Below are 70764 nucleotides of genomic sequence, written 5' to 3'. Positions count from 1 at the left end.
CTTGGGAGGTGTTGATTTGGAGATCCTGTTTAGGGATGGCCACTCAGCAGTCACCTATTCTCAGCAAACTGACCAGCTATGAGCCTCTGTTCTCAACAAACTGACCAGCTATGAGCCTCTGTTCTCAGCAAACTGACCAGCTATGAGCCTCTGCTCTCAGCAAACTGACCAGCTATGAGCCTCTGCTCTCAGCAAACTGACCAGCTATGAGCCTCTGTTCTCAGCAAACTGACCAGCTATGAGCCTCTAGAGTCACCACGCCTGTTTTACCTTTATCACAGTGGCTGCACTTTAAATTACTAGCAGCCTGGCGACTAAGGATATAGCCTCGGGGTAATTCTGTTCCCCCAGACATGGCTCTGTTGCTGCTGCTAAAGGTAGCTGTAACTAAATCTCTATTGTTCTGGTAAAAGTCAAGGTTCAAAGGCTAGGATAAAAACCTGCGCGCTCAAAGAGTTAGAGTGGCAACTGGTTAACTTTTTTTTTCTCTCTTAGCTGGCACCCCAGAAGCCCCTCTCTTTCCACACTGCCCCAACTAAAAAGCCCACCCTACACTCCTCCCTGCTACTTCCTGTCAATTAGTTGCTAACCTGCTTCTCTGAGCCCAGGTGAATTTTATTTAATTAATGCAAATACAGCACATCCTTACATAGTTAAACAAATACAGCATAGACAAATGTACCACATCTTTGCCTAGCTAAACAGATATTCCACAACAACTACCACCCACAGCAAAAGGAGTTTTCTCTGACCAGTGCTAGAAACAGCAGTAATCTATGGACATAAACACACACATTTAGGAGGGAATTTGATGATACATTAGGACCAGTTAGTAGCAACAGCAGTAGCATCCCCACTAGGGCCTAAATAGGATTTTTGGCCACATTACAGTACCAGATGTGAATTATCTTTTGAGAACAGGCCTCAAATCTGATCAGAAAGCAGTTGGTTACCCCCTTAACTGTCATGTCATTATTGCACTAATGGGCACATCTTGCCTGGCAGGTTGGTACTGTAATATGTAGCAGAGTCAAAGTTCCCTGTATTCATATTTAATCATAGGTTTCTTTTTTGCTAAGTGAACTCTTTAAAGCTAATTTTATAAAGTTATTAGCTGAGCCTGGTGGTGGTGGCCCATGCTATTAATCCCAGTACTCAGGAGGCAGAGGCAGGCAGATCTCTGTGAGTTTGAGGCTAGCCTGGTCTACAGAGCAAGTTCCAGGACAGGTTCCAAAGCTACACATAGAAACCTTGGCTCAAAAAACCAAAACCAAATCCAAACAAACAAAATTGTTAGCTGAGCCAAGCGGTGGTACACACCTTTACCCCAAGCACTGGGAATGCAGAGGTTCGAGGCTAGCCTGATCTATAGAACTAGTTTTAGGATAGACTCCAAAGCTACACAGAGAAACCCTGTCTCTGAAAATCCCCAAAAAATTATTAGCTTGATGAGGTAGTACTTGTCTATGATGCCAGCTTGAAGAGGTGGCAGAAGAATCATGAGTTTCAAGTTAGCCTGGATTTAAGACTTTATCTCATTCTTTTTCTAACCAGACTTGAGTATAGTCATGCTCATGGTTATGATTTATTGCACTATAAAGATGCAAACCAGAATCAGTAAAAAGGAAAACTATGCATGGGATAAAGTCTGAGGAGAGTCAGTTGTAAAACTGTGTGGTTTTAAAATCTGACCCCAGCCTCTCTGGAAGTGGAACCAGGAGGATCAGAAGTTGTCAGACGCCAGATGCTGGATTGAAAGAAAGAAGGAAGGGAGGGAGGGAGGAAGGAAGGAAGGCAAGCAAACAGCCACAAACAAAACACTAAGCTAAAAAGAAAAGAAAATCAAACACAAGCTTCCAGAGCTGCCCCACCCCATCCCAATGGAGTCATATGGGGCTCATTCCCTGCTACAAGCCCTGGAAACGTGTATGAAGTGTTATCTTCTGGGAAAGCTCACGTGAAGCTGGCAATCCAAGATTTTCTCTTTTGGAGTTAGCTCTATAAGCAGAGAATATTGGTGTGATTGACAATAGCCAGCGAGTTTCCAGATACCCAGGAAGAGAGCAGGCCTTTTGTGGCTGTGATGAGCAACTTAAGGGGAAAAGGTCTTACTTTAGTTGACAGTTCAAGATACAGGGCATCGCCGGGCGTTGGTGGCGCACGCCTTTAATCCCAGCACTCGGGAGGCAGAGGCAGGCGGATCTCTGTGAGTTCGAGGCCAGCCTGGACTACCAAGCGAGTTCCAGGACAGCCTCCAAAGCCACAGAGAAACCCTGTCTCGAAAAAAACAAAAAAAAAAAAAAAAAAAAAAGATACAGGGCATCTTGGTGGGGAGTCACAGAAGTAAAGAAACAGTAATGGATGAGTAAGCATACATCAACCTTTGTTTTGTTTGTCAAGACAGGCTTTCTCTGTGTAGCCCTGGCTTTCCTGGAGCTTGCTCTGTTAAGTAGGCCGGCTTGCCTCTGCCTGCTGTGATTAAAACTGTGCGGAACCACTACCTGGCTAGGGTGAGTTTTATATCAGTTGGGTACCCATATACTACATAAGTTCCCAAAGGCCAGCTGAGGGCTCCTCTTGCAAAGAGACCTTTCTAAGTAATATCTCAGGCCTGCCTGGAGTTAATTCAGCTCACTTAGCTGTCCAGCAAGCCTCCAGGAACCCTCCTGTGTCTGCTAACACCAGAGAGATTACAGGCATACCTCACCGTGTCCATGTCTGTGGGTGCTGAGGGTTCTAATTCAGGTCTTCATGCTTACACAGCAAGTACTTTGTGAACAGAGTCATCTCCTGAGTGGGGTGAGCAATTTTTAATTCTCTTAGGCAAAAACTATAAATGGCATAAACACTATTTAGTGTCATATTTTGTTCCACACCTCCTGAGTGCTGGGATTACAGGGGTTAATCACAACTCCAAATTTATGGCTGGCACTTTAAAGGGGTCCTAGAGTAATCTTTTGCATACAAGTTTATGGTGCTAGTAGCTATGCTGTGGTTTCAGTGCACCGGTTCAGAGTTGTTAGGTCAAGGGTTCTGCAGCTGTCAATAACCTTGGCAGTTTATCACCGAGGCAAGTTCACATAAGCAAGTGTTTCTGTCTCCATGTGAATTTGATAATACATTTACAATCATCCTCAGCCCTTTGAAAGTAGTGTGCCTGTCATTGCTCATCTGTGATTAGCACAAATGTTTGCAGACCGTATTGCCAGCAGCTAAGTGTGTGCTTTTGTGGTTACTTAGTTAATGTACTCCAGTAACCAGGAATCTGGGTCATGTTTTTACTGGGGCTGTCTAACTAAACCTTGATAATCAATGAGAACTCCTTGCATGTCTGCTGTAGTTCTGTCATATATGGGAGTCGGAATTGTGCAAATCCAAATAATGTGAATATTTTTAAGTTTTATGTTACTCAAGTTCCAATTATTTAGTTTCTTAATATTTTGGGCTTTTAAAATTTTTTTGAAATGGTCTATCTATGTAGTCCAGGCTGGTCTTGTATTACAGTTTTAAAACCAGTGAATACCAAATTGTTAAACAGCGCTTTTCTCTAGCACGAAAATTTTATTTCATCCTTCAGCTTCTTTATAAAGGCTTTATGGGTGCCCTTTGATTTTCGTGGGTTGTTTGCTAAGTCGAGCTACTATTTTAATACCCAGTTACATTTTTTGTAATCCTAATATTTATTAATAGTTTTGGGGTGGTTCTGGACTCGGGGTCTTGCACATACTTGACAAGTACTCTCCTCCCGGCTCCAAGTCCAGTTCAAGGAAATGTTAATATTGCTTTCTGAAAACAGTTTTGCCCTTTTTTTTTGCCCTTTGTTTTCTGAAAGTTAGATTTTTTTTTGTTCTATTTTTTTAGTATACAAAGACCTAGCACGCGCCAATCTGTAGGGACAGAAACTGCGCACTCTTGTTCAGCCTACATTTCCGGATCCGATCCTGACGGTTTGGGCAGATGCCGAAAGAGAGCGACAACCCTGGCTGAATGACTCATCCTGCCTTCCCGGATCCAACCGGGGAAAAGGAGAGAGTTCGGACACGCATGCGCTCCACGAAGTTTGTAGAGTTCCGCACCTCAAATCCTGTTTTTGTAAAAGTCACCTAAGGGAGATGAAGCAGAGCCATTTTCTCCACGCTTCTGACTTGAGGAGCTGGGGACGGAACCCTGTGCCTCACGGGTGCAGGCGAGCACTCCAGCCAGCCACTTCCACTTAGTGAGCTGCGTTTTTTAACCTACGCATTCTGGTGGGCAGTTCTGCGAGGCCAGTATGTCATGCTGCGCTAATGTCATCACTACTTCCGCCGCGACCTCCAGTGCCACGAGGCTCCGCTCCTGGGAGCACCGGGCTGTCACTTAGGGTTTTCTTCTCAGGGCCACACACGTCCCCGGGACTCAGGCGCTCGGCAGCTACTGCGCACGCGCAGCATCGCGAACCCATCACTGGAGGGCACAGCTCGCCCCCTGGCGGCCAGCGCAGACACGCCGGCCGGAGCTCTTGCGCACGCGCAGTGCAGGTCCGGCCGGAGCGCGGGAGCGCAGTTTGGCGCGGAGGAGAGGGCGCGCCCGGCGGGCGGCGCCACGAGCAGCCCAGGGCCTGTGCGCAGAGCGCACGCGCCTCCAGGGATCGCGGGAAGCCGCGCGCGGGCCGCACGGGCCAGGCCACGCCAGTTCCCGCCGCCAGGTGGACTTTTCATCTTTAGACGCTTATATTTTTCGGGTTGTGGTGTCTCTGGGCTTTTGAGTCATATTTCACAATGGAGGCCGCCAGGCCTGGTGCGAGCTAGCTCGACAGAACCGGATACCGGAAGTTCATAGAGCGGCGCCCGGAAGTGATCCATCAAATTACTAGTCGGGTAAACCCGATCGTGGTCCCCAGAACCTTGGGCGTGTGTATGGTTGTGTGGCTGGCCCAGCTGCGAGACCACTCGGGTTGCAGGGCGAGCCCGCGACCTCTCACACTGTGCCCCTAGTCCACTCTGAGGTGTTGATGCTCACATAACTCTCGCTTCAAAGAAGGTACGCGGGACTTTATTCTGGAGTCCCCATATGAGTGACTGTGGCCTGGGATAAGAGACTCAGGCAGGTCACCACAAATTCCATGTTTAACCTAGTAACAGTTGAAGTGTCTGAGCTAACAGAACAAAGTCATAAATCAAGGAGGACATTTCAGTCTGCCGGTGTTTGCACACACCTTTAGTCCCAGCACTCGGGAGGCAGAGACAGGCGAATCTCTGAGTTCGAGGTCAGCCTGGTCTATAGAGAGAGTTCCAGGACAGCCTCCAAAGCTACAAAGAAACCCTGTCTCGAAACAACAACAAAGTTGTTTATAAACATCTTGCAACCCTACCTTAGTTTCAAAGGGTTATATGACCGCCGATAACTACCTTGTTACGCCCACCTTGCCTTTGTTTCAGGAGGACTAACTTGTTATGCTTATGTTCTGCTCCTGTAACCCCTCCTATTTTGCTAGGCAAAATCCCGCAATTGGAAAGCTCCAATCCCGAGCTGTGAAAGAGGTCAGCCAATGCTGACCTCTCAAATCCTGCCTTAGAGGGAGGCAGCTATGTACACGAATAAACAACCTTGTTCTAGTTGTTTGATTAATTTGGTCATGATTTGGTGTGTAATCTTTCTCCTCCCCGCTGGGATTAACATGTTCCCGTCAGACTTGTAGAGGGGGTCCTATTAAGATATCAGGTGACAACGTGTGTGTGTGTGTGTGTGTGTGTGTGTGTGTGTATCTGGATTGCAGATGTCTCTGTCTAGTTAGCCTTGTGCCTAGTCCACAAGGAAATGTGCATATCAGCCAGGTAGTGGTGACACACGCCTTTATTCCTAGCAATCAGGAGGCAGAGGCAGTCGGATCTCTGTGAGTTCAGGCCAGCCTGGTCTACAGAGTGAGTTCCAGGACAAGCTCCAAAGCTACCCAGAGAAACCCTGTCTTGGAAAACAAAACAAAAAGTTTATCAGCCAGGGGTGGTTGTACATGCCTTTAATCTCAGCACTGGGGAGACAGAGGCATTCAGATCTCTGGGGTCAAGGCCAGCCTCGTCTTTAGAATTGCAGGTAGGCAGCCAGGAATACACAGAGAAGCCGTCTTGAAATAACAAACAAACACCAATCAACCAAATGGTTAAATATATAAGTAAACAAATAAATGTGCATTTCTGTAGGTATTAGTTCTCTGCCTTTATTCTTTAAGATTGCCTTGGCTACTTTTTTTCTCTATAGACCAGGCTGTGCTCAAACTCATAGAGATCTGTCTCCCCAGGGCTGGGATTAAAGGCATGAGCCACCATGCCCAGCTTACCCTTTTATTGTGGTGTAAATTTTATAATTATCTTGTGTTTTCTCTCCTTATCTCTACCCTTAAACTGGTGGAATTTGGTATTGATTTAAATCTATAGATTGATTTAAGAAAATGGTCACATTAAGTTTACAATTCATTATGAACATGGCATTTTTCTCAATTTACTTATCCTTTTTTATTTTCTTTTTCTTTTTGGAGACAGTGTCTCTCTACATAGTCCTGGCTATGTTGGAGCTCGCTATGTAGACCAAGCTGGCCTTGAACTCACAGAGATTCTTCTTCCTCTGTCTCCTGAGTGCTGGGATCAAAGGTGTGTGCCATCATGCACTGCATTTAGTTTAAATTTTCTCAGCAACGTTGGTCATCTTTTTTTTTGTTTTTTGTTTTTTGGAGGCAGGGTTTCTCTGTATTGTTTTGGAGGCTTTCCTGGAACTCGCTTTGTAGACCAGGATGGCCTCGAACTCACAGAGATCTGCCTGCCTCTGCCTCCCAAGTGCTGGGATTAAGGGTGTGCGCCACCAATGCCCGGCAACGTTGATCATCTTAATAGTGATATTTCCTGTTTTGGTATAAAAAGTTATTTGTATTTGAGTATTATTGGTATGTAGACATTCAGGCAGTTGTTGTATTTTGAAGTATTCAGTATCTGGTGACCTGACCATGTGGGTGTGAGACTCCCAATCAATGCAAGCAGACATGAAACACGATACACGGTTTATTCACAAAACAAGATTACTGGGCGCCAAAAAAACAAAAACAAAAACAAAATGGGTGTTGGTGGCACACCTTTAATCCTAGCACTCAGGAGGCAGAGGCAGGTGGATCACTGTGAGTTTGAAACTAGAAACTAGCCTCTTCTACAAAGTGAGTTCCAGAACAGGCTCCAAAGCAATACACAGAAACCCTGTCTCAAAAAATCAAATCAAAACAACAACAGCAACAAGGATTATGGGCTACAGAAACTGAATGTGGACCACAGTACAGACTCAGGAACTGACTCTGTCTCAATGCTCATTTCAGCAAGTATTTAAACACAAAACCCACAAACATCTGTGCCAGGGTTCAAAGATCAGGGGCTTTCCCTATGTGTTCCATCATTGTCAACTGACACAGAATGTCAGCTTTTCAGCCCAACCAATCAGATTCATTTGTTCTTTCTGTTGTGAGGAACAGCCATGATGTTTTTAGACACTAAAGATGCATGGCAGACTATTTCTGTTGTTTCAGGAGGAGATGGGTCAGCTACTGCCAAGTTCCCCAGCTTCCCTAGGGCTTGGGAAGGTTAACTTTGCTTCACCCCACAGGTGAAATGGAGTCTTAAGTCAAAATGGCAGTGTTTAGGACAAGGTGCTTTTGTGTTCCCAGCACCACTTAATAATTTTATGTGCAGATTATCTTAGATTTTTTTTAAAGGTTTATGTGTGCCACCCCGGCCCCCCCCCTAGATTTTATTCTTTGAGATGGGGTGTTGCTATTTGTATTTTAGGGAGTGCAGTAAAGAAACTGCCAACATGACCACTCCATTAGGGGTAAGGTTTTTATTGTGGGCAGGAGAGAGAAAATATTCAGAGGTGTCTGGAAAATTCCAGAGCTGAGACAGAAGAAAGCAGACTGGACATGGCTGGGCTAGGGGAGCAGGAGACCAGGAGAGAATAGTAGAAATACCAAGAGACAGTGGGGTAGACAAACCATGCAGGTTATAAGGAGGATAAATACTGGAAGAAGGACTCCTTTTGTGGACAGAAAACCATTTCACAAGTTTCTTAGGGATGCTGGCTTTCTTTGTTGCTGTTTCTTGTTTGTTTGTTTTTTGAGATAGGATTTCTACGAGTAGCCTGCCCTGCCTCCATCCCACCATTCAGGTTTGGGAGATAAAATTCAGGTTTTTCTGGCAAGCACCTTTACCTGCTGTGCCATCTCTCCATTCTTTAGTCCTTAAATTAAAGGCATACGCCTTTAATCCCAACGCTGGGAGGCAGAGGCAGGTGCTACTTTGTGAGTTCTGGGCCAGTCAGCTCTACAGAGATATTTCCAAGAAAGCCAGGGCTACAAGAAGAAACCCTGTCCTGAAAAAATCAAATAAAATAAATAACTGGGGGTTGGGGAGATGGCTCAGAGTTAAGAGCACTGACTGCTTTTCCAGAAGTCCTGAATTCAATGCCCAGCTACCACTTGATGGCTGAAAACCATCTAGCATGAGATCTGGTGCCCTCTTCTGGCCTGCAGGCATACATGCAGGCAGAACACTGTATACATAATAAACCTTTAAAAAAATCACCAGGAATTTTATCTGGGATCTAGATTTTTTTTTTCCTCCTGAGATAGGGTTTCTCTGTGAAACATTCCTGACTGTCCTGGAGACCAGGCTGGCCTAGATTTTTTTCCTAATTATTATAACTTTTGAGATAGTGTCTTATGTGTCCCAGCCTGGCCCCAAGTTTTGTAGATAGCCAAGGATGACCTTGAACATTTGATCTTCCTGGGTTTTTCTCCCTGGGTGCTGAGATATAGGCAAGCCTCACCAATCAGGGCTAGGCAGGGCTAGGCAAGCATTCCACTGAGTACATTCTCATCTATCTTGATGTAGATTTATTTTTTCTTTTCTTTTTTTTTTTTTGAGACAGGATTTCTCTGTGTATCTTTGGAGCCTGTCCTAGAACTCGCTCTGTAGACCAGGCTGGCCTGGAACTCACAGAGATCTGCCTGCCTCTGCCTGCTGAGTGCTGAGACTAAAGGCATGTGTCACCACCTCTGGGCTTGGTTTAGACTTTCTAAATTACAGATTTAATTACTCTGTGTTTGAGTTTGTCCTTTAGAACATAGATGTGGCAGTTTCTTCCTACTTTGTCATTTGGCTAGATAGGGGAAAGTTGTTGCTTGTTCTAACATCGGAGTAATGACCCGTGCCCGGTTCACATGACCTCAGTCACACTAAAGGCTTTCTGTCTCTGTGTGGAGATGAGCCAGCTGCATGCCAGGGGCTCAGAGCCTTAGCTTTGTCCTGTTCCTTATTATTTTGATAGCTACCAGAGGTGACCTCCCAAGGTTAAGCCTCTGCTGTTGTGCACATGACCTTCTACTTGGTTTCCCGATTCTCCTCTTTGCTTGACTTCTGGGTGCCAAACGCTTTACTTTCCTCCTCTCATTGCTGACAGGGTTAACCTTGCCTTTCTGTGTCTGAATGTGTGTATAGCCTGCTGGCAGTTCCTGCCTCATCTTCATCAGTTCTGTCTCAGAATCCTCTCTTGGCAGTGTGGTCTGTTCTCATCAATCCTCCCTGGGATCAGATCCTTCTTGATAATCTCTCTAGTGATGTTCTGTTCCCACATGTGGGTTGCATACATCATTCTCTCTGCATAGTCACTTGAATGTTCAGAAAGATCCAAACTATGTGATCAAACCTTGCCTTGGCCTTCAGAGTTTTGAAGTATTACTGTAAAAGTCTTTTACTTCCTTGGGTAGATTTATTCCAGGATTATCTGATTAATTTTTCCTAACCTGTTCCCACACCCAGCTCCTTGGAAGTCACAATATTGAAGAACTTAGTGTGGACACTCCATCATCAGCACAGTGGGATGTAGCTCAGAACTCCTGGACTCAGCTGGTGCTCCTGCCTCAGTCTCCTCAGTTGCTGGGGATATAGGCATTACTTGTTGAAAATTACTTTTATTTCATGTGTATGAGTGTGTGCATATATGTGTGAGGGTGCACGTGTGCCATAGCAGGCAAATAGAGGTCAGATGACATCCTTCCAGGTCGTTAATCTTTTAAAATTCAGGATTGTTTTGGTTTTCCTGGGTCTTTGTGTTCCCATATGAAATTTAGATTTTTCCAATTTGTGTAAATAATTGTATTGGAATTTTGATGTGAATCACATTGTATCTATCGATTGCTTTTGGTGAGGTAGCCATTTTCACATTAATTCAGGCAATCCATGGGTGTACGAAATACAGTGGTTTGAATGGGATGTGCCCTGTAAATACTGGGCATTGGAATACTTGGCTCCCAGCTGGTGACTGGAGAGGATTAGGAGGTATTTCACTGGAAGAAATATATCACTAGGGGTGGGCTTTGAGGCTTGAAAGTTAACTTTCTGTGCCTCTTTCTCTCTCTCTCTCTCTCTCTCTCTCTCTCTCTCTCTCTCTCTCTCTCTTTTTGGTTTTTCGAGACAGGGTTTCTCTGTATTGTTTTAGAAGCTGTCCTGGAGCTCACTCTGTATACCAGGCTGGCCTGGAACTCACAGAGATCTGCCTGCCTCTGCCTCTGGAGTGCTGGGATTAAAAGCATGTGCCACCAATGCCCAGCTCCAAGTGGCTTTTTTTAAAAACATTTTTTGTATATATGAATGTTTTGTCTGCATTTATGTCTGTGTACCACATGTGCTAGAAGAGGGCATCAGGTCACACGGAACTGGAATAATATAAATAGCCGTGAGCTGTCATGTGAGTGCTGGGAATCAAAACCGGGTCCACTGGAAGAGCATCCAGAGCTCTTAACTACTGAGCCATCTCTCCAGCTCCAGTCTGCAAGGATTTCATTGAGAACGTTTGCATCCATGTTCATTAGAGCTTTTGACCTATGATTTTCTCTTCTCTCTTTTTGTTGGGTTTTGTCTGGTTTGGGCATTACAGTAATGCTGACTTTGTAAAAAGAGTTTGGAAGTGTTCTTTTCCCTTCTATTTTGCTGAGTAATTTGAGGAATATTAGTGTTAGTTCTTTGAAGATCTGATAAAATTATCTGCTGAATCTATCTGGCTCTAAGTTCTTTTTTTTTTTTCAGGAATAAAGTATTTAATACAAAACAAAATGCAAAACCAAGTACTAAAGTCACAGGACACAATCCCTTTGGTTCAGTGATGGCACCAAATTTCACGTTCCCAACAGCTACCCTAAAGTGAAGTCAGACTGCCCAAACCACCACACACCCTACAGTCTGTCGATAATGTTTCCAGCTTATATGGGGTAAGAACGGGAAAGGGAGAGACTACACATGCAGACAAGTCACTGGGAAAGTGCTTGCTGCTGGGTCACTGTATATCCCTGTACATGCTACATGAGGGTAAGTCCCTTGGTACAATCACACATAAACACACACAATCCAGTGACCCTGAGCACTCCCAGGGAAGACCAAAGGAAAGATACAAAGAAGCAGAGGAAAGGATTACAGGAAGAGTCAGGTCACAGAATACCAGGGAACATCTACTCCTAACGCTCATTTACACATGGGGAAATGAGACCTAGAACAGTGAAACGTCTCACCAGAAGACACTATGCTTTCTTTAGCATGAGCAAAACCAGCAAGAACCTGCCAGACCCACTGAGGCAGGGGATGTCCATGGCCCAATCAAGTTCTGCCCTCTGGAAAAAAATGCTATGAGGTACTACAGCTGTTCTGGGTGCTGCTTGAACCCAAGAACCTCAGATCCTTAGGGGCTCTTCAGTCTTCCTGTGACTTTAGGACAAAAGGAGCCAAAGAAATAGGAAGTCCAGTCCTGTGTTCAAGACAAGAGGTTAGCCAGACATGCTAATACATGACTATACTTTCATCATTCAGGAAGATTAGGAGTTGAGGGCTAGCCTAAGACACATACAGAGTTCAAGGCTAGCCTGGGCTACATGGGTCTCTGTCTCAAAAGAACTTTTAAAAAATGAAATGGTGAATTCATGGAGACAAGTAGTTAATTGGTTTCATGACAGATACTGGCTCTGGTCACAGTCTTCGGAAGACACTTAGATGTGGCCAACATTCCTTCAGTCCTGAGGACAGTGACATCACACCGTACCCATGGCAAACAGAGGAAAGAAAATCAGTGCATTAAATAAAACTCGTCTGACTGGTAGAGACCTGATAGGAGAGGCAGAAAGCCATTCTTACAGCAGCTGCTTTCTTTCCTCCCAGTTTTATGAGAACAGTGTACCAGACCCTGGTGGCTCTAAGTTCTATATCATTGAATGCCATAGGTTTATTTATTTATCTCATCTTGACTTAATTTTTTCTCTTTTTCTTTCTTTCTTTCTTTCTTTTTTTTTTTTTTTTTTTGGTTTTTCGAGACAGGGTTTCTCTGTGGCTTTGGAGGCTGTCCTGGAACTCGCTTGGTAGTCCAGGCTGGTCTCGAACTCACAGAGATCCGCCTGCCTCTGCCTCCCTAGTGCTGGGATTAAAGGTGTGCGCCACCAACACCCGGCGCAGACAGTTCTCTTAACCACTGAGATCATCTCTCCAGACTCTTGACTTAGCTTTTGTAGGCCATATATATCTAAAATTTCAACCACTTCTTTTACATTTTTTCAGTTTGTTGGAATATAGATTTTTAAAGTATGTTTTTATGATTTGCTGGAATTCCTTGATGTCTGTTGTAATGGCTCCTTTTTCAGCTCCCAGTTGTATTAATTTGGATCCTTTCTTTAGTTTAATTTGGTCAGTTTGTCAGTCACATCAGTCTTTTCGAATAGAAACAACTCTTCATGTCATTTATTCTTTGCATTCTTTTTTTTCATTTCTATTTCATTAGTTTCTGCCCTGATTTTGATTATTTCTTCTCATCTACTTTTGTTGGATATTTGTTCTTATTTTTCCAAGGTTTTCAGATGGATCATTATACTAAGTTGAGATCTCTAATGGAATTTTTTTTTCAAGACAAGGTTTCTCTGTGTAACAGCTCTGGCTGTCCTGGAACTCACTCTGTATATTAGGCTGTCCTGAAAATAGCTCTTGTAGACCAGACTGGTCTCAAACTGACAGAAATCCACCTGTCTCTGCCTCCCTTGTGCTGGGATTAAAGGTGTGCCCCACCACAATAGGTGCTCTTAACTGCTGGGGTATCTCTTCAGCATCAACTGTTTTAAAAAAGGAGATAGCTTTCAAGATATCTTGACTGATTGGTTAGTATGTGCCATTAGCAGAAATTGTTACCCAAGTTGTGAACGTGATACTAAAATTCTTTTATTCCCCTTAATGTGTAACTTTGAAACTTCATGTGTATCAGAGCTGGAGAGCTACTCTACTGTTAGATCCCGAAAGCCAGAAGAAACATCCCATATTTTACTGGAAGGTAAGTTCTGGCTGGCTATACATAGCAGTTTCTCCCAGAGAAATTAGAAAAAGCCAGGTATGGTGCAGACTGAGGTAGAGCATCGTAAACTCAAGGCCAGCCTGGTCTGCGTAGCCCATCTCAAAAGAGAACATACTTAAAGAGATGATAAAGGTAGGAGCTTATAATTAATGAAATAGCAAGTGGATAAACAGAGAACACACAACTACAATCTGGCTACAGAAGAGAACATATATTCATGGGATGAAGAGAATGTTCTACATACCATTGGTCATTAGTGTCATGGCTTTTATATCATGATTGATTCCCATCCTTCATTTTATTAAGCATTTGTTAGCCTGAAACCAAAATAGATCTTTCTTTTCTTTATCCCCTTATGTGAGTGGCATAAACTATGCCTGCTTCTGTACTGACACAATGCCCAGCCACCCATCTTCCTAGCCTGTAAGTTTTTGCTGATGTCCCCTTGTTCTCCTTACTGCTGTGGTCTAATAAATAAACATTTCTTATAAATAAACACTGAAAGTTAGACCTGCTTAACAAAGGCACATCTTTAGTATTCTGTCCATTAGCCAATTTTAATTTAGCCAGTCTTTTTTTTTTTTTTTTTTTTTTTGGTTTTTCCAGACAGGATTTCTCTGTATTGTTTTGGAGGCTGTCCTGGAACTCGCTCTGTAGACCAGGCTGCCCTTGAACTCACAGAGATCCACCTGCCTCTGCCTCCCGAGTGCTGGGATTAAAGGCGTGCGCCACCAACACCCGGCTTTAGCGAGTCTTAAGATGGTTTCTGCAGCCTCTGCTGATTGGCTGCCACATATCCCACGTATACCAGCTTTCTCCAGTTCTGCCTCAGAACTTCTGCTGATCACCTGGTCTCAGAAGCACACAATGCTAGTTTGGGTATGTTGCTTCAGGGAATTCTCCCTTGTTTTTACTGTGGAATATCCCACCCAAACTGACTTCACTTAGTAAAAACTAGTTATTTACATTCCTGAATAGCAGCTGCCTGAGAAGAGTTGCTGACTTGTAGTAGTATATGGAGAAGCACTTCCTGCAGTGACCATAAACTGATGTACATTTTCTTATTAAACCTAACAGTTCTTCATGTCTTTTATACCTTCAGCTCCCACCCCACCCTCAAATGGACACACTGTATGTTCATAGTTTAGAGAGGGATATTTAGGACCTAAAAGGAATATGAAAAACTAGGCACATAATTTGAAAGGAAACATGAGTTCCAATTTCTTAGAGAATATGAACAAAGGAAGCATACTGTGCTTGGAAAAATACAAAGTTCTTACAGTTAAAATTGTGGAATATACTTATAATAACACTGGAAGAACTGAAAAGTACACTCTACCCATCTGAGAAACCAGAATCGCCCATTCATTGTAGAACATGAAATGTGCTAAGTACTCAGACACTTCTAAGGAAGGATTGATTTTGTTTTTCCTGGTGAGGGACTACATCTGAATAACCCTTTGTATCTCTTTCTTTTGAGGAATACAAAGGTAAGAGTCAAAAGTATTAAGCCGGGAAGTGGGGAGATGGCTCAGTCAGTAAAGCTCTTGTCTTGCAAGCTTGAGACAGAATCCACATAAAGAATTGGGTATGGTATCACACAGGTGTAATCCTAGCCGTGGTGAGCTGAGAAGTGGAGACAGGTAGATCCACGGAACTCAGTGCCTAGCTTACTTGGTGACAGTCCCCAGTTTCAAACAAAAAGGTGATGAGCATCTGAGCACCTGAGATGTCCTCTGACCTGCACACACATGTGCACACATGCATGCACATATGCACAGCATGTATACTATTCTCCACATAAACACACGCTCAGTCTTTCAAGTACAAGGTATGAAGCTGGAAGGCAAAGCCAGGGCTTTATATATGCTAGGCAGGCACTCTACACTGACCTGTGCCCTCAGCCGTGAAAAGTATTTATCTTTATAATAAAAGTACTCTCACTGCTGAGCCGGCCAGTGTTACTTAATGAGGGTCCTTCCTGTGAACCCGCTGGTGGATGTGGAGGTTGGAGCTCTGGCTGAAGCCCTTCCCACACCTGCTGCACTCGTAGGGCCTCTCCCCAGTGTGCACTCTCTGATGAATGAGGAGCTTGGAGCTCTGACTGAAGCCCTTCCCACACTTGCCACAGAGGTAGGGCTTCTCCCCGGTGTGCACCCTGAGGTGGATTCGCAGGTCTGAGCTCTGGCTGAAGCCCTTCCCACACTCATAGCATTGGTAGGGCTTCTCCCCGGTGTGGATACAGTGGTGGATGTGGAGGTTCGAGCTCTGGCTGAAGCCCTTCCCACACTCCCCACACTTGTAGGGCCTCTCTCCTGTGTGCACACGCTGGTGGATGTGCAGGTTTGACCGCTGACTGAAGCTCATGCCACACTCCTCACACTCGTAGGGCTTCTCTCCAGTGTGGACTCGCTGGTGGATGTGGAGCTTGGAGCTCTGGCTGAAGCCCTTCCCACACTTGCTGCACTTGTAAGGTTTCTCCCCTGTGTGGACTGCTTGATGGACGAGCAGACTTGAGCTCCTGGTGAAGCCCTTCCCACACTTGTCACACTTGTAAGGTTTCTCATCCATGGGGACTGCCTGATGGACCAGCAGACGAGCTCCTGGTGAACTGGTCCCAGTGCTCACACTGGCAGGCTTGTCCTTTCGGGGGTCTCTCTGATGAAGCATTGGTTCTGAGTTCTGAGGGAAGCTCTCACCACACTGACCACATCTGTATAGTTTCTGAAGCGGGCGTTTTCTTGAAGAGATGACCATCTGGGTTGTGTTAAGTGCCTTCCCCGGTCATTACAGTTACAGGGTTCCTCTGTGTGGTTTCTCTGAAGCCTGCAGGTGACTAATGGTGACTTCCATCTACAAATGTCTTTACTGCCACAGTCAAAGGGAACTAAAGAGTCTTTGAACTGGACATTTCGGCAAGTTGTCTCACTGGGGAATGATGGAGACAGCGGTTGGTTCTGTTACATCAGGTGTGAGTTTAACCTGAAGATTCTTTGAACAATGGTCTATGGGATGACATTCTTCCTAACTCCTTTTCTCAATTCTTTCTTCAGTAACAGAACTCTTCCTCTGAGGCTCCTTACACACCTTCCCAGAAGAATCCTGTTCCACCATTTGGTTTGGGACTTCAAAGATAAATATTTTTTCACTTTCAGTGTTAGTGACATCACTGACAGGAATCTATTTCAACATCTGTGAGTACTTCTTGAAGACTCACAATATAAATGCAACTCCAAGTACTGACTGGCCATCTCTTCCAAAATTAGCCACTAGGAAAACCACTATGGTAAATCTGAATTCCCCTCTCTTTCTCCCTAGAACTGGAGTTATGGATGGTTGTGAGCCACCATGTGGGTGCTGGGAACTGAACTTGTAAGAGCCACAGGTATTCTTAGTCTCTGAGTCATCTCTCCAGCTCCCTGATGGCGTTTCTCTTGTAGATTCCCCACAAAATTTGTGTTTGACTTTCCTAGGAAACAGAGAATTTAGTGATAAGAAAGGATTCCAGAACAGGAGGATCTAAGACCTCAACACTTGGTAACCCAAAATTTAACTGGTTTCCTTTCTTCTCTCTCCCTCTTCTCTCCCTTCTCTCTTTCCTCTTCTCCTCTCTCTCTCTCTCTCCTTAACCCCACCCCTTTTTGGTGGTGCTTGGTATTGAACCAAGGATCTCATGTATGCTAGACAAATACTCCAGCATTGTACTATAGCCTCATCCCCTAGTTTATGTTTATACCTTTTGGGTTATCATTGGGAGAGGGAAACCTGGGTTCAGAAGACAGGCATTTCTTCTCTGCTTTTAAGCAGAGATGATAAGATACTAATTTACTCTTATTATTATTATTTTTTTTGGTTTTTCGAGGCAGGGTTTCTCTGTATTGTTTTGGAGGCTTTCCTGGAACTCGCTTTGTAGACCAGTATGGCCTCGAACTCACAGAGATCCGCCTGCCTCTGCCTCCCGAGTGCTGGGATTAAAGGTGTGCGCCACCAACGCCCGGCTTCATTTACTCTTCTTGTGAAGACCATGAATACTTTACCTTGCCACAAGTAACATTTCATTCCATTTTACTTTCATAACTGTTACAGCTATAAGAAACCAAATAGACATCTTGTTGTCTCCCCTCAGGGGGAGGGGCCTGGCTACTAGTGTGTCTTAAGGGGCTAACATTTAGGAAACTGAAAGTAGCATTTTGTAAGTAGCATAGTGCCCAAACCTCAACTACTCCTCTAAGGATGACAGTTGGCTTCAGAGATTGTGGTCCTTGAGCCACATTAAACTTTCTCCAGACTAGCTATTCCTCCATCCAGAATGACCTGGCTCCATGTCAGGTCTCAGCCAAGCTGCTGCCTCCAAGAGTGCACTCACTATCACTTCTTTCTGGTTTTCATTTCTTCTTCTTCTTCTTCTTCTTCTTCTTCTTCTTCTTCTTCTTCTTCTTCTTCTTCTTCTTCTCCTCCTCCTCCTCCTGCTCCTCCTCCTCCTCCTTCTGATTTCTCTGTATTGTTTTGGAGGCTGTCCTGCTGTCCTGGAACTTGCTGTGTAGACCAGGCTGGCCTCGAACTCACAAAGATCCGCCTGCCTTTGCCGCCCGAGTGCTGGGATTAAAGGTGTGCACCACCAAAGCCTGGCTCATTTCTTTATATGGCTTATCTCATCGTGTCTGTTCACGCTGTTGCATTTGCTCCATCCCCATTAAAGTTCTCAGCACAGAGAAGCTGACATTTATTCCCCAAGGCCTCAATCAGGGCCTGGCACACAAAAGGAATCCAATTATTTATGCATTATCCATCATGAGTCTCTAGGGTTTTCCTTGACGGAACAGTTATTTCTCTAACTACCTGTGTGGTATAGAACCATTTTGCTGTTTAATAAACATTTACTCTCAATTTCTACTGCTTATGCCTTCGTGGCTGATACTAGCCAACAAGCCACACTTTGAAAAGCAGAGTGATAGAATATGTTAAGAATGGCAGGAGCTAAATGAAGCCCAATGTTCAGTAGTTTGTCTGTCAGGAAAGAGCTCAATAGCTATCTCTTCAGAAGGCAGTGCTGCTGTTTTATAACCAGGATTAGCTAAAACAGTTCTCACCTGAGGCTGAGGCAGCAACTGAGGAAACAGAACAGCCTGCAGGAGATACGGCTAACTTACTGAGAGAAAGTGGACTAATCTCCTAAGGCCACGTGTAGAGGAGGTCAGGATAGGAGTCTCCTATTCCTAATGGACAAGTACCAAACTGTTTGGCGCTACAGACAGTCGTTGTATGACTTTCCACTTCCTTTTCAGAGTCTCTCCTACCGTACCCTAACAATTCAGTTAGGGGTGGGAGACAGTAATGAGAAGCAGAGAAACATACCTGGAGTCATCTAAAGACTAGTCTACCATAGTTCTTTCCACATTGCTTCTGCCCATTCATTCATTTCTATCCACTCTAGAACTTCCAGCCTCAGGCCAATTCACAAGACCCTTTCTGAAGCACTAGGATGCACCAGGGACTTCTCCTTTGGGACATCATAGCATCTCTGACATACCTTTATTATGACTGGCTGTACAATTCTAAATGGCAGGGTCATGCTCAGCTAAGCTTTAAATGCCTAGCAACTAGCACAAATGAATTGGAATCTAGTTGAAAAATAATTTAGAAGATAGTGAAATGAAACCGGGCATTGGTGGCACATGCCTTTAGTCCCAGCACTCGGGAGGCAGAGGCAGGCGGATCTCTGTGAGTTCAAGGCCAGCCTGTTCTACAGACCGAGTTCCAGGACAGCAGCCTCCAAAACAATACAGAGAAAACCTGTCTTGAACCCTTGCCCCCGCCAAAAAAGAAAATAGTGAAATGAGACAACTAACAGAGAACCTAAAAATCATCACAGTTAATGTCTCATTTTACAGATGAGGAAATCAAGGTCCATGATAATGAAATTACTTTCCCATGGTCACAGAGAAGGAGGTTAAACTGGAACACTAGTCTTTCAGAAGAAATCAAGGCCAGACTCTAGAACATGGAAGAATACTGGGAAAGTAACGTCCTTCAATTAAAAAGAAACATTGGAGTCTTATTGTATAGCCCAGCCTGGCCTTGAACTTGTGTATCCTGCGATCTCAATACTGGGATGACAGCCATTTGCTGTCACTCCTGGATGGTCTACTTACTTGTGAGGAGGATCTGGCTCTGCTGTTCTCTGCAACCAAGGACAGAAGGCCCTCCCTTCAGGTCAGAGTCACAGTTCTTTAGTCCCACACTGTCAGCATCAGAGCACAGAAGGGTTCCGTCCACCCAAGCACTCTATGGTGCTAAAAGTCAAGCCTCAGGAAACTGTCTATGTGTGGACTTATGGAGAAGATGAGAAGCTATTTTTTTTCTGTGTGTGTGTGTGTGTGTGTGTGTGTGTGAGGCTGGAGGCTAGGTAGACCAACAGTGTCTTCCTTAGTCATGTGGCTTATTATTATTATTTTTTTTTGACATAGGGTCTTCAGGGACACTGGAGCTTGCTGGTAGACTGGTTGGCCAGCAATCACCAGGGACTGTCTTTGCCTCTCCAGCACTAGGATTACAGGTGTGTACACTGCTGAGTCTGGCTCTTCCCATAGGTGCTCATGTTCACACAGCAAGTGCTTTACTAAGTGAGCCATCTCTGTATGAGGGAAAATTTTTTTTTAATTGCTGTTTGGAGCTGGGCGGTGGTGGTGCACGCCTTTAGTCCCAGCACTCGGGAGGCAGAGGCAGGCGGATCTCGAGACCAGGACAGGCTCCAAAGCTACACAGAGAAACCTTGTCCACTAGATATACTTGGCACTAAGCATACATAGAGTTATTTCACAATAAAATGCTGAGTGCACAAGAGATTGGGAGGATGAGAAAGGAATGCTGTTCTCCTCTTGGGGCAGGGCTGGGAATCTTCAGTTTTGAAAACCACATGACTTTCATGCACCTTTTTAGGCATGATTCTGTGACCACTGTGCTGCTGTTTGATTAAGTTCCGCCTGCTCATCACTGTCACAGCAACATGGGTCAATTACTTTCTTGTTGCTGGAACCAAAATACCCACAAAGCAACCCTAAGGAGAAAGATTTATTTTGAGTCATGGTTTTAGAGGTTTCACTCCATCATGGTAGGGACTGTGGGAGCAGGCTGTTCAACTGGGCAGGCACAAAATAGAGCAGAACAAAAGGGAAGAGTGAGGGGCAGATAGGACTCCCAAGGACACACTTCAACTCAGCCACAAGGCCCCACCTTCTACAGTTCCACCACCTTCAATAGTCTCAAAGATCCACCGATGAAACATTCACGAGGCTAAAGCCCTCAGGATCTGATACTCCCACAAAGACTCATAGCTCAAGAAGTGTGCTTTACTAATTCCTAGGAACTCCTCAATTCATTCGCGTTGTCAACACTAATCATCAAATGCATTTTTTTTTGGTAGACACATAATCTCACCAAGAGGGTGAGTTCTTTGAAGAAAAACTTCATGTTTTTTTGTTTCTCAAGACAAGGTTTCTCCATGTAGCCTTGGCTGTCCTGGACCTCACTTTGCAGACCAGGCTGGCCTCGAACTCAGAGAAATCTGCCTGCCTCTGCCTCCCACTGGGATTAAGGTCTGTGCCTTATAAATCAGTTTATAATCTTGTTTTCTCAAGGCCACTTAGCATCAAATTTAGCATATATTAACATTAAATGATTTCCAAGGAGCTATTTTTTTCCAAAGGGCTTAGTTGCCAACTTGTGGTGAAGAGGCCCAACAGTTAGCCCCCCAATAGTTGGAAAATTACTAAGCTATCTCATCCTTGGACGTGAGCAGCTACACTTAAACATCTTCCCCTGGTGGTCCTCAAGGACTTGGGAACATTACCCAGACCTCAAGATTCCAGGTTGGTCACAAAGTTCAGTCAGGGCACAGACGTTGCCTGAGACAGATAACGAGCCAGTCAGCCAGACAACCACAAGCACAAGCATACGTGATTCATGAAGGTCTGGCACCAACTTCCAAACTCCCCTTGTACCCCCCACCACCCCGTTTGCAGTTTTAGGCTTTAAAAACTTGCTGTAATTTCTGCTTGGGGTTCACTCCTCCCCAAGGCTGCTGAACGCCGGTGCACCGGCTTAATAAAAATCCTCTTGCGTTTTGCAGCAAACTTCGGCTCCCTGGTGGTCTTTGGGGCGAGGGTCCTGAGAGAAAGACTTCAGGGTCTTTCAGTGGCATTATTGTGTAGAGGTATTCTTAGGTGTTAGGGCCTAGCAGGAAGAATTCCCTGGGGGAATGCCCTTAAAAATGATATTGGGATCCAGGTCCCATTCTTGTTTCTCAGGTTCAAAATCGGGTCAAGTGCTGATGGACTAGAACGACTGAACTGTGAGAAGTAAATATTTGCTCCTTACAAATTCATTACCTAAGATATTTTGGTCTCTGCAACGAGGATGTGAACGCATGAGTGAAATGTCTGACAGGAAAAATCCAACTTTCAGAGGACAGGGCAAAAATGCTCCCAGTCTTTCAGTAGAAGAACCTGGTTGGATGCGTTAAGTAGTGCTCCACACGGAGGCAGGCAGTGTAGTGACAGCTAATGTGCAACTTCACAGTCCGAGGGCACCTATACAGAACCCGTTAATACAAGCTGATAAATATAGTAATGCCCCAATGCCCTTGTTCACCTTCTATTGAATACCCAATCTCAAAATGAGGCTTGACAACAGAGGAGAATCCAGATGGTACACGATCTGACTCAAGGCAGGTACTCAATGCTGATGTCTTCGTTCTAAGAAAGAAAACCTGTGTCTAGCTCAGAGATGGGGCGTTTTTTGGTGAAATTCCAAATCACTAGGAGCTTGGTCATATTCTCAGACAGGGGCATATTCTTCGAAAGATAGTTCTCTAAGGCATACCATCTCCTCAGACTTCCCTAATTCTGCCCTTTGGTTCTGGAGGAAGTTTTCTAAGATTCTATGTAACCTCTCAAGGCGCGTATTTCGGCTACCTAATACCCCTTCCCTAACCTTATTCTCAGAAATCTAATTGGTTTCGAGAATGCAGATGGTAGTGCTGCACAGCAGAAACCTCAGTATCCCTCGGGATCTCTCAGGAGTCCCTCGTGGTCACCTGATGTTGACCAACACCGTCTTTGGAAAAAGGCCAGGAGAGGAGAAGGCTAACTAACCACAATGTCCTCACACAAGCCCAGGCCAGAGCTCGGCGGAGCAAGAGGAGAGTGCTCTCGGAACCGCGATTTGTTCTGCCGCAGGAGCCTGGCCTCCGTGGGGTGGCCTTGTCCCGGGGCGTGATTCAGGGTACCGCGGCTGCTAGCACGTGGGGACCGGGTCACAGGGCGCGTTCCCAGCCTCTGAGCCTGGCTCTGGGTGGCCGCGCCCCCTTGTTTGGACCAGGACACCGCTGTCCGCCCCTGAGGCGGCCCAGCCCTGCTCACCTCTTTGTAGGTAAGACCGGCACCAGGTAACGCAGCACTCCGGGGCATCATCGAGGACTGGAACTACAATTCCCAGCAGGCCGCGCGGGCGGTGAAGCGCTACTTCGGAGTCCACTTCCGGTGACGGTGGCTACCACCGCTCTTGAGATCCAGCAATTTGTGGCCGAGGGTCCTGCGTTGTTCAAATTCTTTTTCACTCTTTTCATTGCAAACACATACGAGTAATTTCATAATTTTCCCCTATTTTTCACTCGTTAAAATGCTGCTGGAGGGGAAATAACCAGTATGATATTGTCTTCAATCTTAATCTTCTGACTAACGGCTCCGAGTGAGCAGTGTAGTGCACACATGTAATCTCATCACTAGGGAAGCTGAGGCAGGAGGATCGTGAGTTCGAGAACCCCTGGCAGAAATTAAAAAAAAATAAAAGAATTGATCCCTGGATATTTCTTGTTCTTATCTCCGGAGGACAGTTTTCAGATGCATATTGTGCAGCTCACAACTGCCTCTAATTCTAATGCCAAGGAAACCAACACCATCTTCTGGCCCCAGGCGCCTGTGTTCATGTGTACAAACCTAGACACACACACACACACACACACACACACACACACACACACACAGCACATGAAAGATGCACAATGACTGATGCCTTTATTTCTGAAAGAAAATATGAGCAAGGTTCTATGGAATTGATATTATTATTTATAGTTAGGTTTCACTTACCAAAAGGACTTCAGAGTGCTTTTCTATTGTCTCCCAAAAGGGACTTCAGGTAAACCTGTGTCATGCATGTCCAATTGGTGGCCCACATATGTCCCTGGAGAGCTGTGATTAAGAGCATGTACCACCACTGCCCAGGCCAGTCTACATTTTTATTTCTGGTAGGTCACCAAAACAGTACTGACTCACATCCTGCTGCTGTTTTGTTCCTAGCCTTAAACTCAGCAGAGCCTCCTACTGGCACTCTGATGGAATCTAGATAAGTGATGCTTCTGGAGTCAGAAACTTCCCTTGTATGGCATGATGATGGAGAATGAACTAGGGGTAGACTCGGATATACAATAGTGAAAAGGACAGATCTCAATTAATGCTGCCCTGATGCCTGCTGGCATCTGCTCCGTCAGTGCTTGGGGTGAGTGGTTGGTGTCAAATCTTCAAAGGCATGGAGACCCTTACATCCACACACATTTCTCAAGAATTCCAGTTTTCCCCCCACAATGCCCACACACACTTTTAAGGCAGGAGGTGTAAATGATTCCTATACAGGGAGGTCAGAAAGTTTGGGCAGGGGGTTTCTGTCTTGAACAACAAGATGCCACTTACTGCTCAGGAACAGGAAGGATAAGGACTTACAAGATGGTGTCCCTTGGGGTATCCTGTCCTGTAAGAAGATCATTTGTTCTTCCAAAGTTGATTGGAGCAGGAAGAAAGCTCCCACAGGAGGGGCTTGCCCTTCCTGCTGTGCAAGCTTCACAAATCTCTGCTGTGTGAGCCGGCAGTTCCCTGCTGTGGCATAACAACCTTTTATTTAATGTGTATTCCAGCCATGGATTCATTTCCTCATGCCCAGTTTCAACCTCTACAGTTTTTCTGAGGCCTTTACTTTATTTGTGTACAGCCCTTCTGTTCCAGTGATGAAAGGTCCATGGCCTGAGTCTTTGATTCTTAAAAGACAGGGTTACAGTGAAGGCTCTTGCAGTTTTGTAGAGCACCTTCTTTTACTGTTTGAATTTTGTCTTGCAGTTTTCTCTCTTTTTCTTTTTTCTTTTTCCAGACAACATCTCTCTACAAAGCCCTGGAACTCACTGTGTAGACCAGGCTGGCCTTGAACTCACAGAGACCCATCTGCCTCTGCCTTCTGAGTGCTGTGATTAAAGACGTGTGCTGCCGCCGACTCCGCCACAGCTGCCCACACCATCACCTCCACACCCAGCTCAACTGCTCATGGAGTTTTCTAAGTGCCAAGAAGTTGGGCCAAAGAAGCCTTGGACATGAGGAAGACAAGGTTTTTAATAGCTCAGGTATAGGGGGTTCCCAGATGGAGGATTTCTTGGGTGAAGTAGGCTGGGTTACAGGAGCAGAATTTAAGAATAACAAGTTAGTCATAATGACCTCCTGAAACAAAGACATGATTACGAGGTGGCTGTAGCAAGGCAGTCCTAATCATAGGTAGTCAGGTAGTCATAACAACCCTTTGAAAGAAAGGTAGGGTTGCAAGGTGATTACAGACAATTCTTTGAAATAAAGACATGCTTGCCATTTCCAGGGACAGGCAAGATAGAATTATTTTTAGTTAAGGTTACTGAAGGGCCCTGACCATCACCCAGCCCCCTGCTTTGGCAGCCATGACAGGCAAAGACCAGCAAGATGTAGGCCCCTGACTCAGCAGGATGTGCTGACCTCCCCACCCCCACCCCTCACACCTTTCCCTAATTACCAGGAAGAAACTTCCAGATACCTCCATGTGGTAAGGAACCAATTGAAGTTAGCTGTCAGGCTTTGGACACATTTTACTGATAATAGTGGACTGCAATGCAGTAGGTAGCAATGGCCCTGGGACAGCCTCCAGGCACAGCAACCTTTCTGCAACTGCAGCTGACCAATCAACTCAGGACAGGTTCACCTATGGAGTTGCACCAATCCTGAGACTGTTACTATGCAACTATGACAAATACAGAATTATTTGTAGTTAAGGATACAGGTGGGACATAGCCCAATTTTTCAGAAACAGAGGTTTAATCATGAACAGATATTAACCCTTAGATTCTAAAGCGAAACACCAGTTCCACAATTTTGAGACAAATATGAAGCAAGATTTAATTAAATACTGGCCAGATAAAAAGGACTAGCAAGGTCCACCTCTGGGTTCTCAAGAGATGGTCATGAGTTGCATTTTGGTTTTTTTGTTTTTGTTTTTGTTTTTCGAGATAGGGTTTCTCTGTATAGTTTTGGAGGCTGTCCTAGAACTTGCTCTGTATACCAGGCTGGCCTCAAACTCACAGACATCTGCCTGCCTCTACCTCTCAAGTGCTGGGATTAAAGGCATGCTCCACCAACGCCCGGCACGAGTTGCATTTTGAAGGGGCTTAAAAAAGCAAACCCATAATTTCTTGCATCTCCCATCAGGTTCAATTAGGTGCAAGATACATCCTGATGTAGTTCTTGCCCACATACTTCTGGTCTGCATATCCTATGAAGATGGGTCAAACAAACAGAAGACAAAAAAGAACTTATTGTTTCATCTGGGTGGTGGTGGTGCATGCCTTTAATCTCAGCATTCGGGAGACAGAGGCAGGCGGATCTCTTTGAGTTCGAGGCCAGCCTGGTCTACAGAGCGAGTTCCAGGACAGCCTCTAAAACAATACAGAGAAACCCTGTCTCGAAAAACCAAAAAAATAAAAAAATAAAAACAATACAATGCCGGGGCAATAAGTTCCTGAAAAGGGCTTGCCCAAGGGAACTGCCTTGTCTTTGACCTTTTCCAAAGACTAACTGCCTCTTCAGACCCACCCACCTCCACCTCTGGTGTCAGGGTATATAACAATGAGCCAGAGTAGGAATAAAGGAGAACCTTCTTGAGGAGCCTTTGGGTCTCTGTGTTGTCAATCCCCGACACCCTCTGCACATTCTTAGACACAGGCTGCGCAGCGGACGCGACATTACATCAATCACAAAGTTTCCCATTATCTTTCTCTACAAATAATGAACTAAAACCAGTTCTTAATCTCTTTTTTTTCTCTTAGATTTTTCAAAATAGGGTTTCTCTGCATAACAGCTCTGGCTATCTTGGAGCTAGCTCATTTTAAATTCTTAATTTAATTTCAAAGGGTCATGGTGGCACATACCTTTAATCCCAGCACCGAGGAGGCAGAGTCAGATGGATCTCTGAGTTCAAGGCCAGCCTGGTCTGCAGACCAAGTGCAGGACAGGTTCCAAAGCTACAAAGAAACCCTGCCTCTAAAAAAGGAAAAAGAAAACCTTTTTTTCGAAGGGTCTTCTTGTGGTAGGAGTGTCCATGCTTTCTGGGTACCATTGTCACAGCTTCTCTATTTGAGTATTAACCTCACCAGAATGGGTCCCTCACAGATCTGTTCCAATTTGTTCACTTTCCAGTTTTTTAAGAGCAGTCATTCCCCTCTTAGAAAGGATGGGCTAGGAGTTTGAGTGGAGGAGTCTGAGCAAGAAGGCCTCTTAGTCTAAGAGAGAATGAAGTGAAGGTTTCCAAGAACCCAATATTTGGTTACTATGATGGAGGTCAGTGACCTTTCCCAGGTACAGCAATCCTTAGATCCTCGTAAGTCCTGGGTCTTCAAGGAGACAGTCCTAGGTCTTCAAGGAGACAGTCCTAGGTCCTCAATCCATAGATCCTCATAAGGGCACAGTCCTAGGCTTTTTGAGATGCTGAGCAGAGTCTAAGCAAAGCCACAGACGGACACTTAGACCCAGCGAATTTAGTCTCTAGAATTAATTTATTAATGTGTTATTTAAAGGCATGAGTCATTTTTACCAGAGGAGTGAGAGTGCCAATTAATGTCTAATGATTTCATGAAGTCTTTTAGAATCCTAGTGGTAGGACAACTTTCAGAACCTGAGTCTGTATTTTCCTTTCCTTGCCTTGTCTTTTCTTTTCTTTGAGACAGGGTTTGTCTGTGAAAGTCCTGACTGTCCTGGAACTCACACTGTAGACCAAGCTGGCCTTGGAACTCACAGAGATCCATCTGCCTGCCTTTGCCTCCTGAGTGCTGGGATTAAAGGTGTGCATCATCAGTGCCTGGTGAGCATATTTTCTTTTTTTTTTGGTTTTTCGAGATAGGGTTTCTCTGTGTTGTTTTGGAGCCTGTCCTGGAACTCACTTGGTAGACCAGGCTGGTCTTGAACTCACAGTGATCCGCCTGTCTCTGCCTCCCGAGTGCTGGGATTAAAGGCGTGCGCCACCAACGCCCGGCGGTGAGCATATTTTCTACAGTTTTCTGTGAGACAATCTTGTTCACTTCATCAACAGTTGCATCAGGGAGGAGGAAGGCCTCTATGCTCCTGAAGGCATTTTCACCATCTTAGTAAATGCTTCAGTTTCCCTAGTTTAGCCTGAGGCATTATTTCTGTGTTGTTCACTTGGATACTTAGAAAGGGTCTCGGTTCAGGGAGCCTCCCGTTTAGGGTTGTTTTCTCATTATTTTAAAATTTTGTTCTTTGGCAAGTTCCATATCCTTCACCTGTTTAGAAATAGTGCAAACCTCCACCGGGCATTGGTGGCACACGCCTTTAATCCCAGCACTTGGGTGGCAGAAGCAGGCTGATCTCTGTGAGTTCAAGACCAGCCTGGTCTACAAGAGCTAGTTCCAGGACAGCCTCCAAAGCCACAGAGAAGCTCCATTCTTGTCTTTCTCTCTCCACCCCCACCCCAGTCTCTGAACAAAGGACAGGTTGGTGGGCAAAGCAGTCCTTAGCTAAACAAAAACAAGGCAGGAGGTATTGCCACATCTGCTTTACTCAGACATTAGATCAATCTGATACCGGCACTAAACTGTAATGACAGACTGGAAGGCCTGGTGTAGACCTATGCAGCTTTTGATTTTTTTTTTTGTAGACCACCTAATTTTGACAAAGATGACAAAAACACACATTGGAGAAAAGACAGCCCCTTTAACAAATGGTGCTGTGTAAAGGAATGAAACCTGGGGGTGGTGGTGCACACCTTTAATCACAGCACTTGGGAAGCAGAGGCAGGAAGATCTCTGAGTTCGAGGCCAACCTGGTCTATAGAATGTGTGCCAGGATAGGCTCCAAAGCTACACAGAGAAACCCTGTCATGAAAAACCAAAAAAGTCTAATGTATTGGGTGAAAGCCTGTAGATTTAAATGAAAGACAAGATGCCCAGCCATTTGTGCTTAGAGAATGCATGTGTGTCCCTTATTGCAAGGAGAGAGCAGCCTTATACACAGTGAGAAACCCCAGGTTTAAGAATCCATGTTTTCGCCAGGCATTGGTGGTGCATGCCTTTAGTTTCAGCACTCGGGAGGCAGAGGCAGGTGGAGTTCGAGGCCAGCCAGGTCTACAGAGCGAGTTCCAGGACAGCTTCCAAACAATACAGAGAAACCCTGTGTTGAAAACCCAAAAAAACCAAAAAACCAAAAACAAAAGAATCCGTGTTTTCCTCGTACTAGCTGTTGATGTCAGTGGGGCAAGGCCAGGGCTGTAAGCCAGGACTAGAGAACAGGATGCACCCATGGCCACCAGATGACAAGCAAGGCACACAGTTCCAGCGGAGGGAGGACTTCAGAAGGGGGCAGGGTCTCAGGGTTAACACAACACCATATGTGGGGACAACAGACCTTGGCCAGAGACCCACTTCCCCATAAGCCTGGGACCAGGCAGCTGTAAGATAATGTTTACTAAAAACATGTTTACTAAAAACAATACAATGCTCGGGGCAATAAGTTCCTGAAAAGGGCTTGTCCACAGGAGCCGCCCTGACCTCGACCTTTTCCAAAGACTAAACGCCTCTTCTGACACACCAAAGTCAGTCTCTGGTGTCAGAGCAGAACCATCCAGGGGTAAGGCAGGGAGCAGAAGCTTTTCTGGAGGGAAGCCTTTCTTGGGAAGTTTTCTTAAGCCTTTTTGGGGCCTGCTTAAAGTTTTCTTTACATCATTGACTGGTCTCTGTGTCATCAATCCCAACACCCTCACCACATTCTCAGATACAGGCTGCACAGCGGGCGCGGCAACCATAGGTCCGGGAAAGTGGAAACTTGTAAGACTCTTGAAGCTGTCTTCCTGCTTTACAGGAGCAGATTTTGACCAGTGGAGCTGCAGAGAGGAGATATCGCTGACCTCAAGAGTTGTCTGCAAGGTGTGCTGGCAGCTCCAGCAATGGAGCTTTTTGTGGGTTGTTACCTGTGTTGGGGTGGGTTTTTCAGGGATACAGCTGCATCTGAGTCATTTGTAAGTAACCCCTCACATGTTCCTGTTAATAACAGCAATCAAAACTCAGTGACTTACCAACTGGGACTTCAGGGACTTCAGTGCAGTCATTATTTTGGTTTGTCATGAGTTCCCTTTGTATGCACATGTGTACAATCATGTAACATAAAAATAAGTATCATAAAGAAAATATTTCAGTGTTCCGCGAAGTATTCCATGTAATAGAAATAAAAGGAAAACTACCAAGCTTATTCTACAAAGTCAGGCTTAAGCAGTAACAAAATTAGACAAGGATAAAAACAAAACAAAACAAAAAAAAAGAGGAAAACTACAGACCACTTTCTCTAATAAACATGGACACAAAAATTCTCAAATTTTTGCAAACTGAATGCCTAAAAAGCCATTTATAAACTTCAATATCCACAAAGGCCCTGAAGAAACTAGAAATAAAAGGGACATATCTTAATAAAGTCACCTATAGTCAACATTATACTAAATGGAGTGAGACTGGAAGCATTGCTTCTAAAATCAGGAAGGACTGGGTGTCCACTTTCCACTCGTTTATTCAATATAGTGCTTAAAGTTTAGATAAAGCCATATGGCAGAAGGACAAGGAAGATATACAATATGAAAAAGTCCAAGTAACCCTGCTTGGAGATGACGGGCCCTAAATAGCCCATCAGAAAATTCTTAGTACTGAAAAACACTTGCAATGAATAGTTGAATATAGAATCCACATAAAATTTCAATAGCTTTTCTATATATTAATAATAAACATCCTGGGAAACAGATCAGAGAAAAGTTCAATTCATAACAGTTTGAAAAAATACCCAGGAGAGGGAGCTGGAGAGATGGCTCAGTGGTTAAGAGCACTGAATGCTCCTCTAGAGGTCCTGAGTTCAGTTCCCAGCAGCCACATGGAGGCTCACAACCACCTGTAATGAGATCTGGTGTCCTCTTCTGGCCTGCAAGGACACATGCAGACAGAACATTGTATACATAATAAATAAATAAACAAACAAACAAAAAATAAAATTAAATAAAAAAATACCCAGGAGAAAAGCTAGCTGAGGAGAGAAAAGATTTCAACAATAAAACCTCAAAAGAAAGCATGAGATGATGGGAAGATATGGCATGCTGCTCTTAGACTGGCAGAATTAACATTGTAAAAATGGCTACATTACCAAAAGCACTCTAGAAATTCAGTACAACCACCATAAGAAAATCTGGTGACATTTTTCACAGTACTAGGAAACACTGGGTTCTCTGATCCTTTGGCTCTCTGACCACAGGACAAGTAGCTGAGTAACCCTTTTTCCACAAATCACCAACTGTCTCTGCAAGGAAACTCAAACAACAGTACTTAGCCAAAACCAATAAACCAGGGTGACATCAAACACAGATGTAAACACGCTTTTAGTATGAGAGTGCCAGAAATGCATTACAAAAGGTAGGAACACACAGGGATGTCCTGAGATCATACAAGTAGAAATGAAATCCAGTAGCTGGTTAAGAAACACCAAGGACTAAAAAAAAAAAAAAAAGTGCTGGGTGTGGTGAAAGTTTCTAGAGACCATTACCTTGAAGATACCTGGATTTCAGATCCCTAGTCTCAACTCACTCAGTTTCTAGTATTTTGTTTCAGCATCCACAGAAAATGAATATTCTAGCTGGGCATAGTCACACACACCTTTAATCTCAGCACTCAAAGCAGAGGCAGGTAGATGTCTGTGAGTTTGAGGCCAGCCTGGTTTATATAGTGTGTTGTGGGATAGCCAGGGCTACATATAAGACCACGTCTGGAAAAAACAAACAAACAAACAAAAATGAATATTCTGGGGTTGGTGCCAATGAGTCCTCCCCTTGTATCATCTGCCTTTGAGTGCGGGTAGAACCTGAGACCTGTTTCCAGCTGGTGTACCATGGCAAACATGATGAAATGTCACTGCTATAACATTATCATAGGCCTGTGCACTTAACAACTTCAAGGACAGTTTCTCTTTCAAGAAAATGGCCACATGGTGTTAGCCAACTTGTAGGGCTCCTTAGACTTAATCCAATACCCAGTAAGAAGCTGGAGTTCTCATGTCTCCAACTATAAGGAAGTACATCTGGCACCCCCTGAGCGTGCTTAGGAGGGGATCCAGATAAGAACAGGGCTTGGCTGACACTATGGGGTCAGGTTCACCAGATGTTATCTTAGACTGTAGGCACCTATGGACTGGACATCAGCAGTGACTCATTCCTGTGGTTAGAGGTCTGTTGTGGTCTGAACGCAAAATGTTCATGTCAACACTTGGTCTCCTTCTGGTGCATTATCTGGAAATCATTAGGGGTGGAGATTTGCTGGAGGATGTACATCACTTAGGCCAGGCTTTGAGGTTCTATATCTCAGCTCTATTTCTGGACTGCTGATCCTTTGTGCTGAGCTGCCTTCATGTTCCTTTGGCCTTGACATGGAACTATAAACCAAAATACACTTTCTTCCCTAACTTGCTTTTCTCAGGGAATTTTATCATTGCAAGAGAAAAAAAAATTAAGAGGATTGGTTCTGTCTGTTGAGCTGAATCTATCAGTTGGAGCATACATGGAGCTTGTACATTGTAGTGGCTTCTTTGACTATATGGACTCATGCATATACCACTTGATTGTATAGGACATTCTTTTTTTCTATTTCATAAAGTTCTCTCCTGATCCTTCCAGTCAGTTATCAGCTCTTCCTGTTCTATGAAGAAATACAGGGGAATCACACACTATGTATCTGTGTTCAGATCCCATGTAAGATTTTCTGATTTATCCATAATATCGTCCATGTCCATGTTTTGTTGAAATATTTTATTGCTGGGTTTAATTCCGCTGCCTAAGTATGTCAGTTTTTTTTAATTTCAATTTTTAGTGTGTGATTACAAATGATCATTCTTGCATATGTTGTCAAATGTTATCTAGGTATTTCTGGGAGTACCCTTTCTCACTAATCAAATCCATAAAGTTTGAATACCTCAAGACCTTTGACATAATTTACCCCTGTAGATGATAATTTGCTAGCATGAGCCTTTTGGGATTAAGTAGGCTACAGTTTAAAAGGTCTACTACAAAGAACAGAATGTTACCTGTGCCGCATAGTTGTATGTCAACTTGACACCAGACAAAGTCATTTGACAGGAGGGAACCTCAATTAAGAAAATGCCTGTGAGCCGGGCGGTGGTGGTGGTGGTGGTGCATGCCTTTAATCCCATCGATCCAGAGGCAAAGGCAAGCAGATCTCAGTGAGCTTGAGGCCAGCTTGGTCTAGACAGAGTTCCAGGACAGGGCTACACAAGAAACCCTGTCTCAGAAAAACAAACAAACAAAGAAACAAAAAAACAACCCTCTGTTAAGATAGGGTAGTAGGGGTACTGGAAAGATGGCTCAGCAGTTAAGAGCACTGGTTGCTCTTCCAGAGGACTTGGGTTCAATCCCTAGCACCCACGTAGCAGCTAAGTCCAGTTCCAAGGGACCCGATACCCATGGTAAAACATCAATGCATATAAAATAAAAAATAAATTTAAAACAAATGAAAGGATACAGCTGTGTCCCAATAAAACTTAAAAAAAATGTAGGGTTGTAAGTTGGTGTTGGTGGCACATGCCTTTAATCCTAGCATGTATTCTAGAGGCAGAGGCAGATAGATCTCTGGATTCAAGGCTAGCCTAGTCTACATAGTGAGGTCTAGGACAGTTACATAGAGAAACCCTGTCACACACACACAAAAAGTTATAGGAAGCCTGTAAGGCATTTTCCTAATTAATGGGGGAGGGCCCAGCTCATTGTGGGTGATGCCATCCCTAAGCTGGTGGTCCTGGGTTCTATAAGAAAAGGCTGAGCAAGCCATGAGCAACTAGGCAGTAAGCAGCTCCCCTCCATGCTTCTGCCTCAGCTCCTGCCTCCAGGTTCCTGCCCTGTTTGAGTTCTTGTCCTGACTTCCACCCAAGTTGCTTTTGATCATGGTGTTTTATTGTAGCAACAGTAATCCTAACTAAGACACTGCCTTTACACGAAAACTTCTATACATCACTAATTACTTATTTACAAAAACTCTCAGCATGAAGAATTATAATGGCTTCAGATTAAAAAATGAAAAAATTTCCACAAAACCAACCTTTCCTCTCTTCAAATCTCATCCCTTGAAGGTTAAAATAGAATTAAGAGGGAGTTATGTTTCTAAATTGTCAGTGTGTAGGAGGAGCCCAGTATTGCTGGAGGAGTGGAACATCATTAACTGACTACAAACTAGTTAGATACGTTAGAATGACAATTAAGTCCTTTCTTTCTAAAAAGAGAGAAGGCCTTGTGTTTCTCAGGCAGTTTGGAATTCCCTTAATGGAAAGTAACATACAAGTATAGGATTCTTAAAAAATGAGATAGTTAGAAGTGTAGGGTTAAAGAAAATCTCAGTGTTTACTCCAAACTCTTGCAAACTTGTAAGGGAAGCTTGTTTTTATAAGGCTGGTGCTTCAGATATGGACAATAGTGATCTATTAGGTTACTGAGCTGATGAATTATTTAGGTTCAATAAAAACACTAGTAAAAGAGACTTATCCCGGGATTCTGCTCAGTGATCTTTTTTTTCTTCAAGACAGGGTTTCTCTGTGTATCTTTGGAGCCTGTCCTGGCACTTGCTCTGTAGACCAGCTAGCCTTGAACTCACAGAGATCTGCCTGCCTCTGCCTCTGGATTGCTGCGATGAAAGGTGTGCACCACCACCGCCTGGCTTTGCCCAGTGGTCTTGAATGCAGAATAAATTGAATATGTTAGCCAGGTGGTGGTGGTGCACACCTTTCATTCCAGTACTCAGGTGGATCTCTGTGAGTTCGAGGATAGCCTGGTCTACACAGTGAGTTCCAGGACAGCCTCTAAAGCTACACAGAGAAACCCTGTCTTGAAAACAACAACAAATTGAACATGTACAGAAGGAAAGGTCCTTGAGACAGATGAGCTTAGTCTTTAAGGGCTGAGCCTTCCCTACAGCCCAAGAGTTAACTTTCTAAAGGGCTTATGGTATATGCTACAAATATAATCTGTACCTGCTATAATAAGATCAAGGACAAGTGTGACATGAGAGATTAATGAGTGTACCTTAGGAAGTCATATCAAATAAAGGAATTATGAAAAATACATGATAATGATAAAACAAGACATTTATTTTTCATATTCATTTGGGGGAAAAGGGAAAAAGTCAGTTCGCCCTATCAAATGCTGGTCCTTCTGGAAGAATTTCCACTTACCCTATAGAATCAGATAAACTTCTTAGTTACAGAGGGTTTTGTATTCTTAATTGCTAAGACCTGCCTTTGACAAGAGTGGTTACAGGGTGAGCCTTTGGGAGCAGCTTCTTTGGTGCACAGCCAGGCTCCCTCTCTGAGTGAAACTCTTTCCACACTGGCCACAGAGATAGGGCGTCTCTCCTGTGTGGATTTTTCCATGCAGAATACAATTCCCCCTGGTGTGGAAGCTCTTCCTGCAGTGGGAACACGCATAAGGCTTCAGACCTGTGTGAACTCGGATGTGGACAATTAGGCTTCCTTTCTGACTGAAAGCCTTTCCACACTGGTCACATCTATAGGGCTTCTCACCACTGTGAACTCTTCGGTGAACAGCAAGGTTACTTTGATTCCTGAAGCTTCTCTGGCAAATGGCACATTCATAGGGTTTCTGTCCAGTGTGGAGTCTCTCATGGACAGCTAGACTGCCTCTCTGACTAAAGCTTTTGCCACACTCTTTGCATTGGTAGGGCTTCTCTCCTGTGTGAATTCGCTGATGTGTGACTAGGTTGCCTTTGGCCCTGAAGCTTTTTCCGCACTGGGTGCACTCAAAGGGCTTCTGCCCAGTGTGGATTCGCTCATGCAATGTTAGACTACCTTTTTGCCGGAAAGATTTCCCACATTCCTGGCAATCATAGACCTTCTGTCTTACTCCAGGCGAGTCTTCCTGTAGTGCCTTTGAATCTGGGGACTTCTGCTCCACCTTCTCTCTTCTGAAAGAACTCTGGAAATCCCAGCTTGAAGATCCTGTGGCCTCTGAATGATCATACTTGTGGGCTTCCGTCATCACATCTGGTAAAACGAGAGGGAAGCCATGTAAGATGCACCAATATGCTGAGCGAGAACAACAGGGGAAAAGGAAACATAACCCTTAGAGTGCTTATTATGTGCCAGGCATTTTACTATGAACTTTGCACACATAATTGAATCTTGAAAATCATCCTGAAATTGTTACAGGTAAGAAAATGAGAGCATAGGAAGTCATATAACTATCAATAGGTGTATTATCTGGGATTCAAATATTAGCATGTTCCATAGCTATGTACTGCCTTTAAAACGATTATTATTATTATTGTTATTTTTTGGAGGGGGTGTTGGGAATTGAACCCAGGGCATCTGGAAGAGAAGCTAGTGCTCTTAACCACTGAGCCATCTCTTCAGCTCTGAGATGATTACTTTATAAGCAATAAAAATAGGCTCATAGAGGCTGGTTGGTGGATCCCAGAACCTGGGAGACAGTGGCAGGTGGATCTCTGTGAGTTTGAGCCAGCCTGGTCTATAGAGTGAATTCCAGAACAGCCAGGACTGTTGCATGAAAGTCACCCAATTCCAGTCTGCTCTCCTGACAGTAGTTTATGATCTCAGAAAATAAACAGCAAAAGTTCAGGTATTTTGTCTATGCCTCAAATTCTTACAAGATACAGCTTCTTATCTATTTTATAATATAGATGAAAAGCCTGACGCTTAGGGAAGTTATGTAACTTTCGTAAATAATGCAAATATGATTGGAATTTCTTCTTTAAAATTCATGCTAATTTTTAGTCTATTAAGCTATAGTAGAGTTGAACAAGTCTATTCATTTTCTAGCGGTCATCCTAGAGACGTTTCTTCCTTCCTTCCCTAATGTTTTCATACTCAGTGATAGAGCTGAGAGTTAAAGACACTCATTGGGCCTGAAACACCCTCAAGACTGCCTCCATCTCAACTATTTTCTTGTTTTGTTTTGACTGTCATTTCCAATTCCAGCTTGCAGGCTTTCCCTGCAGCCCGGAAGAATAGCAAGCCTCAGTAAACAAATGCATCTTCTGCTTCTCAGTACTGAGAACAGGGACTCTGAAAGCATCCCAGCAACCAGCTGACTCACTCACTGAAAAATGCTACATTCTGGGCATATCTTCCATGACAGTCCAGCAGGGTAGCTGTTGGGAACCCAAACATGTCCACTCCTGCTCTACAACTTTAATCGTCACTTCTTCATATGATTCTTCCATGGGCTGGTCTTGAGTACCTGAGGGACAGAGAATAAAATAAACCAAACCAAACCAAAGAACAAACAATAACGGGCAGGGTTGATAATTGAGAAAGTTAACAGGAGGTCCACTTTGGGATATAAACACAGGATATTACTGCAAAGTTAGCTAAAGAGAGCAGGACTGACCTTACAAAAATGAATCTAGGAGCACAGAGGAAGTGGGAAGCAGATGACATATAAACACGGACCTTTTCCTGTTAGTCCCCAGCTAAGGGTCACTTCTGTTTGTACTTTGGTCTTGACTTGAGACTGGGGTCTTCTACTTCCCAGGCAACTGTTGCTGATTTTATCCCTCATGCCCAAACAGTCAACATTGCAGCCTTCCTGACTGGTATAAGTCAGAGCTTCAGCTTTCCTTTCCAATTCCTAACGGAAGATTTCTTGCTACCTTCTGGCAATTCTTGGCAGGCTCCAGATCCAAACCATCACTTTTTCCCTTTGGAATGCATGTGAAGATCAAATTCCTGGATTTGTGCACCTTATTTATGTAGTGGTACCCAGTCTAATCTTTATCTCAGTATGTCCAACCACAATGCTGGACTCCTAGCTTAATGAATTAGCAACTGATGTTATAATCCTGTTTTATTAACCAAGTAGCTCACCCTTCTACCCACGAAGTCATATTATGCCATGCACTAACAAACACAAAACACAAATGGCTCCTCTGAAATGGTGATTCATTTAGAAATACAGGATATTAGTGATTAAAAATAAAACCAACAAAACCCCTGCACATTCACAAAGAAAAGCCCTTGGTAACCACCTCCCTGGGGTTGGACTTTTGTCACTGGAGTTTGCAGAAAACAAGGTCAAGTCAAAATAAGTGAACAGAATGTATACTGCAAGCTCTCCACCTGCTAAGAGGTATCCAACAACTATCCCCTCATCTGTGTCTCCAAACAGGACACTGACTACAGGAATTGTTAAGGGAGAACCATGATCCCAAGTCAGAGCAATCAAACTCTCAAAGACCCTGGAAGAAACACCGCTTTTCCTATTACGAATGCCATCACAGCTCAGCATTCGGCTCGGACGGACTTGGATCCTTGCCTTGGTTCCCTGGGTGTATGACCTGGGGCAAAGCAACCTAAGATCCCGACTCTAGTTTCTTCCCTTACTAAACAAGTTCACACCATCTCATTAGCTTTTGTTAGAACCGATGACCAGAAAGTGAGGGATCTCTTACATTTGAGACACACCCTACAAATTCAAGGCCTAAAATGGAGCATTCTCAGGCAAGAGGGGCTGGAGGACGGACAGGATCATCTGTGGGGTCTGAGGAAATCTTTAACGAGGCAATTTAAGGAGCGACAGGAGCTTGTGGGTGAGGCTGAGTTCCCCCACACTGGACGCCGCCGTAGGCAAGGCGTCTCATCTCCGTAGGCACGGATTCCGCACTCTCCTGGCCTAGCTGGACCTTCCTGTGGCCCCTCCCACGCTCGCAGGGTCCCAGCCTCCCAGGGGCCCGGACATCAGAGCGGGGCCCTCCCGCAGCAGATCGCGGCCCACCCGATGTCCGAGCAGCCACCCCTGTCAGAGGCTGGCGACTGCGCTCCGGCAGGCCTGGCCTGTTCACGCGCCCTGGCCAGGCCTGCAGGCTCACAACACAGCCCCCTCTCCCGGGCGCACAGACGTGGCCTGGGCCTCACTCACCGCAGCGGCGCGCGCCCGCAGACAAAGCCGGCGCCGAGCCCGTAGCAGCTGCAGCAGCGACGAGCAGCGCCGGACTACAACTCCCAGGAGCCCGCGCACGCCCCGGGGCACTGTGGGAAGCTCCGCTGCAGCGCTGCGGCAGAAACGTGGAAGGCTTTCCCGGCTTTGGCAGGTTCTAAAGTAGGGGAGTGCCGTCCTGTGGAGGAGCTGTGGTTTGAAGTCTGGCGATGCTTGAAGACATTGTTAAACTACGCAAGACTCAGGTTCACTGTAGGTCTCAGAAGCCGGAAGGAAGAATTTCGGACAAAGAATCAGGAACACCCGTTGGTCCGTTTATAAGAGTTCTCACCCAAAAGATGGACGAGGCACCTTCAGATTTCGGAACGTAGGAGCCACTTGGACTACGGGGAGTTCAGAGTGTGGGCGTTACCACGGATTGGATGGACAGGTTACAGCTCGAATGGAAAGGTATTCTGGCACTCAGGAGCCAAAGAATGCCACAGGTCACAGCAAGCATAGCAGCTTATAGCCCTGCCCCAGGGAAAGGCTTCCCCAGTGTATCAGCTCTGTTTGGGCAGGAGAGGGTTTCCCCAGCTTCAGGGAAAGGCTTCCCAGTGTAACAGCTCTGCTCTGGCTGCTTTCCCCAGCAAAGTAAGATTACAGAAGCAAGAAAAGGAAAAAAACCTAGAGGCAGATAAGTAAGAATAGGTCTCTCCACGTGTGATTTATTAGGGACCTGGGTGGCGGGCCCCCCAAAAGAACAAAAAGCCAAAGAGTAAAAAGAGCAAAACCAAACATTTTGGCATTCCAGTGTGGGCCCAGAGTAAAGGAAGAGTGGGTTCTGTCCTTCAGCTAGGCATCATTACCTACCAGCCACCTTGCCGGTCCAGACCCATTGGATAGAGTGGTTGGGGTTGGGGTTGAAAGACTCAGACTAAGATTAAGACTCAGCTCCCCTTGAATCCCAGACTGATGGATGAGAGGCCAACAGGGGACTGATCCAGACTCCATGAATGTAGTACCAGGGAGGAGGCCACAGAAATCACTGGGGCTTTGGGTAGTAGATCAGTGTTTACCATGGTTTATGAATGAGCTTTGGGAGCCCATTCCAAATAGAGAGATGCTCTCTCAGCCTGGACACATGGGGAAGGGCCTAGGTCTTGCCCTGGATAAAATAACAGACTTTAGAGATCCCCCCCCCCAAGGAGGGCCTCACCCTCCCTGGGGAATGATGTGGGGATTAGGTGGGGGGCTGGGGAGCTGGTGGAGAGACAAGGGAGGAGGGGTGGGAGAGGGAGCTGGGACTGACATGTGAAACATTCACGTTTCTAATTTAAATAAAAACATATATTGAGAAAAAAAAAAGACTCAACTCCCTAGACAGATATTTAGACCTTGCCCAGATCTTAAATGGGACCTAGTCCCCAGCCACCACCTACTTCTTAAGGCTAGCTCATCAGGAAGGAGGGCGCTGAGGACTAAAGGGAAATTCTGTCGGTGTAGATTTAAATACTTGTTAAAGACATCCCCACCCCTGTCATTTTAGAACACCACGGGAGGGAATGATAGACAATTCAGAAAATGATGTCATGGCACTCTCCCTATTTGGATGAAAAAGAAATATGTTCTATGAACTCCTATGCTAAGATATTCTCTAGATGGATCAAATCTGGAATATAAAACACAGATCCATAAAAGACCTAGAAGAACAATTGAATTAGTATTCTTACAGTCTTTTTTAAGTATAATCCTAATAATGTTTTAGTTATGGAAACAACTTTGAAGACTGAGTATTGGTACCTGATGGCAGCAGTTGACTAATGCCTGATCAAATGGGGAACTTACAAGTCAATAGGTGTGCATATATGAAAATTGTGGATGGTGTTAGAATGTTACAAGGTACTTTTAAAACTCATTAGGAGAGATCTGACCCCAGGAATCGTTGCACACTTCCCTCTAGAAGAGACATTTGTGCAGAGCTCTGAAAAATGAATAAGAACAGGCAGAGGAGTGCTTTCAGAACACAGGCTGGGCTGTTCTTACAAACTTAGTGAAGGAAAGTTCTTTTGCAACTATGATAACAAAGACAAGAGTAATGAGGAAAAGATTAAATTCAACACTTTTGTTGGCCAGCAGCACTACATGGAAACAACTCATGACAAAGCTAGGGGGAAAACCCTAGTAACAAACACCACGTAAATCAATAAGACAAAGAAACACTATGTTAATTAGATACAACAGCAACACACACTTAAAGTACATAAGTAAAAACGTCAAAACTCACTATTTATTAAAAGAGCCAACTGATACAGAAATTTCCTCCAATTACTTAATGACATCTCTAAAGGGACTAGGGAAAGTTACTGTTTTTATCCATGTGTAAATTGAGACAATTATTCTTCCTGTATGAAATGCCCCAGGGAAGATTGGTGACATGGGTGGTAAAAAGAATTTACCCAGAGCTCCAAAAGACAAAATCCATTGAAATATACTGCAGGGAGACTCTGAATGTGTTTCTAGAGAAAGGACTGCATGGGCAGGACACCTTTATGATAGTTGGGGGAGGGTTTTTTTGTCTTAAAATATGACTCTCGATTATTTTATTTTCAGTTATACACTCTTGCTGGGTGTTTAAGACCATGTAGGTAGCTCTAAGTAAAGTTTTCTTTTTCTTCTTTTTTCCCTGATAAGATCTACTAAGATTCTTTAGGAGCTGTTCTCTTACTCTTAGGGACTTTTCAGGAGTCTCTTGGCTCCTTTGTTTTTATTTTTAAAAAAGATTTGTGTGGGCCTGGAGAGATGGCTCAGAGGTTAAGAACACTGGCTGCTCTTCCAGAGGTCCCGAGTTCAATTCCCAGCAACCACATGGTGGCTCACAACCATCTGTGGTGAGATCTGATGCCGTCTTCTGCAGGCATACATGGAGGCAGGGTGTTATATACATAATAAATAAATAAAATCTTAAAAAAAGATTTGTGTGTATGAGTGTCTGTGCACCACATGCATGTCTGGTGTCCATGTGTTCGTTTATTATTATTATTAGGATAATAATAAAAATAAAATTATGAAAAATCCCAATGTTGTTAAGATTTTTGCAAGTAATTGAAAGTCTGATAAACAGCAGAAAAATGGGCTTGAGAGACGACTCAGAGGTTAAGAGCACTGGTTGCCCTTCCAGAGGTCCTGAGTTCAGTTCCCAAGCAACTACATGGCGTCTCACAACCATCTGTAATAGAATCTGGTGCCCTCTTCTGACATGTAGGCATACATGCAGACAGAACACTGTATACATAATGAATGAATCTTAAAAAAAGAGAACAGAAAATACAAGTGCCTATCTTGATAAACCTGATAAACCCTTTGTCTCTTAAGTCAGGGATTGTGTATGTTGCTCATTGTAGCTCATACTTTAAGAAAACCTCATTAAACAGGCAGTGGTGACATGCACACACCTTTGATCCTAGCACTTGGGAGGCAGATCTCTGATTCTGAGGCCAGCTTTGTCTACAAAGTGAGTTCCAGGACAGCCAGGGCTACACAGAGAAGCCCTGTTTTGATGATGAGAGGAGAATGAGACAGTGTTAAAGTCAGGAGCACATACATGACTGATTCATAGGAAGGTTAACTCTGGTATCTGACAACCAAAACAGAACCTCTCCTTGGTTGTATAGACCTCCTCCAACCAAAATAAATAAGCAAATAGCCCAATAAATCCTAGCACAATTGAAAAAGTAAAACCCAGTCATGGTCATCTGTGATTCTAGTTTCAGAGGATCCAGTGCCCTCTTTTGACCTCAGGCACTGGGCATACATGTGGTAAACAGACCCACATACAAACAGAACACTCATACACATAAATTTTTTTTTCTAAAAAAAGAAAATTGGTTTGGGTGGTGGTGGCGACAGAGCTTGCCTTTAATCCCAGTACTCTTTGTGAGTTCAAGACCAGCCTGGTCTACAAGAGCGAGTTCCAGGGCAGCCTCCAAAGCCACAGAGAAACCCTGTCTCAAAATCCCCTCTCCTCCCCAAGAAAAAGAAAAAGAAAAAGAAAAAAAAGAAAACCAAACAAACATAGGCATGTTTTGGCTGCCAGTTTCAGGGTACAGTCCTCCTGGCAGGGAGATTATGGCAAAAGGAGCTCGAGGCAGCTTGTCAAGGAGCGTCTGCAGTCAGGATGAATGCTGAAATTCAGCTGCCCTTTATCCTTTTTGGTTCCTTTGTTTCCGGTATCCAAGAAAGGCATGTCTTCCTGACTCAATGGACCTAATAAAGGTGATCCCTCATAGGCATGCACACAGTCTAGCCCAAGGTGATTACAGAGCTGAGACAGGGCAGAGAGCTAAAATCCGGAGATCAAACCCCTCCCAGAGGAATATTAATCAAAGGGTAAACACTGAAGCTTAAGCCCATGGGGTGCTTTAAACAATTTTGCAGTATGATATTATGATATTTTTTGTTCAGTTACCAGAAAATAGAGACAGAAATAACAGTTAAACAAGAAGCAAAAATCAGAGATGAGGCATTTTTGAGATGCAGAAATAAGGTCACTTGTTGTTTCCTTGAGGGGTCTCCTATAATCTCCAGCAGGGATCGCCACACCATGTTTAAAGTGCCACAGGGAAGGCAGGTGATTCAGGAAGTAAAAACAACTTAACCAGGACAGACAGACATCACAAGGGGCTGTGGGCCAGAAGTCAGAGCAGCCGCACATCTCAGAGAGGGTGGGAGTCTACTAAAGTAGTTGGAGGGATTATCACCGGGTCTCACCTTGTGTGCCATGTACGTGGTGGCATCTACATCTGGGTAGATGCTGACATGGAGCCTGGGTATTTTGTTCAGGCATCAGATGTCTGGGTAAGACACCAGAAGTCAGTAAGGACCAGGCTGTTATAATACGGGAAAATTGCCTTTATTTTTGGCCTTGGTCTCTACAGTTCTAATTTGATGTTTTGTAATATTTAATTTCCTCAAAGTGTGATATATATATGATATATACAGTACACTCAAATTATTTTCTTCAGGGAGGAAAATTAGACAAGTATATACTAATGAAATGAAAACCCCAGAGTTCATATTTCTGAAGCAAATAATTGACTTGGAAAGGACTCTTGGTTCCTGTGAATGGAGTGACTATTCTAGAAGCTTCTGTGAGAGGCCAGCCTCCATTTCTCACCTTTTTTTTTCAAGACAGAGTTTATCTGTATGGACTTGCCTGTCCTGTAGACCAGGGTGTCCTTGAACCCACAGAGATCCGCTTGCCTCTCTGCCTTCCAAGTGCTGGGACTAAAGTCTTGAACCACCTCTGCCTGACTTCTCACCATCTTTCTGAAGATGTCTTTAGGACTCCTTCTGGGGCTAGAGCAGTACATGAACACTTGTCTTGGGAAAGAACAGTTTGCATTCACCTGTTGGAAGTGCAAGCTCACAGCCTGGAGAACAGCTGAGTGGACCCCCGCCCCCAGCCACTGCCCAATGGCTGTACATTCCATAGGCTGCCTTCGAAGCTTTCCAGACTCTTTCATATATCATGGTGGCTGGGGCTTGAGAGTTGGCTTTCCCAGACCCTTCCCTGCTCAGTAGCTGCCTAGAGCAGCTGGGTTTGCCTGGAAAGCAGGACCTATGCTTTGGTGACATTCTCTGTAAAGGCTCATAAAACCCTGAGCTAGGGCCATGAAGTATCTTTTGCTTTATTATCTATTTCTTCAGGCTTAACTCATGTGCACACACAGTCTAGTTCTCTGAAGCCGCTGCTCTGTTCCTTCATGCAGAAGTGTGTTGTGCTTGAGTTCACCAACTCCTCTATTTTAGCTTCATGAGCCCAGGGGTTCATCACTGATTATCTCCCCAGAACTCTCCACACTATTTGAATCAAAAGCTATTGTGTAGGCTTCAGACATATTTTCATTCTTGCCGTTTGTTTCTGCCCTTTAACTAGCCACGTTCTTCTTCAGCCTCCCGATGGAGCTGCTTATGAAGCAGGTGGCAGTGAAAGTGTAGGGTAGCAGCGACAGGTTCATATTTCTGCATCTCAAAAAGTTTGTATCTCTTCCCAGGGATACGGGCCAGCCCACCGTTTCTTGCTTGGGCTTTATCGTCCAGACCTGAATGTCCTGGTTGATGTCAATAAGTTGGACTGCAGTTAGGATCCTTTCAAGATGTACATAGGGTACTTGACTTACAAACAGAAGGTGCCGTTTATTATGTCATTGTTGTCCTCTCAAAATGAACCTTATGGGGGCTCACGAGCACAGAGTCCTGCATTTCTGCCACCCATTTTGTAGGGAGGCTTCTGTGGTGGTTTGAAGAGGAGTGGTCCCCATTGGTTCATGTGTTTGAATGCTTGGCTCATAGGGAGTGGACCCATTAGGAGGTGTGGCCTTGTTGGAGTAGGTGTGGCCTTGTTGGAAGAAGTGTGTTACTGTGGAGGTGAGCTTTGAGACCTCATACATGATCAAGCCATGTTCAGTGTGACAGTCTCCTTAGGCTGCTTGAGGATCAAGATGTAGAACTCTCAGCTCCTTCTCCCCAGAACCATGTCTGCCTGAGCACTGCCATGCTTCCTGTTATAATAATAATGGACTAAAGCTCTGAAACTGTAAGCCAGCCCTCATTAAATGTTTTCCTTTATATGAATTGCTGTGGTCATGGTGTCTCTTCACAGCAATAGAAATCCAAATTAAGACAGCCTCTTACAAATGGTCAGAAGTGAAGACATACATAGTTTGACTATAGTTTAGATGTGGTCACTGTAGCTCTTCAGAATCTCTGCTGAATGTTGTTTTATCTTTAGCACAGTGGTTAGGCCTTAATCTGCTGCTATTTCAGCCATCATTTTTGACTCCACAGTTGCCGGCCTGTTTGTCATGCTGCAGCCTGGTAGGAATTCTGTTTCCGAGGCACTGGAACTGCCACTAAACTTAGCTTTAACTAAATCTCTGTCATTCTATTTATAATATTCGAGAATCAAAGGCTGGAATGAAAACTTGCTAGTTCAGAGAGGTTGAGTAGTGTTGTGAAATTGTTTGTGTTCTGACAAATAAATCTTGCCTGGAGATCAGAGGGCGGAGCTAGCCACTAGTTCAACATAGAGGTCTGGAGGTCTGTAAGAGAGAAGACCGGAAGTGAGAAAGGGGGCGTAGATAGGATGTTGGCCCTCTTGGTCAGAGGATTTGGAGCGGTAAGAAGTGACTGTGGCTGCTCCTTTGCTTCTTTGATCTTTCAGCATCTACCTCAATATCTGACTCCGGGTTTTTATTGTTATGACTAATTAGGACTGCACTTCAGAATAGCACCTAGCTAACCTTCTCTTCTTTCTGGTGTATCAGAAAGAGCATCCTTCTGCTCTGTCAAACAAACAAACAAACAAACAAACAAACAAACAAATGCTGTGTCACTCCAAATCCCTTCCTACTTCTAGTGTGTCTGTCTCTTCCAGATGCCCTCTCATGCTCTATGGTTACTTTCTGTCAACGTATTGCTAACTCAACTTCATGACTCAAGGTTAATTTCATTTAATTAATGCAAATGCCAGTTCAGGGTTCACAGTGTGATTGAGGAGCTGGAGAGATAGATGGCTCAGTGATTAAGAGCACTAACTGCTCTTCCAGAGGACCTGAGTTCAATTCCTAGGACCCACATGGCAGCTTACAACAGTCTATAACTCCAGTTCCAGGATATCTAACACCCATGGCAGAAAATACCAGTACACTCAGTGTGATCAAATATCTCCCAACAGCTAAATGCTAATTCCTCCATACCTGAGACCTCAGTTTGGACCCATGGAGCCAGCATTTTCTCTGAAGATCACAGATAGCTCTGTATGGATCTATGGATTCATGAAATTGCAGAGATGGACTTAGAGGATCTGTGTTAGGTGTCTATAGCTTTTGTTAAAGATCTGCTGAGCCTCAAATTGATTAACACAGTTGTTAATGCTTGAATGTGTTCCCCCAAAGTTCATATGTTGGAAATTTAACCCCTAAAGTCAAATTTAGTCAAATAGATGCCTTTGGGAGGTATTTTAGTTACTTTTCTGTTGTTGTGACCCAAATCAACTTGTGGACAAAAGGGTTTATTTTATCTTATAACTTGTAGGTCACCATCTGAGGAAATCAGCAGCAACTTCAGGCTGGAACCCAGAGGGTAGGAACTGATGAAGAGGCCATGGAGGGGTGCTGCTTACTGGCTTGTTCTTCATGGTTTACTCAGCTTGCTTTCTAATACCATCTAGGATCATCCACCCAGGGGTGGCACTATCCCTTATGTGATAGGCTGACCCACACCAATCAATCAAGAACATGAACTTTTTCCCATACGTCAGTCTGGTGGGGACGTTTTCTCAACTGAGCTTCCCTCTTCCAAAATGAAACTAGCCTGCAGATGAGGTAACAGAATAATCATGAGGGTAGGGCCCAGTGATGACCCTAGTGGCTTCGTAAGAGGAAAAGAGGTCCCAGATGGCATGCTTCCCTGTTATGGAGCAGCCAGAAACTGATCACCAGGTGTTAGTTCCAGGTTTCCAGAAGCCACTAGACAAATCCATTTCTATACTTTATTTTACTTGTTTTTTTATTATAGCAGCAGGAAATAATTGACACCATAGTTTTCTCAGAGAATCCTTTAGTAATGATAGGTTATTTAAAATATAGTTGTTTAATTTTTAAAAACATTTTGAGATGATTCTAGACTTGCCCAAAGTTTGCAAAAACAACACAGAATTTACACTAGCCTTTTTACTTCTTCTAATGGTGAGAACACACAGAATTGCAACATAGAGGACTTTGTTACAACAGGTCAGACTAATTTAAGCATAAGTTTCAGACTATTTAAATTTACTTAGTTTTCTTTATTTTATTGATTTTTCAAGACAGGGTTTCTCTGTGGCTTTGGAGGCTGTTCTGGAACTAGCTCTTGTAGTCCAGGCTTGTCTTGAACTCATAGAGATCCTCCTGCCTCTGCCTCCTGAGTGCTGGGATTAAAGGTGTGTGCCACCATTGCCTGGCTCTTAGTTTACTTTATAAGGTTGATTTTATGTTCTAAGATTCAACTCAGAGTGCCACATTTCATACAGTTCTTGTTTCTTCTTAATTTCTTATCTTTCTTTCTTTTCTTTTTTCTTTTTTCTTTTTTTTGGAGTGGCTTTGGAGGCTGTCCGGGAACTAGCTCTTGTAGACCAGGCTGGACCATCCAGAGATCTGCCTGCATCTGCCTCCCGAGTGCTGGGACTAAAGGCATGAGCCACTACCGCCTGGCAATTTCTTATGATTTAAAAAATTATTTATTTTTAATTTCATGTGCATGCATGTTTTTTGCCCGCATGTATGCCCGTGATATTGGATACCCTGGAACTGGAGTTACAGATAGTTGTGAGCTGCCATCTGGATGCTGGGAATTGAACCCAGGTCCTCTGGAAGAGCAGTCAGTGCTCTTAACCACTGAGCCATCTCCACAGCCCCAACTTCTTATATTTGCATTTATGAAATTTTAAATGATGGAAAATATAAGGACACTTTATAAATGCATTCAAGAGACTGCTTCCTTCTTTGTTTTTGTCATTTTTCCTTACCAAACAAGATTTAAATTAGTTTTATTTTCATTTGTTTTTGCTGAAGTAAAAACAGACAATTACTTTTATTCTGAAATAGGCAAAAACATAGATGGCTGTTTCCAAGGCTTTATAGAAGCCCAACTGTGTTTCTGAAGAGTTAATGTATTTCTTGGTAAACGACACAATTATAATAATCCCACAACTGACTTTATGACTAACAAATAATTTGAATTTAACATCGGGTGGCTTTCTGAAGTCGCTGGGTGAAGTTGGGGCAGAGGTACTTCTACCCACGTAGAACGTTTGGGTCCCCTTCACAAGCTTGCCACTTCTTGGAGATCCCAAAATGCCAACTTCTGCTTGTCAAAGCTCATTCCCGGATGAACCGAGGATGGAGCGGATCACCATCACAGAGGATGGGGTAGGGTGGGGCTGGAACAACCAGACAGTGTATCTCGGTATCTCCATATTGAGACGCAGGTCACTTTCTCAAGCTTCCTTTTGGTCCATCCTGGGTGCCCGCAGCTGACCTGGCTAGTTTGTGCTTGCGTTTCTGTATGTGCTCAGGTTTGAGTCTTCGGGTGGCACGCGGTCATTCCCAAATTTCTTAGAGAGAAGATCCATCCCCTAGCAAGTATTCCAGGAGGCTGAAACCTTTTCCAAACCCAGAAGCCTTCGCGCCCTTACGGCAGCAGGGGGCGCTGCGGGCTCGCCCACGAACGCTCGGTCCGCCGCCGTGTTTATAAAGCAAAAACAGTGAGATCACAGCCCCTCAGGTTTGGATTTTGACTCCAAACTGGAGCATCGATTATAAAGGAAGAAAGATGGAACAATCTGCGTCCATTTTCCTAGCTATCCGCCACACCGGTAGGACAACCCAGCATGGGTGAGGAAGAGTTTGCTGGAAGCTGACAGGGATGTGGCTCTTCCCCAGGTGAAGGGAGAAGTAATTACAATTACCATCCTGGCTAAACAGACTGAGAGACATCCTTGTTGGGCCAGTGGCCCCAGCGGGACTTGGGTATCAAGAAATGTTACCTCCGCTGTCTAAGTAACTCTAGACTAGCTTTTTCCTTTGTGCCAGAGAGGCTCAGTCAGCCAATTTAGGGCCAGTTCTTCCACTCTGATTAATTAGGCATGTTGGGCTCAACTTTTATGGCTGCTTCTCACCTATTCTTTGGGTGGATTCTTCCAGGGGAGTTCCAGGCTCCACAGAGTGGCTACCTGGTGCCGTGTGTGTGTGTGTGTGTGTGTGTGTGTGTGTGTGTGTGTGTGTGTGTGTGTGTGTGTGTGACTGCCCCCTTCTTGGGCCTTGGTGTCTCCAGGCCTCTGTGGACCTGCCTATTTCCCTCTCATGTTTGGCAGCCTCGGGGGCTTTTGCAGAGGGCTGGGAAGGTTCTGGAATGGTGTTCATGGGCCTTGGATCCCTGGGTGACTTGCACAGAGATGTGCTGTGGCATGGATGGCATGGACACCTCTAAACCTCTTTGGAGATGGTCCCAAGGGTTCCCACTATGGAAATCAGGCAGTCCAGTTTGAGCACTGTCTAGACTGTTAGTATTCAGGTGTCTGTGCTGGCCTGTCTTTGGGGTTCTGACAGGATGCGCCCTCAATTGCAGCCACTAAGAGCACCACCTGTGCATATTCACTATGTCCCCATTTAAAGGGGCCCTGCCCACCTCCCATCCTTCTCTCTCTCTCTCTCTCTCCTTCTGTTTCTCTCTGCCTCTGTCCCCTTCCCCTTTTTATGATCCCTTCCCCTAACTAAAAAAAAAAGCCCACTTGAACTCTGTCCCATGGCGTCTTTCTCTCAGGTGCTGCTTTTTAAAAATTACAACAGAGACCCCCTGTGGTGCCCAGTTCCTCAGTCACCTGACTTAGGGCTGCCCTTCTATGTCTTTCTGGTAGAGGGAGGGCTGCTGGGGGGTCCTCTGGTTTCTCTTCCACCCCGAGACCAATGGCACATTCATTTGGGAGCTCTCTGTTGTGCCTGTGTCCTAGACACACTCTACCCCCATGATGGAGCCAGTGTATGCACCTCAAGCCTGTCATAGTCTGTCCACGCAGGGGTAGGAAGAGGGTGGCCCACAGAGTGGGCCCTGCCTCAGGCTTCCCCGCTCAGCTCATCCCTCCACCTCTACAGGCTCCCACAGAGACAGACATTCAGGGATCAGACATGAAGACGCAGAGACACGTGCACACAGAGACTCAGAAAAGGAGATACTGACAGAGACATGCACATATGAAGAGGCATATTTGGAGAGGCACACAAGCAGGCAGAGCTGGACTCCCACAAGCACATTTTAGATATACACAGACAAGAACACACATAGACACATGTGGGCACACGCAAAAACACAGACACAAACACACAGATGGAGACACAGGTGGACACAGACATACAATGGTATATATGCGGAGACACAGTCACCAGACTCACAGCTACATGGATGGACACACTCGGAGTTGTACGCAGATACACATAGAGAGTTGGAGAGACGTGCAGGTGAGCTTGCATTGCACACAGAAGTGGAAACGTTTGGAGACATGGGGACACATGACACACAGACATTCATTTACAGATGGAGGTGTGTACAGATATATAGACAGACATGCCTCTGAGACACAAGTGTAGACATACACACAAAGTTAGAAAGATAAAGATGTCCTTGGCTTCTCAGGTCACATACGTGCACAGGATGGTGAACAGCCCGACCTTTGGTCCTTCTGTAATCGTCTTCCAAGTCTTCACCCTCACACCTGGAGAGCACTGCTTGGAATGAGAGACTATGAATGAAGCCACCTTGTCTTTGTTCTGTAAAGACACCCTTTTCAGAGTGCCACAGCTAGCGTCTTGAGGAGCAGCACCAGACCTGCCTGTTCTTCAGGATGGTTCTGTGTTAGAACCGGGTCTGATGTTTGCACATGCTGCCCTTCCCTCCCGGTCCCCAGGCCTGACAGAGCTGTGTGAGTCCCAGCACCATGGCTCCCTGACCTTCTGTGGGTCACACGGATTTAGCTATGAACCTTGACTTGCTCCTTTCCTGCCTGTGAGTGCTAGAAATGTCCAGAGAGGAGGCAGGACAGCCCCATGCCTGCCTTCCCTGACTCCCGCGTGAATGGTAAGCCGATTTTAAAGGACAGTAGGCCCCGCAGATTTTTATAGCATTGTAAATCTTGTTTGGTCTCAGTCCTGACCTCCCCACTGATATGATGTGAGGTCCAGGGAAGTCTGGTCCTACCGACCCTCTGTGGAGTGAGCGCCTGTTACACGCTGCTACCTCTGCGGCCTTCACCTCCTGTTTTATCTCCAGCATTCTTGCTACAGGACTGCGGATCTGAATTAGGACGTCATTCCACCCCACAGCCCTGCAAGGCAGCAGCATCTTTCACATGCTTCCCACAAAGGGCCAGAGAAAACCCAGGCAGGGGGATGGCAGGTGCTGGCCTAATGTTAGGTGGGAGGGAAGTTGAGCCCCTTGGGTGCTTCTGGCTTTCCTAGCCATGTTTTCGGGGTCAACAGAAGCTAGCGCTGTGTTGACCATACTGGTGCATGAGCTTGCCCTCACCGACATTGCACGTAGCTTGCATAACTCTGCCCCGCTAACATCCGGTTAAAGCATGATTGTGGGTTTTCCAGTAGCAGGGAACAACACCTGTTTACAGAACACCTCTTGTGTCTGCACAGCCAACCTAACTCCGCGGAGACATTGAGTTACTGCGTCCTTCCTTTCTCCCCTTGCCCACCCCCCCCCCGCCCCCCCATCCCGTCCCCTGTCCCTCTTCACAAGTGCTAGCAAGTGATAGAATGAAGATCCTTTTTTAATTTACACAGTGACTTTTGGCATTCCTGTGACTTGTATTTTTGTATTTCCTGGATGTAGAGGACCAGAGTTTAAAATAAACAGTTGAACCATCACAAAACTAATTCCAAGGGATGGGATTCAAACTTGGTTAGGTGCTGAGGCTGATAACGTTATAATAGTATTCCAGCAGATGGCAGCAAAGAGCCACGAAACAGAGTTGCCTTGTGATTTGGGCAGCATCTCTGGGTCATGGATGACTTGTCCCTGGCACAATTAATTTACAACTGTCATTACTGAGGGCACATCCAGCCTCACAGGAAGCCCTATGCCTAGCTAGGCTGTCTCCAGAGAGCAAAGGGTGCAGGAATTTCCCTTCCCACCTAGTTAACTGGAGCTCAGAGTTTAGTTCAGGGGTCCTTAAGCTACCTCCAAAGAACCAGATCTGTCCATTGCTTGTGTTTGGCAGCAAGACCAGAATGATTTATGATTTTTACATGAATTCTTAAAACATTTTTTTGAGACAGGGTTTCTCTGTAACAGCCCTGGCTGTCCTGGAACTCACTCTGTAGACGAGGTTGGCTTCAAACTCACAGAGATCCGCCTGCCTCTGCCTCCTGAGTGCTGGGATTAAAGGCGTGCACCACCCCGCCTGGCAAAAAATGTCTGTTTACTTTTAACGTATGCACACGAGTTCCTCCAGAGGTTGAGGGGGGACAACTGATGCCCTGGAACTGGAGTTACAGGCAGATGTGAGCCGACTGATGTGGGTACTGGGAACCCACCTGAGTCTGCAGCAATAGCAGTAAATGCTGCTAATTGCGTAGCCATGTCTCCATGCTTCTGCATTTTGTGTGATTCAAAATAACAGAAGTCACATTTTGTGCTAGCTGAAGGTAATACAAAAAAATCAAGCCTCTGTGTTCATAAATAAAGTTTTATTTCAACACAATTGTGCTCTTTTGTTTTCCACTGGCCTTTCCTGTACCCACCCTACAATGGCAAGGCTGAGAAATCGTGGCAGATGCTGTATGAGCAAAGCCTAAAGCATTTTCTCTCCTGTTCTTACAGAAACATGCTACAAATCGCTGGGTCAGTTGCCAAGGACTTCTGTTGACTCTCAACTGTTAGGATATTTTTGGCACATACTAAGGGTTGCTGGTGTACTGTGGGTCCCCGAGAACCCTGGGAGATGGCAGTGATGGATCCCTTCTTTCAGTCCCTATCCAGGAAGCATCCTTGGGGATGCTAGGTTCTGTCAGGCTGGGGTCTGGCTCCAGGAACTGTGATTGTTTCCAAGGCTGTGTTCTTGCTCAGACCCCCCAAGGGTCTTGGTTCATGTACTGACTTTTACCCTGGAATTAAAAGAATGCTCTTGACCTTTCAAACTCTAGTGACAAGTTGAGCATCTCCTAATATCTTAACTGTGTCTAAAATTCCTGCCAAGCTGACAGCGATTAGAACATTACATAATACATTTGTGTATGGAAATATCACATGGTACTTCATAAACATGTAAAATTTTATACGTTAATTAAAAAAATCTCTGCTGATTAAAAATTGTGTAAAAGAAATATGTCCTGGCATCTTAGATAATAGGTAGTGAACTTAAACAGGGTTCACTATATTCTGAAAACCTGTGCTTGCAACCCCTGGGCAGTGGTACTGAGCTCTGCATAGAAGCAATTCTCAACGGACCAACTCAGAGGAGGCTGTCTTCACAGCAAAATGGTTGATAGCCATGGCAACTGATAAAATTTCCATCTGTTAGGAACTATGATTGCCCTTCTTTTCAAAAGACGTCCAGAGGTATGGAGACATGGCTCAGAGGTTAAGAGCACTGGCTGCTCTTCCAGAGGTCCTGAGTTCAATTCCCAGCAACCACATGGTGGCTCACAACCATCTGAAATGAAATGTGGTGCCCTCTTCTGGCGTGTAGGCAGAATACTGTATAGTAATAAATAATAATAAGAAAGATGTCCAGAACCTAACTTTCTCCTCCCCCTCCTCTTCCTCCTCTTCCTCCTCCTCCTTTGCTGTCATCTAGTTCAAAGACACTACCGCCTTGCTACTAAATAATGCCGAAGAGCTTCTCACAGCATGGTCTGTATTGACCTTCCTCCAGGTGCAGCCTGTCCTCCTCAGGGCTGGTGCCATCACCGATGTGCTCATGAGCTCCTGCTCTCCCTTTGCTCAGGATCTTGCAAAGTCTTAGACTCTCTGAAAGCAAAGTCTGGAGACCTCAGTTGTCCACACTGCCTTCACCTCTCTCTGACCTCTGGTGCTTGTAACTCCCCTGCCCCCAACCCCATTCCTGTCTGATCCCAGTGGCCTGCTGAAGCACCAGGCATGCCGTTGAGAATATCACACTGTCGGATGCCTGTCTGGGACACTGCTCTTAGATATTCTCCTTCAACTCTTCTTTGCTCAGATGCCATTTTCTTTTTGGGGCCAATCTCCACCCTCTTTAATTACAATTTGTCCTTTACTCCCCCTCCCCCAGGCTGCTCTGTTTCTTATACTATGACATTTGTCCCCACTGACAGATCTTATTTGTTTGCTTATCATTCATTGCTCACTGACTGCTTTCTACAATGGCAGTGTGACTTCTGAGGGCCGTTCCCTTTACACATCAGCTATCCCAAGAGGCTTAGGACAATGTTTGTCACATAACAGGTGCTCAGCATGTGTTTATTGAGTGAATAATAAAGTGATTCTTAAGAGGCAAGACACAAATAGAAAATTTTCTAAAAAAGGCCAGGCTTTTTTTAAATGTTAAATGTATTTTTATTTATTGATGCTTTTTTTTTTTTTTGAGACAGGGTTTCTCTGTGTATCTTTGGAGCCTGTCCTGGCTGGCCTCAAACTCACAGAGATCCGCCTGCCTCTGCCTCCCAAGTGCTGGGATTAAAGGCATGTGCCACCAACGCCCGGCCTGCTGAGTCCATTTAGTGTCACTGGTTTGTGTATTGTTTAGGACTGATCTCTTGGGACTAATCCATCAGGACACTCATCCCTGAAAAAGATTGACTCAGCAGCTACTAATTGGCTAGGGCTCTTCATCTGAGGTTGGGGTCTTGTGAGATCACCCCTATACACATCGACAAGTCAGCTGGTGTTGTCTTGTGTAGCTCTTGTTTAGGTGATTGGATTGAGATTTCATGGGTACAGCTTCCCTATCATATACGGAAGACACTATTGCACAGCAGTGTCCTGGTCCTCTGGCTCTTACAACCCCCATCCCTACTCCTTCCAAGATGTTCCTGAAGCTTCGGTAGAGGGGTTGTGCTATAGATATATCAGTTGGTGTTGGCTTTCTGTAATGATCTCTGTGTGCTGCAAAAAGGAGCTTCTTTGATGAGGAGTGAGGGCTACACCTATATGTGAGTATAAGGATGAGTACAGTTAGGAAAACTGGTTTAGGAAAATTAGTATAGATTCTCCTTTAAGGTCCAAGAACTCACCATCCACAGACGGGTAATTAGCTGGATTTATAGTTCCAGGCACGAATTCCTCTTTACTGAGTGGGCCTTAAGTCCAATTAGATGGTTGTTGGTTGCCCCCAGGATAGAAGTCCCACTATTGTACCCTTGGGGGTCTCTTGCCATGCTGGTCACTGTTGTAATTTGTGGGCTTTGCACTTGGGTAGGACTGTTGGTTGCTCTTCTCCTTTGGGAGCTTACACAGCACCTTCTGATACTGTAAGACCTAGTTCTCAAGGAGGAGGCTTCTAGACTAGTGCCTGCTTCATTCCTCCAAGCCCTGTGGTGCAAATTTGTGGAGTCATCAGCAAAGAGGCCTGAACATCAAGCTCTGGGAAGCTACCAAGGGCAATGGAAGAAGTTCTTTGTTTTTTGAGAGTCTCTTTGATTCCCCTGGCCAACAGCTTGAAGGGGAGTTTCCCATTCCTGGAACTGTTTTTTTTTTCTTGATACATAGTCTACTGCTCTTGGGGGCATCATTATTAGCCTAAGGGGCATAACTTTATTCAAACTATACACATATTATATGTATATGTGTGTCTGCACACAGCTTTTGCATAAAGATACACATATTTTAAGTAAACATAAAATGATGTTTCTTTGTGGCCTTTTCAGGCTGGGTATTATTTTAATTCCTATCTGGTATCCTCGAGTTGGCATATTTAAATGAGAGACAAAGCTCACCTAAATGTGGGCTTTGTTATCAGTGTAACAAGCTAAGAATCACTTGACAGGCTTGCATTGGAAAGTAACTTATGAAATGAATCTGGAAACTCTGTGAACACCACCCATCCTGAGTGTAGCTGTAATTAAATCATGGTAAAGACTCTGATCTTCAAGTATGGGAAATGTTGGCAACTTGATGTGGATAACTTCAGGAACTGGGTTAAAGGCTGCAGTACTGTGGGTTGGTTTATTTCATTAAAACCAGCCTACTTCAGCATGACAACCATGACAAATATAATATTTTGGCCTATTTCATTTAATTTGGCACACCAAATGGAAGTAATATTATTTTTTATGTGACAAAGTATATGAGCACATAACTCGCATGGTTGGAATAGAAACATTTACTGTGAATTTTAATGCTTACTTTAATACTACTATGGCTTACATATGGCTATTAAATATCCTATCGCTTACAAGTAACAGATATACTTGATAGACCTGAGTGTGTTAGTGGCAATGCCTATTATTTCCTCTTTAGAAACTCATGGAAAGATGAACTAAAATCAGCTGTCAAATGACAGTATGGCAGGGTCGGGGAATTTTCAAGATGGTCAGGATGTTCGAGATGGGTCTATTGTCAAGTTTTTCCAGAGGACAAACATAGCCACTGTAGTGAAGATCCTTTCTGGCAGTGTGGAGCAGTCTCCTGTCTTGCTAAATCATCACATTTGGCACAAACTCCCGAAGACTCGCAGGTTTCTCAGTCTCTTTCAATTAAATTCGATGATGCTATCCTTCCTGCCAGCCTGGTGTTAATTTGCCTCCCACTGCTTCATCTTTAGTGGCTTCCCATTTCCTTCAGGACAGACTCCAAGAAATTCCCAATCTGGCACCCGCACACCTGAGGCTCTTTCTTCCCTTCACATGTCCTTTGTCCTAGTCTTGGTCCTGGTATGAGAATGGGTTCCCACAGGGAAGATCACTGTGTCTTGGTTCCAGAGCTGCAGGGTCAGGTGCATCTTGGGAAACTGCCTTATCTTTGGAGTCCTAGGGTTCTACTCTTTCCTCTCCTCCTGCTTCAGTGAAGTGATGAGCAGGGAGGGACAGCCAGTGTTAGTAAACTAGTGTAGGCCTTGCAAACACAGCCGAGATAAGCGTCTCATGTGGGGCAATACTCAATAAACAGCGAGGTCCTTACCTGGAGGACCCATCATTAGATCCATCATTGATGACTCCATCATTAAGAATCTTGTGTGGACTCTTTCTTTTGTCCTCAGACAAGAGTCACTCCTGTAATTAACCCATAGCTCCTAAATTCTGCTAATAGATTATGCTGCAGTCTGGGTCCCAATTATCCCCAAAGGCCACATATCAAAGGCTTGGTCTCTAGCCCATTATGCTAGTGTACTAATATGAAGTAGATTCCACTAGAAAATAAAAAAAGACAGAGCTTTGTGAAGCATGCCTGAAGGGGACACTGGGACAATGGCCCTTCCCCTTCCTCCATTTCTTTCTGCCCATCACCAAGTGAGAAGCTTCCTTGCTGTATGTGTCCGCCATTAGAGACTGTGCTGCCCCAGCCCCAGAGACAATGGGCTAAATGTCTATGGGCTGAAATGGAAGAACCCACGAGTCCCAATAAGCTTTTGTACCTTTTAGTTGATTGTTTAGGTTGACTTGTCATAGTAGTAGGAACTGACATGGTCACTAAAAAGTTGTTGCCTTTAAAGGAATTGTTAATGTCTGTTATTTACACTGTTCCAGAAACATCAGAAAAAGAAAAAAAACAATAATAACAACAACAACAAAAAAAAGCCAAACCACAAGAAACAACCCTCCCCCCAAAGAAAAAGAAAACTTCCCTCATATGTCTTATTGATTTAGATGTTCATGGTCCACACCAGAGAAAAAAGAGCCCTGAGAAAAGAAAATTATACAGGTTAGTTTCATTCAAAAACAAAGATGTGAGGATCTCAGTGAATACTGAGCAAATCAAATAAGTGATTCTTTGAAGAGCTGCATCTTTGTAGAGCGAGGCAACTACAGCCAACAAAAGAAAACCTGTTGATGTTGGCTGGAAGTGGAGACCAAGCAGCGGTGAATCTGCTGAGTGGTGGTGAGAGCGTGTGGGGACTGCCACAGATGAGGCGTGAAGATGAATGCGGTTGATCATTCAGGTTTGGGTTTGAGGCCTGTTCCACAGGAGGGAATTCATGCTGGGCCATGGCTGGAGGTTATAGGCCTTACTACCGTTATCTTCCTAGACGGGCATGTTGTTGACTGCCTTCTAAATGTCTATGCTTATACACACAGATTGGTGCTGTTCTCAAGTTAGGCCAGAAAGCTTCTCCCTCAATGGGTAGCAGTCAGCGCAGAGAGGTCAAAGTATAGGGAGGAAATGGATATTGAGTATTCAGCCCTGAATGGGACATCTATCGTAGAAGCAGATTTTCTCCATCTATCTCTGTCCCAATGGAGCGGTTTTCCTCTGCCCACTGGGTTCCACAGCTGCTTAAAAAATAACCACTTAGAGACTTAATATATAGTTATAACTGTTTGGCCATTGGCTTAGGCTTTTTACTGGCTAGCTCTCTGTTAATTATTAATCCATTTTTGTTAACTTATGTATCTCCACATGGCCTTTGCTTACTGGTGATTTCCGGGGATCCTGCCTCTCTGACAGATACATGGCGACTGTCCTTTCTCTTCCTTTCCCTGCCTGTTTGTTCGTAATTCCTGTATAGCTAAATTCTGCCTGTCCATTGACCAAAGCAGCTTTATTCACCAACCAATAAGAGAAACATGTTCACAGCATACAGAAGGGCATCACCTAGGTAAGCCACAGCCTCATGGAAATACAAAGATTAATAGTAATGGATTGCTAATTAAGAGAGAGCTAGCCGGGCAGTAGTGGCGTACGCCTTTAATCCCAGCACTCGGGAGGCAGAGGCAGGCGGATCTCTGTGAGTTCGAGGCCGGGCTGGACCAACAGGCTCCAAAACAATATAGAGAAACCCTGTCTCGTACAAACAGAGAGAGAGAGAGAGAGAGAGAGAGAGAGAGAGAGAGAGAGAGAGAGAGAGAGAGTTAGCCAGTAAGAAGCTTAAACTATTGGCTAAATAATTGTAACTAATATTAAGTCTCAGAATGGTTATTTCACGAAGCATCTGTGAGACCCAGTGGATGGAGAGAAAACCTGTCCACTGGGCCTAAGATAAGGAGAACATCTCCCTCTACAATGTGTGTCAACACATCCCACCCAAGACTCAGTGAACATCTAGGAAGAGAGGGCAGAGAAGATGGAGGAGTGGAAGAATGTGGAGGAGTGCTGGGAAACGCTGTTTCCTGGACATCACATGACTGCTGCATTCGGGAATTCACTGCAACTGGTTGTCTGCTTAAGACCTGAACAAGAGCAGCCAACATTCTAGCAGGCAGCACTAACTGGACAGAATGGAAACAAAAAAAGAAGAAGAGGACATGGAACAGAAAGAAGGACGTTATGAAAGAATAAATAAAATACGCTTTATTAAAAATAGGGAGGTATATTGAGAGATTACAAACTCTTTCCCTGAGAGACAACACTGAAGGAAGTGCTTGGCAAAGCAATCCAATACTAATAAAAAATTGTGCCCATAGCCCTCCAATGATCCCAGAGGGCAAATTCTAAGAGATTTTGCCTAGTCAGTTATGAGACATCTTACTCCGTCTTCATCTAATTGTCTTGGGTATTCTGAAGACAAAGGTATAGGGCTAGGGACAGGCTAGGGATAGAACTCAGTGATGTAGTATTCGCCTAGCATGTGCAAGTTCCAAGGTTCTTTCTCTAGTACCACCAAACCAAAACATAAAAACACACGTTGTAGCCAGTGATTCACTCAGTGCTGGTGTTAAGCCTGATGACCTGAGTTAGGTCCCCAGAAACCTCATAGCTGAAGGAGAGAGCTGACTCACAGCTGTCCTCTGACCTGCACCTCCTTCCCCATTCCCATGTTCCCACCTTTTCCTCTCCATGTCTCCTCTTACTTCGTGCACAAGAACACACATACAAACCCACACCAACTTTCAATCCAGGGCAGAAATGGAGTTGAGGTTTCTCAAGATTCCAAGAGGCACACACTGATGGCTCAGAGCCTCAGGTGAGGCAGGAGAGCTCTCATTCCAATGGAAAAGGGTAGCAGGGCCCCAAGCTGTCAACAGACACAGCCACACTTCAGTCATTCTCATGATGTGGAGTAACTAGAGGAGTCATACAAACAAGGTTCTAATCATAGCATAAGTTATTAATTTAAACCAGACGAAATGCTCTTGGGAATTCTTCATTCCGTGAAGGAGGTTTTATAAACGCCCATGATATTTCACCTAATTCTCCCATGTTTACTTTCATTGAGACGTTGCAATATTTTATAATTTAGACTTTTTCACCTTTGGAAACAAACCAGACTCGGATGAAAAATGTTTTGTCAGGATTTTAGAAGAATTTAGTCAGCTGGGTAACTTGTGAAATCTGGATGGGAATGGATGATGTGAGGAAGTCATTTTGATGGAGGCTAGCGTGTGGCCTCCTGACCCCCCTCTTAGTCCCAGTGAGGACACAGCCTTCTGAATCCCATTCTCAGCTTGAGTGCATTGGAGCCATCAGCCTGGCTCTTCAACACTTGGCATGCAAACACTTGGTTGAAAGATGCTCTCACGAGAACCCAGCTAGTTAAAGTTGGACATTTAGTTAGATCCTCTATGCATGTGGCAAGGACACTGCAGCTGACACAGTTAACTGTCTAGTGCCTGTGACTGGGCTCTTAAAGCCACACTCAGGGAGTCAGGGAGTCAGCAATCACCAATGGTTATTCTTGCCCACACGTTCTCTTGAATTTCTCCAGTTCTCTGCTGTTTGCTGGTTGGGATGAAGCTGAGGACCCATCCCAACTCTTTTAGTGGAAGAGTTGGAGTTACTATCGGGGCACAGAGAATGAAATTTTTAGTTTCATGATACAGGGAACTCCTAGGCCAGTCAGTCTGAAATAATTTTGATTCTTGAAATTCTATGTGTTCTACTTGTTTTTAGACCAGGTTGATCTGGAAATCCCTTTACATGTACTGTGAAAGATTCTGAGTAATATGTAGTGAGACTTATCTTCTGTAATTTTCTAAATTAATATTTTTCTCTTTTTGGGCATGGTGCTGCACACCTGTAATCTCAGCTGCTGGAGTGGGCAAGATAGGAGGACAACAGGTTCCTGGATAGTCTGGGTTGCATAACAGAACCCTACTTCAAAAACAAGAGAACAAACTATCTGTTTTCATGTATGCCCCCTCACGGCCCTGAATGTACAAATCTGTCCCTTCCTTCTAATTGCTTCCTTTTAAACACACACACACACACACACACACACACACACACACACACACACACACACACACGCACAGACACACTCATGCATGCATCCACTCACACATGTTGATGCTAGAACTCTGGGTCTTGTCTATGCTAATCATGTTTACCACTGAGTGTATGCCTGCATTCTTTTTCAATTCTGTTTTTATTTTAGGAGTTTCTTTAGAAGTATTTTTAATTTTTTTTGTGTATGAGTGTTTTGCCTGCATGAATGTGCGCCTTGTGTATACAGTGCCTGCAGAAGTCAGAAGAGAGCGTCAGATCCCTGGGGCTGGAGGTCCAGATGACTGTGAGCTTCCATGTGGGTTCTGGGAATCAAACCTGGGTCTTCTGCAAGAGCAACAAGTGCTCTTGACTATTGAGCCATCTCTCAACTCTCAGTCCTGTCTTTAAATCTAAGACCACACAGCAGAGGCAACAGTGACAGCTGTGAATGGTAATCCTCCTGTCTGTGGGGCACTATCCTGACCATGTGTGTCTCTTACTTTGTAATGCTTACCGTAAGGCTCCAAGGACAGAATGGCTACCTGCCATTTTGAAGAATGTAGGCGCAGACGCCCAGACAGGACTCAGGCAGCCTCAGTTTTTTCTTGGGCCTGTACACATCACAGGCTCCCTCTGGTCTCTCTAGAGGAAGCAGAGATGAGTTTTCTAAGGAGAGTTTGGAACTAACATTCCTTCCTTATTGCACTCATGACTAACTGACTCTGGAATAGTCTAAACTGAGGGCTGATACTGTCAGAAATGAGTATTTTATACCCGTTTGTTCCTATGTACATGAAGACATCTCATGAGGGCTGTTCATTCTTTTCTTCTCTGTAGTTCCTGCAGGACTCATGAGCTGGCCTTTTATTCTATGGGAGTCTGAAACAACGATGAAGATTGAATGTTCCCTTTGCTGTGTCTTCAATCATGGCATCTGTCGTAGTTACTTTTCTCTTGCTGTCATGAAACACCATGACCATGGCAGCTTCTAAGAGTTTATTTGAGGCCTGTCCCCTGCCGGGTCCCTCAGTCCCTGCTATGAGCTCCTCGCAGTTCAGCAAGGGCCCATCCTACAGGCTCTCGTTCGAGGTCAGGAACTGGTTTTTGTTCAAATACGACCCCCAGAAGGAATCTGAACTCCGCAGCTGGATTGAGGGACTCACAGGCCTCCCCATAGGCCTGGACTTCCAGAAGGGTCTGAAAGATGGGGTCGTCCTATGCACACTCATGAACAAGCTGCAGCCGGGCTCTGTCCCCAAGATCAACGGCTCTATGCAGAACTGGCATCAGCTAGAAAACCTCTCCAACTTCAAGGCCATGGTCAGCTATGGCATGAACCCCGTGGACCTGTTTGAGGCCAATGACCTATTTGAGAGTGGGAATATGACACAGGTGCAGGTGTCTCTGCTTGCGCTGGTGAGAAAGGCCAAGACCAAGGGGCTGCAGAGTGGTGTGGACATCAGAGTCAAATACTCAGAAAAACAAGAAAGGAATTTTGATGATGCCACCATGAAGGCCAGCCAGTGTGTCACTGGGCTGCAGATGGGCACCAACAAATGTGCCAGGCAATCTGGCATGACGGCTTACGGTACCAGACGGCATCTCTATGACCCCAAGAACCACATCCTGCCTCCCATGGGCCACTGTACCATCAGCCTTCATATGGGTACCAACAAGTGTGCCAGCCAGGTGGACATGAAAGCTCCAAGGACCCGAAGGCACATCTACGACACCAAGCTGGGTACTGACAAGTGCGACAACTTTTCCATGTCCCTGCAGATGGGCTACACGCAGGGCACCGACCAGAGTGGTCAGGTCTTCGGGCTGGGGTGGCAGATATATGACCCCAAGTATTGCCCACAGGGTCCAGCAGTCGACGGAGCGCCTGGCGGGGGTGATGGCCATGGTGAAGGCCCTGAGTACCTGCCCTACTGCCAGGAGGAGGCCGGCTACTGAACACCCAAGGGTGCTGGCTCCCCACATCAGCATCATTGTGTAGGTTTGGGGTTTTGTTTCTTCTTCTGTGTTTTCATTGTGTTGTTTTGTTTAATTGGGCCTCACTTTGTAGCCGTCTCTGGCCTGGAACTCACTGCAGTCAACCTGCCTCAGCCTCCTGAGGACAAGCCTTTGCTAGCTATGCTCCCGCCTCACCCATCAGGCCTTGCTTCCTTCCCAGGACTGACCCACGGGGAACACTGGGGTCCTTGATGGGGTAGCCAGGCTGTGGATTTCCTAGCAGGCTGTGGGAGAGGCTGTCCCCAAAGAGTTTCCCATTTCTTCATCTCTTCAGTTTGTGGTTTGTGAACCCATGGAGATTGCAGGCAGTTTCAATGAAAGAAAACTTGGGGGGCAAAGGTATGGGGGGTGTACTTGATTTTCCAAGACCCTCAGACCTTACCCTCCTGTGCCCAGCGGGGAAACTGAGGCCTGGGACCTAGGACCGCAAAACCCACACCTGCCGCCCTCCCTCATTCCTTCGGGTTCCCACCTCCCACCTCCTCCTGAGCAGGCCTGATTAGCTGCCTTGAACCCGCCCCGCCTCCAAAAGTGCTGCAAGTTACCCACAGGCACCCCTGTGCTACCAGATAATGTGAAGTACCTTGTGTGAACCAAAACCTAGTAAAAACCTCTGTTTCTAAGACTAAAAAAAGTTTATTTGGTGCCTGTGGTTTCAGAGTGTATACTCATGATTTTCATGGCTGGGAGCAGGGCAGCAGGCAGGCATGGAGGGTGTGAGCTGAAAGCTTACATCTGATCCATAGGCAGGAGGCAGAGAGCTGAGCTAACTGGGAGTGATGTGACCTCCAAGGACACACACCCTCCAAGAAGACCACACCTCTTTTTTTTTGAGATTTATTTATTTATTACAAACACAACACCCTGCCTCCATGTACATCTGCACACCAGAAGAGGGCACCAGATCTCATTACAGATGGTTGTGAGCCACCATGTGGTTGCTGTGAATTGAACTCATGACCTCTGGAAGAGCAGTCAGTACTCTTAACCTCTGAGCCATCTCTCCAGCCCCCAAGGCCACACCTCTTAATCCTTCCCAAACAGTTCCACCAACTGGGGACCAAGCATTCAAATATGTGAGCCCATGGAGGCATTCTCATTGAAATCACCACAGTGGCTTTGTTTCTTTGCACATCTTTATCCTGCTCAGGGCTTTTACACTATGTGCATATAGCAAAAGTCCACTGGAGTCTTTAAACAATTATTTATGTGTATGTTTTGTTTCTATATCTGGATATGTGCACATGTACGTTGGTGCTCATCAAGGCCAGAAGAGTTCATCAGGTCTTTTGGAACTAGAGTTACAGGCAGTCCTGTGTTGCCAGATGTGGATGCTGGGACTTGAACTCTGGTATTCTGGAAGAGCTGTCAGTGCTCCTAATCATCTTTCCAGCCCTCCAAAAATCTACTAAAGATTCTTTTAAAAAAATTTGTTATTAACGATGTATAAAGTGTTCTGCTTGCATGAATGCCTACATGCCAGTAGAGGGCACCAGATCTCATTATAGATGGCTGTGAGCCACCATGTGGTTGCTGGGAATTGAACTCAGGACCTCTGGAAGAGCAACCAGTGCTCTTAACCTCTGAGTCATCTTTCTAGCCCCTTAGCGAAGATTCTTTTTTTGTTTGTTTGTTTGTTTTTCAAGACATAGTTCTCTGTGTTGAACAGCTCTGGCTGTTTTGGAATGCTCTCTGTATATCAGGCTGCCCTCGAACTCACAGAGATCTGCCTGCCTCTGCCTCCCAAGTGCTGGATTAAAGGCATGTGCCACCACTGCCAAGCCTATTGAAGATTCTTAATTCCATCCTCCCAAATGGGAAAAAAAACTTCCTTGGTTGACTTGGGACCAGGAACAAAAGACACAGTTTGGCTTCATTAAAAAATTGTTTAAGTTTGTTCTTTATTAGTCATCAATGAAGGGAAATGACAGCAGGGAGAGCACAGGCCTCAGCTAGCCCAGATGCTGAGGTAATGTTGATGCCTCCCCAGGGACAGGAGAGCAGTGGCGCCTCAGGGAAGTCTAGGGCAGAAGGATCCATTCTGGGCCCTGGAGTGAGAAGCATGAGGTGATGTCTAGGAGACAGTGCCTTCCAGATCCTTTGCAGAGGGCTGGCTTGTGAGGTCCTCAGTTACAACTCACCAGGAGCCAGGTTCTCTAACAGTCTTGGTCCTTGTGGGCCTGCTTTGGGCTGAGCCTGTCATCTGGTTCTCCAAATTCCACGGCGCTACTCCTGCCTGGTCGGCCTCCACCCATCCGTTCAGGCTGCGTCTCCCTGCTCACCACCTCCCCACTTCACCCTGACTCTCAGTGTCCTCCTCGCCTCTCTTCTGACTGCTTCTGGGACCTGTCTGCTCTGGCGACTCTGCCAAGCGAGGCCCTTCTCCCTGCCTGGTCTCTCGCCAGCTCCTCACCTTCAGTCTCTCTGTCCTCCCCTCCTCTCCCTCCCTCCTCACCCTCACAGCCTGTCCTGCTCTCTTCCTCTCCTCCTACCTGGGCTGTCCTCACAGCACTCCCTCATAGTGCAGGCTCTCCCAAGCCCTTCTCAGCTTACTGTGAGCTGCCTGCCTCCACAACTCCTCAGGCCGCCATTAACAAAAATAAAGTCTGCACAACCAAGAGAGGGTTTCCTTATGGCACTTGCATGCATATATGTATTTATACTTTGTTTTTACTGTTCCGCTGCTTTCAGTCAAGGCCAGTCAGTCACAGAGCATCGTGTGTATCCGGCTCACACAGTGGGTCAGGACTCACCCCATTGCGTTTACATAAGCACGTCCAGGCTCTGATTCAAAGGGCAAGGTGTGCTGCGTATGGATGCTGGCTTGAGACTCGTGCCCTCTTCCACAGTTTGGTGTTGCCATGGTTACTGCCACGGTTATCTTTTTTTTTTTTTTGTGCTTGTCCCTTCTTTGACTTCTGGGTTTTCGGAGTCTTCATGTTAGAGTCCATCCTACAGTTTAGAAGTAATTTTTCTTTTTTTTTTCCAGAAGTGATGACTGTGGTTGAAAATGATTTTCCTGGTTCATCAACATCTTTCTAGTTACTGTTTTTGTTTAAAGCCATGGTAACATAATTGAATTACTTTTGGGAGTAGCCATTTCACAGAACTTTAAAAAGCACTGAGCCAAATCTGTTTGACAGAGCACTTCACAATGCTGGGTTAAATCTTCTTTGACAAATGTTTTAATTGCTGAAAGCTGAGCCTTGGAGAGGCTTTGGCTGGAGTCCTGCTGTGGAGCTTGGGAACAGGAGGTGTTGGCAGTCAGACTTTGTCTGGGGCTCCCCCAGGTCCCCATCTTTCTGTGCTGCTGTCTTCATGCCTGTGGGGATGTGGTAGGTAGGACTCACTGCTGCTTCAGCCTTGGGCCTGTGGTAGGATGGGTGAAGGGAAGTCTGCTAAGGGACAGGGACCCCAGAGGGCTTCTCGATTCTTTGAAGGTTTGAAATACTGGTATTCTTCAAAACTCACCTTGACAGGCGATTGTCATTGTGGCAGCGCTTAGAGAGAGAGGAGGCATTTAGGAGGTGGCTGGACCATGACGACTGACTTAGTGAGGGATGCTAGTGCTGTGAGGAAGCACCATGACCAAAGGCAAGTTAGGGAGAAAAGGGTTCATTTGGCTTACCCTTTTACATTATAGTCCATCTCTGAAAGGAGTCAGGACAGAAACCTGAATGGCAGGAATCTGAAGGCAGGAGCTGATGCAGGGCCCATGGAGGGGTGCAGCTTGCTTTTCATGAATTTCTCAGTTTGCTTTCTTACAGAAGCAGGACCACCAGCCCAAGGAGGCATTTTTTTATTTGAGGTTCCCTCCTTTCAGATGACTTTAGCGTGTGTTAAGATGACAGGAAACTAGCCAGTACAACTGACCCCTGGTCAGCTTGGTACACACATACATCACTTTTCAACTGGAACCTCTCCTTTCTCATTTATTCCCAAGATGGCATGTTAATATTAAAATCATGTTTTAAAACATAGTAATTTAAAAAGCTCCCTAGCCTTTACAAAGCCAAACACAGTAGGAGTTCAACCTCTTTAAAAATCCAGAATGTCTTTTAAAAGTTCAAAGTCTGTCAGCTGTGACTTCTTTAAAATCCAAGTTAAGTTAAATGCTTTCTTACTTCAAGAGGGAAGAACCAGGGCACAGTCATAATCAGATCAAAGCAAAACCAACTCCAACTCCTAATAACTCAGGATCCAGTGTCTGGGATCTACTTGCAGTCTTCTGGGCTCCTCCAAAGGGCCCGGGTCACCTCTCTGGCTCCGCCCTCTGCAACACACGCACACCTTGTCTTCTAGGCCCAGGCTGGCTCCACTCCACCGCTGCTGCTGCTCTTGATGGCACTGGCATCTCCAAATGTTGGGGTCTGCTGCTGCAACTGGGCTGCACCTTCCCCAATAGCGCCTCCGGGGCTCTCTTCATGGTGCAAGCCTCAGCTTCTTCATGGCCCTTCAGTCCTGGGGCTGCCACGGCTACTCTGGCTGCGTCTTCACCCATGGCTTCTCTGGTCTCTCCCAGTTCCTGGCCTTGGCTGTTCCCCACAACTCCTTCATGCCTTCAAAACCAAACCAGCACCACCTGGGAGACTCCTGCACAGTAAGGATGCTGTGGCTGTGGTAGTACCTTCTCCTCTCTCCCTCCCTCCTCCTCTCCCCCTCTCCCGTTTCCTCTCTTTTTATCCCTTCACTTCCCCTATGGGATGAGTCAGTAAAAATGTTCTCTCTAAACAGCAATGGTTTGGCCTTGGGTTTCTTAGGCTTCAGAATTGCTAAGAAATAAGTTCCTGCTCTTTAGAAGTATTTAGTCTCAGATACTTGTTACAGTACTGTACCAAGGTATGTTCCCAGGATGTCATTTGCCTTACACATTTGCTCAGTCTCCCATTCTCATGTATATGGTATAGAACTTGTTCATAGATTCAGAGTTTTTTGACTTTTAAATTTTACTTGTTTTTGTCAACTTCATGCCTGTATATAATTTACTTTGATCATACCCACCCATACTTCTTTATCTCCTTCTCACTCCCATTAAACTCCTTCTTCCCAAGAAGTTCTCCCCTTTTAAGTATTTTGTGTGTGACCTCCTGACCTGAGTATAATTAGAGTTTGGGTAAGAGGGAGTGGTGGATTATTTACTGCAGCATGGCATTTTGCCAGTGGCTACACCACTGAAGGAAATAACTTCCCTCCTTCAACAACCATTAACTTCCAATAGTTACTTAGGGCATCAAGAATCCATCCCCTATCCAAGATGGCATGCTGACTGGCAAGCTTGTCCAGGTCTTGCACAGATAACCACACTGCTATGAGTTCAGAACTGTGGTGGCCATGTTATGTTAGTTCCAGAAGACACTTTTCATTGCACCTTCCCTGCTCTCTCTTCTGTGCTGTTCCCTGAGCTGTAGAGGGGGACAATACAGATGTCCCATTTAGGGCTGAGCACTCAACAGTCACTTCTCTCATCACTTTGACCAGCTGAGTCCCTGCGTTAACTGTTGCCCACCGCAGAGAGAAGTGTCTTTGAGGGAGATTGAAACAAGCAGGGATCTAAAGCTATACACAGACATCTAGAGGGCATCTTGGTAATCTAAAGCTATACATAGACATCTAGAGGGCATCTTGGTAATTAAAAGCTATACACAGACATCTAGAGGGCATCTTGGTAATCTAAAGTTATATACAGATATCTAGAGGTCATCTTGGTAATCTAAAGTTATATACAGACATCTAGAGGGCATCTTGGTGACATGGCTGTTTAACAGAACAGCAGTAATAGGTTTCCCTCTATGAAGTCTGGGATGAGATTTACAGTGTCAGATGTGCTTTCATCCAGTGGAGCCTAAAGTCCAATCCTTGCCAGCATTTTCGGTCACTTGTTTTCATTAAAAACTTATTTTTAGAGGCTGGAGAGATGGCTTAGAGGTTAAGAGCACTAGCTGCACTTTCCAGAGTTTCTGAATTCAATTCCCAGCAACCACCTGAAATGAGACCTGGTGCCCCCTTTTGGCATGCAGGCAGAACATAATAAATAAATCTTTAAAAATTATTTTAATTTTCTTTTAGAGAATGTCACATATGAGTTCTGTATTTATATCATGCCTCCATCCTCCTTCCTTCCCCCAACTCTTCCTATGTCCCCTCACTCCTCAAATTCTTGTCTTCCTAGTACTTGATTATTCTTGATATATATATATTTATATGTATACACTTATAAAGACAACCTGTATAAAGACAACTTGCAGATCCATTTAGTGTTGCCCATGTGTATATGAGTTTAGGGCAGAACTTTTGTGATCGAATAACCTTTCAGGGGGCTTACTCATGGGAAGACTGATTCTCCCTCTCCTGGAAACCACTAATTGTTGTAACTCTTCATTTAGGGGTGGATCTTTATGAGAATTCACTTTGGCAAGCCAATTGGTATTGTTAATTTCCAGGTTTTGTTTAGTCATCCATATTGCTGAGATTTCACAGGTTCAGATTTATGTATAAAAAGCATTATTTCAAATCAGTCTGTGTTCAAAATGTGTGGTGTCTTTTTTTTTTTTCTTTTTTGGTTTTTTGAGACAGGGTTTCTTTGCATAACAGCCCTGGCTATTCTGGAACTCACCTTGTAGGCCAGGTTGGCCTCAAGTTCACAGAGATCTGCCTGCCTCTGCCTCCTGAGTGCTGGGATTAAAGGCATGCCTGGCTTGTGTGGTGCCTTTAGCAATAAGGATTTTAACTTCCTGGAAGGAACCCAGAGCAACAGCAATAGCCTATACTGTGTTTTGAGAGTCTCTTGGGTTCCTGTGACAACAACTCACAGTTTCTCATGCCTGGTACTTGGACTTTTGTTAGTCTACAGTCTTTTGGGGGAGCTTTGCCAGCCCAAGTGGCATAACTTCATTAAAACTATATCTAAGCATGCACATATACAGATTGTATGTAATTTTGGGTAAAAATAAGATAGTATGATTCCTATGACTTTCTTGAGCGTCTTTACAATTATTCATCCTTCCTCCTCAATTGAACCCTCTGCCGTTTTCCCCATCTCCCCCGTATTGCCTTCATATACCTTTGTCCTGCTGTTTCTCTCTCCAGCAATCCTCTCCACTTGCTCCTCTAACCATTTTTATTCTCCTGGTTTCTTCAGTTACTGCAGTTTAT

At 44.9% G+C, this 70764-nt stretch overlaps 3 protein-coding genes across 6 annotated transcripts; 1 reads left to right on the top strand and 2 right to left on the bottom strand.

Annotated features, from left to right (window-relative positions):
- Positions 1-13514: 13514 nt before the first annotated feature.
- Znf239 (zinc finger protein 239) lies at positions 13515-23669 on the bottom strand. 2 transcript variants are annotated; one of them, XM_021224786.2, is made up of 3 exons: positions 23532-23669; positions 22806-23208; positions 13515-16855 (listed from the first exon to the last, which is right to left on the bottom strand). In XM_021224786.2, exon 3 carries the CDS (start codon positions 16141-16143, stop codon positions 15352-15354), a length of 792 nt encoding a protein of 263 aa, XP_021080445.1. In that variant the 5' UTR covers positions 16144-16855; positions 22806-23208; positions 23532-23669; the 3' UTR covers positions 13515-15351. The 2 variants fall into 2 exon arrangements, with proteins under 2 accessions (XP_021080445.1, XP_040594543.1); XM_040738609.1 differs by having other exon boundaries at positions 22806-22977.
- Positions 23670-34889: 11220 nt separating this feature from the next.
- Positions 34890-38868, bottom strand: Znf32 (zinc finger protein 32). Of its 2 annotated transcripts, XM_021224787.2 has the most exons (3): positions 38716-38868; positions 36899-37038; positions 34890-35822 (listed from the first exon to the last, which is right to left on the bottom strand). In XM_021224787.2, exons 2-3 carry the CDS (start codon positions 36966-36968, stop codon positions 35074-35076), a joined length of 819 nt encoding a protein of 272 aa, XP_021080446.1. In that variant the 5' UTR covers positions 36969-37038; positions 38716-38868; the 3' UTR covers positions 34890-35073. The 2 variants fall into 2 exon arrangements, with proteins under 2 accessions (XP_021080446.1, XP_005066143.1); XM_005066086.4 differs by lacking the exon at positions 38716-38868 and having other exon boundaries at positions 36895-37038.
- A 23766-nt stretch (positions 38869-62634) lies between these two features.
- LOC101838289 (calponin-2-like) lies at positions 62635-63552 on the top strand. 2 transcript variants are annotated; one of them, XM_013110345.1, is made up of 2 exons: positions 62635-62988; positions 63022-63552. In XM_013110345.1, exons 1-2 carry the CDS (start codon positions 62635-62637, stop codon positions 63550-63552), a joined length of 885 nt encoding a protein of 294 aa, XP_012965799.1. The 2 variants fall into 2 exon arrangements, with proteins under 2 accessions (XP_012965799.1, XP_005066145.1); XM_005066088.1 differs by having other exon boundaries at positions 62635-63021; positions 63139-63552.
- The last annotated feature ends 7212 nt before the right edge of the window (positions 63553-70764 follow it).

This window comes from Mesocricetus auratus, unplaced genomic scaffold (genome assembly GCF_017639785.1).
Source record: "Mesocricetus auratus isolate SY011 unplaced genomic scaffold, BCM_Maur_2.0 Super-Scaffold_100676, whole genome shotgun sequence".
Classification (NCBI taxonomy): domain Eukaryota; kingdom Metazoa; phylum Chordata; class Mammalia; order Rodentia; family Cricetidae; genus Mesocricetus; species Mesocricetus auratus.
Note: the sequence above shows the minus strand (reverse complement) of the source record. Positions and strands in the feature narration are given on the sequence as shown.

Bases quoted from the DNA above. Each gene is read 5' to 3' on its own strand.
- Znf239 (XM_021224786.2), bottom strand. From the start codon at position 16,143: ATGGTCATCTCTTCAAGAAAACGCCCGCTTCAGAAACTATACAGATGT.
- LOC101838289 (XM_013110345.1), top strand. From the start codon at position 62,635: ATGAGCTCCTCGCAGTTCAGCAAGGGCCCATCCTACAGGCTCTCGTTC. The intron at 62,989-63,021 runs GTGCAGGTGTCT...CTGGTGAGAAAG, and splicing joins AGAGTGGGAATATGACACAG to GCCAAGACCAAGGGGCTGCA.
- Znf32 (XM_021224787.2), bottom strand. From the start codon at position 36,968: ATGTTTGGGTTCCCAACAGCTACCCTGCTGGACTGTCATGGAAGATAT. The intron at 35,823-36,898 runs GTGAGTGAGTCA...TCGTTTTACCAG, and splicing joins CCAGAATGTAGCATTTTTCA to ATGTGATGACGGAAGCCCAC.